Raw genomic sequence first — 72,089 nt, 5'->3', positions numbered from 1 at the left:
CAGGCAAAACCAATGGCCAGGTAAGATTATTTTACAAATATATATTATATATAAAAAAATGTGATTTGTTTTAAAATGAAATCCACCCCATGTGTAAATGCAGGTACCTGAATGTGGTAGTCTTGCTCTAAACAGGGACTCAAAAATCCACACTGCTTCTGAAATACTATTATTTGTGATTTTATTTGGATCGAAGGTTTTTTAAAAAAAGGTTCAAGACAACGTTGTGTTCGCGTTTTTTTAAAAAAAACACGCCTATTGTGGATCTCATGGCAAATTAAAATCTCCACAAACTACTCGACGAGAAAACTAGAGTGTTTTAATGTTCATTTTTTGGGGGAAGGGGGCGCATTAAACCGACCCTTTAAAATAATGTGTTAAAGACACTGGCGCTCGATCGTTCGGTTGACTTGCTATTGAGACACCTTTTGTGCAGACCCCATCCATCGATGGGGCGAATTTGCAATTCCACTAATTGCAAATTGGTCTTGTGTTAAATGTCCAGTGCAGCAAGTGCAATTTTTAATGTTGTAGTTTGCTAAATGGCTTTTAATTAAAAATCTTCCAGTCTTTGTATGCATGCATGCATTCATACATGTGTATGTGTAATATGCACATATACAGTGCATGTATTTGTGTCCAGTTGCTGGCAGCGTGACCACTCCTTGCATTGCTGGCGCTAAAAGGCTGCTCCATTCAAAGGCTTGAGAACAAAGACCAAGGCTCCCGGGGTTTGCAAGGCTGCACATTGCGCCGGCTTCTAAATGCATTTACTCAAACGCTGGGGGGGGGGGATCTCTCGAACCCTTCCATTGCACAATGCAAACCCCCCCCCCCCCTTCCCAACACACCCAGAAAAATGCCCCCAAATGGCCGCGCACTCCTCGCCCAGAGAATGCAGAGCAGAGCTGGGATTTAATCTGTTTTGTGTGTGTGTGTGTTACAACCGATCGATCTTTGCGCCGCTCTCGTTTGCGAAGCGCAACAGCGCCATCTGTGAGCCGCTGCCTCCCCCAATTTCCTGTCCCCAATTCTGCCCCGTGTAAGTGAGCGAGAGCGCAAATTCCAACCTCCCCCCGCACCGCCACACACCCAGCGCTGAGCACAAAGTACTGCCCGTTCTCAAATGCAAACAGCTGCCGGGGCTTTTGTGCAATGTTTTTAAGGCTGCAACATCTCTATAAGATTCTGATTCCATTTGCATGCCGAGCCTGGGGGGAATTTCCCCCATCGGTGGGCGAAAGTTTTAACTCATTTAGTCTCTGCTTTGACGAATTTGTTTCGAATTGTTGTATGGGTACTTTCCCCGGGATGACTTTCAGAGGGTTTTTTTTGTTGTTGGTTTCATGATGTGAATGAGCTCATCCCAGTGTTTTTTAAACTTTCGAAACCCTATGCTTCCGTGACTGGCAGTGGCTGGCCTGGCAGTTACTGGTTGTAGACTCGGGGGTAAGATGCCTTGTCGGTAAACTGGTAGCATTTGGCCGATTTTAAAAAAAATTGGGGAGGGTAAGTGAATTGTAACAACACTCGTTCTCTCTTTTAATCCTCGTGCTAATACGCTGCCAAATCTCATTTTCTTCCAGGAAAATGGCCATGTGAAGACCAACGGCGATGTTTCCCCGACTAAAGCCGATGGAGATGCTGCAGCAGTGCCAGCCAACGGAAGCAGCACGGCCGAGGTCTCGAAAGAAGCGGCTGAAAGTTCAGGGGATGCCATTGAGCCAGCACCACCTGCCGAGGGCGAGGCAGCTGCCAAAACCGAGGGCACCGAGACCCCCAAGAAAAAGAAGAAAAAGGCCCTGTCCTTCAAGTCCTTCAAGCTGGGCAAAATGTCCTTCAAGAAGACCAAGAAATCCGAGGCAGCCGAAAATTCCCCCACCGAAGAAAAGACTGAAGCCAAGGCAGCCGAAGAAGCCAAAACGACCGGCAACGAGGCTAAGGAGAGCGCTGCAGAGGAGCTGAAGGAAGAGAGGCAGGCAGAAGCCAGTGCTTCTGAGGGACAAGAGACCAAAGCTGACAACGATGAGTCTCAGACAAAGGAGGAGGGTGGATCCGCAAAGGAGGAACAGCAACAGACTTCGGGAGAAGAGAGCAAGCAAGAGGTGACCGAGGAGCCCACAAAACCAGCAGAAACCAGCGAAGAGCTGAGCTCAACAACTGCACCAGCTGAGCAAAAGGAAGAGTAATGCGGAAGGGACTGTTTACAAACTTTTACCTGTGCCACGTGTTCTCACACACACACACACACATACACACACACCCACACACACAAGACCAATTGCCCCATCGAGCAGTCAACCCTAACCATGGACTTGTACACGGCCCACTTCTTTTGTTGCTAGATCTTGTTCAGCCAACTTTATAGTCTTCAAATTGTCTCAGTATTATATAACAAAAAAAAAGTTGTGTTTTTTTTGCCTTTTTCCACCAGTTGAATTTTAAAATGTATTTTCCTGGGAGAAGCTTGGGTGCAATAAATATCCACGTCCCCAGTTTTTTGGGATTTAAAAATTTATTAAGTTTATTGAAGAAATGAGGATGTAACGTGGCAACATGCTGAATTCCTTCAATTGTCAACACGTGGCATTCGTTCCTTTTTTTTTTGCAATTTAGTCACAACACGATCTGAGAACTTTTGACGTTTTAACTGGACATGGGTTTGACTGACACACTGCAGAAAGTCCCGTTCCATCGGTTCATTAGCGTTTGCATCCCTGCTTCGTTTCCCGATTTGAGACATTTTTGTGCTTTTTAGGAAAACAGCAGTTTTGATTGAAGCTTCTAGATTTTTTTTGTAGTTTTACAAGTCGGTGACTACAACACTATGAAATTTAAGTATACTGTGTTCCCATTGATTATTTTTTGAGGGGGAGTGTAAAGAGTTTTAAATGTGATATGTTTTTTTTTGCTGTTTTTTTTTTGTCCTGTAAATAAAACTTTGGCCAAATTGATTTTGCAAATTTTTATTGCTAACTTTGAAGGTGGTATGACGTTGTAACATTAAAAGGGAAATAAATTTCACCTGTGGACTGTTCCAAGTGTGATTCAAAATTCCCTCGCTATATTGTGTTGGCTGTGAGTGGTGCATATAGAACTTCAACCTCAGTCCATTTATAGCAGTTTACACTACCTGCTCTTATAAAGGGTATAGAATTGTTTCAGGAAGGAAACAAATGATGAAACTTCACAAATAGGGCTTGTGAACATAAGACAATTTATACTGATTTATTTCTGTCAAAAGTTGGAAATCGATTTCAACGAACGTAGTAATTGTACAGTTTTAGACTTAAAAAATACCAATAAACTAAATGGAGAGAATAATACTGTTTGTGCCTTGGCCATTGACTTGGGTCTACTTCTACAAAGTTCACAACGTTTGAAGAAAACGTGTCTCTTAAGCTCACTGGCTTCTGCTGAGGCTTTACGCACAAAGCAATCATTCTAGAATTGTGAGCCCCATCCGAAACCATGACGACGATTCTTTGCGGTGTGTTTAATCTGCTTTTGCCCCTCTTTCCTCTTGAAAAGATTCACTTGTTCTGGAATTTGGATCTACCGCTCCAAGCTATGGGCCGTGAAGCCCAGACAGCGTAATATTATTCGTGCTGGTGTGTGTTTTTTTTTTAAATGGCTTTTCCTGTTATTTTTTTCTTTTGGGTCTTGAAGTTTCAACATTTGCTGTTGTTGGTCTCATTTGGTGGATACTAAATCAAACACCCAAGGTCCATGATTTCAGCAGCTTGGGAGCATTAATATATCTTTAAATTATCATAGGCAGTCCCTCAGAATCGAGGAAGACTTGCTTCCATTCTAAAAATGAGTCCTTGGGTGGCTGAACAGTCCAATACGAGAACCACAGTCCCTGTCACAGGTGGGACAGACAGTCGTTGAGAGTAAGGGAGGGTGGGACAGGTTTGCCGCACGCTCTTTCCCCTGCACGCTCTCGGCGCTGAGACTCGTGCTTAGTTCCCTCCCGGATGCACTTCCTCCACTTAGGGTGGTCTTTGGCCAGGGACTCCCAGGTGTCAGTGGGGATGTTGCACTGTATCAGTGAGGCTTTATCCTTTATCTTTAAATTAAGGTGTGCGATGGAAGCCACGATTACTCCAGTTTTACTGCCACTGGTTGAGCTCCATGTCATCACCCAAATAAATGACCATTGGTGGTTGGTGTGTGCTGGTAGGTTATTCGACTCGAGAAGATGGAAGATCAGCAGTGCCTGGTCCTGCTGTTACCTAACGCCCAGCAATGGCCAAGGGATAGTAATCCGAGGAACCTGGTCTATTTTTCCTCCTAGCACGACGGCTCACTAACTCACTGAGCCATTGGAAGAGCTTTAGACTAAATGGGTTTTCCATTACCCACTTCAGGAAGTATTTATCTGGCTGCTGGGGACCTTCAAGAGGTAGGTGTGTGCACGTAGTGTGAAATGTATAAGAATACAGTAAATGTATCTCCTTGTCCATTATATCTCCAAAGCAGCTGGAGCACTTATCAACAATTCTATTGCGTCCTTCATTACCACAGGATTGGGTAGTTAATACTGGCAAAAGTGCTCAACACATCAGAATATCGGTAAAACCAATGTCAAATAAAGTTGACACATTCCCCAACCCTCCTTATCCAATGAAGACATTTGATTTACGATGGAGCATTTCTGCAGTTGCCAACATTCAATTCAGTGCCTGTGGAAATGGCCAGTTTTAACTTTAATGGTGGGCATTGTAGGCTGTTGAAACGGGGGGGGAGGCAGTTTACTAATTCCCCAAACACAGGGGTTATTGGCAATTGATCCAAGGTCAGGGTAGGGATCAAACTTGGGATCTTGCTAGTTGGTCTGCGTGACTCCGTTCCAAAGTGGCAGCACATTGGCCACCTAAACCCATCGGAGCCACCCTGGTACACATCATTTCAAAACGATTAACACATTCTAATTAAAACTGACTGAAAGGGTCACCGACCTGAAACGTTAACTCTGCTTCTCTCCAAAGATGCTGCCTGTCCCGCTGAGATTTCCAGCATTTTCTGTTTTTATTTCAAATTCCAGCATCCGTAGTATTTTGCTTTCCTAATTAAAACTTGCCTTTTGAAATAATTTTTAAATTAAGTAATTCCCTGTCTGGATCAAAAACTTACTTTGGAGCAGCCAGCAGCAGCCAGGTTATTAATATTCCAGAGTGGGTGGATTTCACTATTTAAAATAATTCAAGAATAGATTAATTTGTATACCTTTCCGAATTGTAAAACGAATGCTTGCATTTATATAGTGCCTTACAGTTTCAAAATGTCTCGCTTTCTTTCCGCACATTACTTTTTCTTCCTTCAGTAATTTCTGCAGGCAGCAGCTAGTCGACTCCAGCCATATCCCACAAACTTGACTCAAAACCTTTTTGGTGCCATTTTGCCGAGGGAGGATCGTTATTCAGGATGCTGGAATAACCCTGACGGAGGGTCACCGACCTGAAACGTTAACTGTTTCTCTCTCCACAGATGCTGCCTGACCCGCTGAGTATTTCCAGCATTCTGTTTTTACTGCTGGAATAGCTCCCTATGCAACTTCAGGTAGTCTCATAGGCAGTCCCTCGAAGCGAGGATGACTTGCTTCCTCGCCAAAAAGGGATGAGTTCACAGGTGTTTCAATGAAAGACCTAATATTCCAGATCCCGAACTATATCCTGAAGGGTGGAAGATGCCTGTGCGTGGATTTTTTTTTAACGTGGGGTGGCCGTTGCACACCAGCCACCACACGGGCTTGACAGAGCTAGGTCTTGGTCCAGTGGCAATGACTAACCAAGACGACTGGAGACCAGCTCTGCTGCACAGACCTAATGCGTGCACATATCGCAGTGTGGGCTGGGCCCATGCTGCCCCTGGTAGTGCCATGCAAACTGTAACGCACCTGAACAGGCAGACTGATACCTCAGTTCAACATCTCGTCTGAAACATAGCACCTCCAGCAATGCAGCAACCACTGCATTAGCTTATGTGCTCAAATTCTGATGTGGTAGAGTATGACTAGTCTTAATATAATGCAAGGTGATGGATACAATACTACAAGCTGTTCCCACCAACATTTTTCCTGGCTGTCTTCCCACATTCTACCATATGTAAATTAGAGGTGATCCAAAACTTGGCAGCCCGTGCCCTAACTCGCACCAAGTCCCGCTCACCCATCACCCATGTGCTCGTTGACCTACGAGTGGCTCCCAGTTAAGCAACGCCTCGATTTCAAAATTCTCATTCTTGTTTTCAAACTCCTCCATATCTCTGTGATCTCCTCCAGCCCCACAACCCCTGAGATGTCTGCGCTCCTCTAATTCTGACCTCTTGATCATCCCCGATTATAATCGCTCAACCATCGGTGGCCGTGCCTTCTGTTGCCTAGGCCCCAAGCTCTGGAACTTCCTGCCTAAACCTCTCCCATCTCTCACCAAGCTTTTTGTCACCTGCCCTAATTTCTCCTTATGCGATTCGGTGTCAATTTTTTTTGTCTCATAATACTCCTGTGAAGCACCTTCACTATGTTGAAGGTGCTATCTAAATTCAAGTTGTTGTTGTTCCCTCCAGCATAAGCGGCCAGACAATAAATGTCAGACAGCTGTTCCTCTGTGGCGGCGATCACAGCCAGTTGTGATTCTGTCCCCATTCACGATCAGCGAACACACAGTTCCGCCAGGGCTCTCTGAGCAGCTGAGGCTAACTCGTGGCTGACTGGGGATTTAAACCTTTTGTCTGTATGACTCAGCTACTCAACTAGCAGAGGCATCATCGATTTACATTTAATCCTCCTCGCCTCAGGAGGATGATTCAAACCACTGCGGGAGAAATACGGCGTTAGGGGAACCCAAGCCAGAATACAACAGTTCCTGAGCAGTTACATCACAAAACATTCAATTGACAAAAAATAAAATTAACCTATTCCCCAGCCGATATTAAAACATTCAGTACTGCATTAGATTATAGTTATTGCTCGTCATCAATATAAATGTTTTTTTTTTAAATCAGGTCTTACATAAAAGGAAATAAATTTCATTTATATAGTGCCCGTCACGACCACAATATGTCCCAAGGCACTTTATAGTCACCGTTGTGTGGAAATATGACAGCCAATTTCACATCGCAGTCCCACAAACCATAATGAGATATATCTGCTTCAGCGAGTGATAAATGTTGGCCAGGACATCGGCAGAACTGCCCTGCTCTTCTTTGAATTGTGTCCAGCTGACAGCGCAGACAGAGCCTTGCCAGATTGGACCTCGTTCCTTCAATACTGCACTGGACTGTCAGCCTGGACTAGGTGCTCAAGTCCTGGAGTGGGAATTGAACCTACAACCTTTTGACTCGCAGGCGAGAGTGCGACCACATACCAGCCCAAGACCTATTCCGGAGCCTGTCCCGAGTGACTGAATGGCAGACAAATTCGATACAGGCAAAAATGGACACTTGCACTGGGATCTTGCAAACAATTACCTGTGCTAGTGCATTAGTGATAGGAAAAAGAAAACCATGCAAATGAACTCTTGCTGTTTTCACAGACCCTGGGCACCCTTGTACCTGGTCCAAATAGCTCCTCTTCCATGTGTGAGCCCAGACAGCAAGTGTCAGGAAGCTATTCAGCCATGGGGGGGTATCATCAACGAGTGTCATTCGCCCAGTCTCCACCTATGCACACTTACCGCAGATCCTGCTGGGTAGCCATTAGAGAGAGAGAGAGAGACCCTGCTTGATTTTTCCTCCCCAGTCTAGGACATTGAGACCAACTGCAGCACTCTCACGGCCACCGAGGCCAGCTAGCTCATATTTTGTTCCTTTTAACCTCAGATGATTCCAAAATACTACACTAGGTTTTGGGTAGACATCGGTGAAAAAGATACTTGATAGAGGGAAAATCTCAACCAAAGGCAGTCCTCTACAGCCCCTAGTGGTCAGTCCGAGAATGAACCAATCACTTGCCCTCACAATGCTGTGCCTCACATGCACTCGAAAGATTGGGGGAGGTTAAGAGGCAAAAACATTCAAACTTGCACACAAATATGTACCCGAAGTTTAAAATATTCTGCAAAGAACAGACTTTCAATAAATACGTGTTCGATAAACTCAGTAAAGTAGGACCCAGGAATAAGACTTGATTTATAGAGCGCCTTTCATGACCACCTCAAAGCACTTTACAGCCAATGAAGTACTTTTGAAGTGTAGTCACTGTTGTAATGTAGGAAACGCGGCAGCCAATATGCGCACAGCAAGTTCTCACAAACAGCAATGCGATAATGATCAGATAATCTGTTTTTGTTACGGTGATTGAGGGATAAATATTGGCCAGGACAGCGGGGATAACTCCCCTGCTCATCTTCGAAATAGTGCTGTGGGATCGTTTACGTCCACCTGAAGGGGCAGACGGGGCCTCCGTTTAACGTCTCATCTGAAGGTCCAGCGCTCCCTCAACCTTCTGACTCCGAGGCAAGTGTGCTACCCACTGAGCCACGGCTGACAGTAAGGGTGTGTAATATATTCTTAACACAATTTTGTGGTGTGCTGTGGTAGAGAAAACGTTCACAATCTCAACTGTTTGAGGAGAGGTGCCTCTGGGAAAGGAGGGGGTGAGGGGGGGGGGGGGGGAGAAATCGAAAGCAAATCAACCTATGCTACTATTGTAATTACAGAATGACTAGCAGAGATTTATGATCAGGATCGCTGGGGTCTGTGTGGTGTATCGGAAGGGAGGACCATGAAACCATGGGGAAAAAAATAAGTACCACAGAGTGGGAGGGTCAAATACACATTGAGTTTCCTTTCTTTGCCAAATAAATATATTTGTCAAGACAAAATGAAAGTTCTTTCAATTCGCTTTAAAACTCAGTGTGACAAGGCATGTTATGCATGGACTAACCTTTCTAAGTAACCAGAGTAAAATGAATGGTACACTGGAATTTTGTCAGGGTCAGGTATACATTTACCATTATCATCGTATTGATATATTAATTGGAACTTATCATGACAGATGCTAAAACAGAGGGTAGGGCCTTATTTTTTTTTATTGTAAGTGCTCATCTTCAGACATGGAACTTTTGAATTATAGTGGCATTCAAAAGGCGTTTTCATTGAAACAATATTATTTTACATCTACTCCAGGACTTGAGAGCACATAGAAGGACTTGCATTTATTTAGTGTCTTACACGACCACCGGATGTCTCAAAGCTCTTTACAGCCAATTAAGTACTTTTGGAGTGTAGTCACTGTTGTAATGTGGGAAACGCAGCAGCCAACTTGCGCACAGCAAGCTCCCACAGACAGCAGTGTGATAAGGACCAGATAATGTGTTTTGGTGATGTTGATTGAGGGATAAATATTGGCCAGGACACCGGGGATAACTCCCCTGCTCTTCTTCATAATAGTGCCATGGGATCTTTGATGTCCATCTGAGAGAGCAGACGGGTGTAACATCTTATCCGAAAGACGGCACCTCCGACAGTGCGGCGCTCCATCAGCACAGCACTGGAGAGTCAGCCTAGATTTTTGTGCTCAAGTTCCGGGACTTGAACCCACAACCTTCAGACTCAGAGGCGAGTGTGCTGCCCACTGAGCCATCAGTGTCAGCTGACACTTCAGTGCAGTACTGTGAGGGGGCTTCATTGTTAGAAGTACCATTTTTTGGATGATCAGTTAGTGAACATTAAAAAAAATGGCATTACAGTATTTGAAAGGAACACAAAGTTCTCCTGGTAACTGCACTTCAAAAGACAGGCTGGGGTTGTTTTCTTTGGAACTGAGGAGGCCGAGGGGGGGATTTAATTGAGGTGTATAAAATTATGGGTCCCAGACAGAGTAGATAAGAAGGACCTATTTCCCTTAGCAGTGGGGTCAATAACCAGGGGGCATGGATTTAAAGTAATTGGTAGAAGGATTAGAGGGGAGTTGAGGAGAACATTTTTCACCCAGAGGGTGGTGGGGGTCTGGAACTCACTGCCTGAAAGGATGGTAGAGGCAGAAACACTCACCACATTTAAAAAGTACTTGGATGTGCACTTGAAGTGACGTAACCTGCAGGGCTACGGACCGAGAGCTGGAAAGTGGGATTAGGCTGGATAGCTTTTTCAGCCGGCACAAACACGATGGGCCAAATGGCCTCCTTCCGTGCCGTACATTTCTAGGATTCTATGAAAAAGCAATTTATTGGATGTGAAGCACTTTGGGATGTCCTGAAGGTTTGATACGGCACTATATAAATCCAAGTTCTGAATGATTTTCTGCAGACCAAATACACAAAATAGAATGTCTGAAGTTAACTTTTTGAAAACGTAAAAAATGGCAACCTTCCATAAGTTACGGCTTGCCGAGTTCATACCTGAATGGTATCTGCGAATCAAACTTTATATTAACGTCTCAATTAAAACCATCAAAATGCCTATAACCCGTGTACTTTGACTATACTTACCCGTCAACACCAATGAGGAAACTTTGGAAGGAAATCTTAAACAGTGGCCTTCGAGCACCATCAAGTGGTCACAAGCAGAACTACAGTACTCCAATTTCACATTTCAAGCAAAGTTTTGTGAAATTTTTGACTGCTTCTACTATTTAAAGCCCAACTTGTCGACAAATACCCATAATCTAACAATTGGTCTACAGAACCACCTGTGCACTTCAAGCTAATTCATTACACATGAAGCCCCTTGATATAGATGAGATATAAGTCAGCATATAAATGCAAGACTGTCTTTTTATACCATTATTAAACACCAATTTAAAAAAAAATATGCCAAAGCCTTTCTAGGTATTACTCATCAAAATTTAGATTCCGTTCCATAATACCGAATAATTTCACCCTCAGAGGGTAAGGTTGAGGGTTCAAACTTCACTTTAAAAATAAGCATCATTCTCAGGATGTGGAATCGTTTATTGTCCATCCCCAGTTGCGCTCAGATGGTGGTGCTGTCATTTCATGAAGTGAGCAGCTTGCGAGACCCACTTCAGAATCAATCCTGTTGGTGTGGGATTGGAGTCACATATGGGCCAGAGCGGGTAAGGTGGAGATAAGATAGATTTTTGAACGATAAGGGAGTCGAGGGTTATGGGGAGCGGGTGGGGGAAGTGGAATTGTGGCCAAGATCAGATCAGCCATGATCTTATTGAATGGCGGAGCAGGCTCGAGGGGGCAAATGGCTATTAATGTTTTTTTTTATGTATATGTCCTTAAAAGGACATTTAGGAGCTGGGTTTGCATGAAAATTCGACAGCTTCATGATTATTTTTACTGACACCAGATTTTAAAAAACTCAAACCGTCATGATGGGATTGAAAATCACATTCTCTGGAATATTAATCCAGGCCTCTCAATTACTAATCCAGTAGCATAACCACGACACTACCATATAATCTAGGGCTGACACACGCGTGCAGTACTGCCCTGTTCAAGATGCTATATGAAGGTTTGACTGTGGAACAGGTTACCACAGGGAGTAGTTGAAGCGAATAATATAAATGCATTGAAGGGGAAACTAGATTAAGTACAGATGGGAGAAAGGAATAGAAAGCTATGTTGTTAAGGTGAAATGAAGGAAGGTGGGAGAAGGCTTATGTGGAACTCCGACAGAGACCAGTTGGGCCAAATGGCCAGTTTTAGTGCTGTAGATTTCGTGTAATATTTGGGCAAAATATTAAACCAGAACCCCACCTGCCCTCATGTGGACGGACACAAGAGGTCCCAAGCCACGAGACAAGAACAGGGAAATTATCCCTCAACCATCAGTAAAACAGATTACAAAAGCAAAATACTACAGAAGCTGGAACATTTTTTCAATTGTGTCGAAAGGTCATCGATCTGAAACGTTAACTGGTTCTCTCTCTCTACAAATGCTACCATCTGACCTGCTGCCTATTTCCAGCATTTTCTGTTTTTATCCAATTTTTGCTGTTTGTGGGTGTTTGCTCACAAATTGGCTGCTATGCTGCCTTACATTACAACTGCGACTGCACCTCAAAAGGTCCGTAAATAGGCTATGAAGTGCTTTAGGACGTGCTGCGATCACGGAAGGCACTATTGTAAATGCAAGTTCCTCTTCCAAGGCTGCTCATTATTTCCAGGAAGCTAAACATCACTTGCAGGGATTTATATCCTGTATGCGTTTCAGCCAGTTTGAAGCACTGCATTCTCCCACAGAAGGGGGATCCGCCTTCTTACAGCTTCCCGCTCACTGCCAGGAGAAGCAAGGGTGGGAGGGGGATTATTCCTCTGCAAAATCAACCCCTTCCCACTGGGATGTGTCCCTTAGACTCTTGCTGTGGGAGACAGGTGGAGTGCTCCACTACAGTGGGAAGATACATCCTCTTGCAAATGGCAGTGAAAGTTGCACGAGCTTGCCACTCCCAGGGGAGGGTTCAATGTTGAATGGCGAGCCCAACAGGCATAGGCTCAGGTCGGTAGGATTGTAAGGCTTATCATGCTTTCTGTTTGTTGAATTGGGGAACAGGGCTAGACCATAGACCTCTCTGACCACACTCCTTCCAGCCGTCACCCGCCATGCACACATTGTGTACTTTGAGTTGGGCCCTTCACATTCTGCTGCAGATGGCAGTCGAGGTTACGTATCCACTGTGGGCCCTTCCCATTATGTGGCAGCTCAAGAGGAAGTATGTTGGTGCTGGGAATGGAAGCCTTCCCACTCCATGCACCCAGTGTTAGCATCACGCACTAAGTCAGGATAGTAATCAGATGCAGAGTAAAGCTTCCCCTACGCTGCCCCAACATTTCAGCCCGAAACCCTGAGAAAACCCTTCAATGTATCAGAATGACATCTTTCCCATCCGGTGGAATCTGATGAGATTGCCAATGAGTACCAAATTAGAGGCCAGTACAGCACCAGCCCTCGCCTGGAGCCAGAAGGTTATGGGTTCAGGGCCCACTCCAGGGACTTGAGCACAACAATCTAGGCTGACACTCCCAGTGTAGTGCTGAGGGAATGCTGCACTGTTGGAGGTGCCGTCTTTCAGATGAGACGTTAATCCGAGACCCCATCTGCTCTCTCAGGTGGATGTAAAAGATCCCACGGCACTATTTCGAAGAAGAGCAGGGGAGTTAAAGCCCGGTGTCCTGGGGCCAATATTTATCCCTCAATCAATGTAACAAAAACAGATCATCAGGTCATTATCACATTGACCAGTGGGAGCTTGCTGTGCGCAAATTGACTGCTATGTTTCCCACATTACAACAGCGACTACACTCCAAATGTACTTCATTGGCTAAAGCGCTTGGGGATTTCCGGAGGTAGTGAAAGGTGCTATATAAGTGCAAGTCTGTCTTTCTGGGGCATTGCCCACGGGGGAACTGGATTGAAGCTGCCATTCTGTACAAGGGGCATTGCTCTCAGTTTTGCAGCTTGTAAGCAGAGTCGGCTGAACTCCTTGGGTCTTGGAGGGTGTTGGGGAACGAGCTGGAAGGGCTAGTTACACAAAGCAGGACGACAGCACACAGCAATAGTGTGTGTGTTCAGTTTCCTCCGATGTCCCATGCTCACTTGTCAGGGGCAGAGGATAACCCTGGTTGTGTCCCCGTGAAGCGGTGGGAGGGGTGGTACAGGAGGGGAAAAAGGCAGGGGATAACTGGTAGCTGAAGCAATTTGTGAACGCAGTATGCCAAATACATTACCTCTGCATCCAGAGAACTATTAGATTCAGGAGCTGTGGTACATAATGGTGAATAATGTCAGCTCATCGTTGTTGGGGTGGATTTTCGGATATAGCAAAGCATGAGGGGGGAAGCCAACTATCTGCCTTGCCACTAAATGAACTTTGCACCAAGAAGCCTATCTGCTGTCCGCTGATATGAACTCTGCAGCAACGAGTGACTCATGGCCAGGTGCAGGCCACTGTTTCATAGAAAGCTTTGCAACAGAATAATTAACCAGAAAAGAAGATAAAGAGGAAGGCCCCCCAAACTCGCACCATGCTATCAGGTTTCACTAGGACTAAAAAGTTGTGCAACAATATGATTGGTTGTATGTAAATGAATTGCGTTGCCATGTGGATTGATTGGTTGTATGTAAATGAATTTAAATGATTGTATTCCGCCCCCTGTAAACTGCTTATAACCCCGCGGCACTAGGCACTCGGGGAGAAGGTGCTTCGCAGGTCGCGGGATCTCAACTCTTCTCCCAGAGCTCTGTTAGCAATAAAGTTGTCTCTCTTACTTTACTAGAGTCTGTGAATTTATTTTCACTAACAAATTGGCGTCACGAACAGGATACCGCGGAGCTGGATAGTCGTATGACCCAGTAGAATGGTTTAGTAGTCAATTTCTGACCACCCAGAAATTATACTGGGGTAAGCGGCTGGCCGGCGAAGTGGTATCAAACAAATAAAATAGATTATGCGAGGAAAGAGACATAACTTGATAGTATGTGATAAGAGTTAAGAAATTCAGACTGTAGTGGCGTACAACGCAGACTGAAAGTAAAGTAATTAGTGATGCAGGGGGTTGATTATTTTAGTCCAATGTTCATAGAAGGTGATATAGAAATCGGTGTGGAAGGGAGCTGATCGCTCCAACCAAGAGCCGGACTCCGGTGGTCAGGAAACACGCTAATCTTCGCGAGCAAGACAAGTGGTCTCTGCGAGGTGAATCGTGGCCGTGAGTATTTTAAGTTCGGAAATTCCATAAACTAGAGGGGAATACAGGAACAGAGAGTAAACATCTTCAATGGCAGGTAAGGAAACAGATGTAAAATGTGGACCGCCCGGGTCCCTAATTAACTCTTACATGACCGATCGACAAGTCTTAATTAAAAAAATGCAGAAAGAGGGCTGGGATGTATCCCAGACATTAGAACGACGAAATTGGATGGCAAAACAAAAGAAAGATAAAACCAAAAAGGCCGGAGTATTACTAGTACATTAGTTAGCAGGACTAATTGAGCAAGTAAAGGATGTTAGAGAGAAGAGGGAAGAGAAAAGTAAACAATTAAGTCAGGCACAAGGAAAATGTAAGGAATGGGAAAAGAAATGCCTGGCGTTAGAACAACAGATTCAGAAACGTTCCCAATGGGGGGGGGGGAGAAACAGCCTCACTGCCCTCTTACGAAGATTACCAAGGTGAGGCAACAGCCCCGGGTCAGGAAGATCTAGAAACCTTCCCGGCGGTGCCAGTCACCAGGGGAGGAACTGCAGCGAATCCCACTGCAACCTATAAACCATTTACCCCCGGCGAGAGACAGCAGATACTGGCATCCCTGGGTAAATTACAACCCCGGTGTGCGAATACCAAATTCTGGTCAGTGCTGGATAGTTTGGGTGGGCCACCAACTACACCTCAGAGATATCCACCAACTAGTCCGAGCGGCTTGCCCGGCAGATCGGTGGAGAGTAGTGGCCGGAGGAGCCGAGGTAGCAGCCAATGCCGACTTTTCAGGGGGACGTTGGACACATGCGGTACCTTTTAACCACTGAAGTAGATGGTCAACAGGCGGCCTTTGGCCCTTTTAAAACCGAGATCCAACGAGTTTTAGGTAATGCCCCTAATTGGAGTAAAATTACTACAACCAAACAACAAAAGGGGGAAGGAGCCTCTGAGTATAGGGAACGATTATTCCACTTATATCAAGAATGCTCTGGACAGGGAAACCTGGGCCGCGGCGACCAAGCATTTATCCAGGTATTTAAGCACGGACTATCCGCTGAACACCAGACCATTATAAAAATGGGAGTAATTGTAACCCAGGATTATGATGAACCGGTCGAGTGGGCTAGTGGCGTCCAGGGAGGGGGCGATGAAAAATCCCAAAGATAAAACAAGAAAGGGTTTTTGCAGCAGGGATGGGGGGAGGACAGAAAAAGGGGACATGCCATAACTGCGGGAAGGTGGGTCACTTTGCCAAAGAATGTAAGGGGAAACGCATGGAGAAACAATGCACATATTGCGGCAAAAAGGAACATTTGGACGCGACCTGCTATAGTAAAAATGGCTATCCTAATAAGGCAAGGACCCTGTCAGAACAGGAATACCAGCAGTGGCAGGAGTACAAAGCCACCCTGTGATGCCCAGCGGCCCCTGTACAAAGTAAAAAGGAGGGAAGGACATGTGTCTGCACTAGTAGGGGGCTGACAGTGTGAGATGCTAGTGGACACTGGAGCCTCAATATCCATTACCAATCTACCCCTTCCCGTAACCGACAAAAAGGCTTTAATAAACGGAATAGATGGACGGCCAACACCGGCCTAGCTGAGCACCACCCAAGTGGTGGAAATTGATAATTTATGTATACCCATGAGATTTTACGTATGCAAGAATCGTGAGGGATCAATATTGGGGAATGACGTAATGAAGGAATTTCAGGTCCTGATTGATTGTGACAAGGGGAAATTAACATGGCCAAAGGCAGATGGCAGTAAGGGAGATTTGGGACAGATAGCTCACCATATGGAAAGTTTAGGTGTAGCAACAGCCACAAAAACCAACTGGCATACAGAGACTGGAGGATATGGCGACATTTGTGCCTCTGTGCCCAGGGTTTGGCACAGACAAAATTGGATACCGGAAAGGCGGACATGGACCCTATTAAAGTCCCTGGACCATCTCATAAACCACACCAGCAATACCATAGAAGACCCAAAGCCAGAACAGCAGTTGTAGAAATAGTAAAGGGACTAGTGGAAAAAGGTATCTTAAGAGAAACTGTTAGCACCACTAACTCCCCAACGTGGCCAGTAGGGAAGCCAGATGGGAGTTATAGACTAACCATTAACTACACCGCCCTTAATGTCACCCCCAAACTATACTCGATAGTGGCCAGTCCCTCCACAATCCTTAATGGATTATCCCCTGAACATAAAATCTTTACAGTCCTGGACATAGCCAATGGCTTCTGGGCACTTCCCCCTCGACCCAGAATCACAAGAGAAATTCGCCTTCACGGTGGAGGATAAACAATATACTTGGACCCGATTACCACAAGGGTTCCATAATAGTCCTGCCATATTCCGAGTCATGAGCAACATACTAACTAAAACAAATAGAAGTACCGGCAGGAAATAGTATTTTACAATATGTCGACGACATATTAATAGCTTCAGAAACCAAGGAGGGACATCAGACAACCCTATACCTGGTGTTACGAGCTTTGGAGACGGCAAGCCGTAAGATCAACCCCAAGAAAGCCCAGGTAGGGAAAACCCAAGTCCTGTACCTAGGGTTCTGCCTTTCAAAGGGGTTGAAAGAAATGCCCTCGGATAGTGAGACCACACCTGGAATACTGTACAGTTTTAGTCTCCTTATCGAAAGGAAGGATATACATGCCTTAGAGCCAGTGCAACAAAGGTTCACTGGACTGATTCCTGGTACGCAGGGGTTGTCCTATGAGGAGAGATGGGAGTAGAATGGGCCTATATGGAGTTTAGAAGAATGAGGTTTTCTCATTGAAACACACAAGATTCTGAAGGGGGATTGACAAGGTAGATGCCGAGAGGATATTTCCACTGGCTGGAGTGTCTAGAACTAGGGGGCATAGTCTCAGGATAAGGGGTCGGCCATTTAAAACTGAGATGAGGAATTTCTCATTTTGCTGTGCGCAAATTGGCTGCTGTGTATCCTACATTACACCATGACTACACTTCAAAAGTACCTCATTGGCTGTAAAGCGCTTGGGGACATCCTGAGGCCAGTAAAAAAAGGATTTGGAATTCTCTACCCCAGCAGGCTGTCGATGTTGGACCAGTGAGTATGGTCAAGGCCGAGAGAGGATAGAATTTTGGACACCATGGGAATTAAGGGATATGGGGATCAGGTGGGAAAGTATTGAAGATCAGCCATGATCTTACTGAATGGCAGAGCAGGCCCCAAGGGACCGTATGGCTGACTCCTGCTCCTAATTCTTATGAAGCCCATTTGATCAATATGAACTGGAACATGGAAACTATTATGCATTTCTCCCCCCTCCCCACTTCCATCATTGATGGCAGAATCTCATCATGGAAAAGTGACAGGAGGCAGCCATTCAGCCCATCGTGTCCGTCATCCCATCTTGCAACTCTGGAACAGTCTTCCTACACACCTCTGCCCTGCCCCAATGCTCTCCATCTTCAGAAACCTTAAACGTTCTCTCGACCATGCATCGATTCACTCCCCTAACTCCGGTGACCGTTCACTCACCCCACATGCCTGTGAAATGCCCGGGGCATTTGGTACCTTAAGGCTGTTATGGAAGTATATCCTATGGAAATTGTAGATCTGTGGTTATAGAACAGCAGAAGGCATAATTTGACTGAATATTTTAATTAGGTTTTGGTCAAAAAATGTCATGAAATAAACTTAATTCACACATTGCAAGATTTAAAAAAAACACACGCATCTGACCCATGTTTCAGTCGGGCAATATAAGAGTTTTACTATAAAGTTTTTTTTAAAAATGGAAAACATTTCCTTAAGGATTCTCTAAGTATATAAGTCAACTGATTTTACCCAGTTTATAATATATAAAAAAAATTAATAGAATATCCATCTCACACATCTGATTACTACTTTTAACATGGGAGGGTTACATGATTCTCAGTATTTTCACAGAAATACAAATGGTACATTATGGAGTAGTAAAAATGGAAGCCAGGTTGTCATTTTCAACAACTTTACAGGGTTGACTTAAGAGTGCTATGTGCTTAGCAAAAAAGACTGCCCAGGCAAAGAGGAGTCAAAAAATGCCATTTGTTTACACTGGAAAATACAGGAAAGGTTTAACAACTCCTTAATCAACTTCACTTAACAATTGAACTTTTTTTGGATGACAGATTAAACAACTTCCAAGGTCAAAACTGGTGTTTACAAATAAATTACATGGTCCATTGTAAAAAAATAAGCATTTCTAGGGTCATCTAACAATGCTACGCTACAGTAACCATGCTGCGAGGAAAATGGAGCCAATACGCTTCCGTCTTGAGTTATGCATTGCTTGGCTTTGTCTCTTCCACCTTAATTCTAGAGAGTAAAGCATATCACATTTGGTGAGTTGCACAAAAATTCCATGTTAAAGTTGTGTCATTAATATTGTATTGGTCCGTGCTAACCATGTAATACTGCAGAGACCAATCAGATTATTGGGGGGGGGGGAAAAAAAATATTCCAACCCATGTACAGCCTTGGTGGCTCTCCGTTAATCATCTACCCCAGGGAGTTTTATCCAGGTCCACCCAGGTGCTGAGGCTCCAGGTTGCTTGCTCCCTTCCAACAAAGCCCATTCCACATACTCCACTTCTGGTAAGGTTTCCTCCCTCCTCCCAATGACTCGAGTCCTCAAACCTCCAGCTCCACCGCTTGCCCATTCTGACGACAAGCACCATCACCAGTTCCCAGCACCGTCCAACAGCCTGTTCAACTAGGAATGTAGCCGGAGAGTAAACCAGGACCAAAGTGCTATTAACAGGGCACAATTCATCATGTCCAGACTACAATCATTCTAATGCTCGGCTCCTTTAGTGCACTATCATTTTTTAAGTAACAGAAAATGCTGGAAATACTCAGGAGGTCAGGCAGCACCTGTGGAGAATTACTGTTTCAGGTCGATGACCTTTCATCAGAGCTGGAAGAGGTTAGAGGTATAGCCGGTTTTAAGCAAGGTGAAGAGGCAGGTAAAGTGCAGTTCTGATGAAAGGTCATCAACCCGAAACGTTAATTCTATCTCTCTCCACAGACGCTGTCTGACCCACTGAGTATTTCCAGCATTTTGTTTTTATTTCAGATTTCCAGCGTCCACAGTATTTTGCTTTTGTAGTAATGTAATTTTTAAGTTTACAATTTCTAGATTGTAGGGTTTTTAATATCACAATTTATGGAACATTGGAATCAATATCCTATTTGGTACCTCCAAAAGACTTGGTCCGTTGTTGATTATGTCACACCAATCCAATTGGTCCAAGCTACCAACAATTATTGCTTACACACTGAGCTGTTCACCACTCAACAAATCAATTATTCTGCACCCAAGCTCCTGACTCTCAAGCCCCAGATTACTACTACCTCACAAAGTAACCTCATCCCGTAGAGATAGGTGTATATATATAATTTTTATAATATATATAATTTTTTTGAGAAAGAAGAGGTTTGAAACTCAAGATGCATAAGCAGGCTAGAGGAACTGAAGAATACAAGAAGGGGCGAGAGAGGGCACACACTGGCAGGGCAGAGAGTGCACAAGAGACATAAAGGAGACAGCATGCACAAGAGAGAGCATGCACGAGTGAGGGGGCAGCAGGTAGAGAGCGTGTGTGAGCAAGTAAAGCAGAGGGTGCACATGCATATTAGAACACAAGCCAGTATAGTATGTATGTGGAAAAGAAAGGGCATGAGAGGGAGAACACATGCACAGAGGTCAGAGTGCACCTATAATTGAGAGCGGGTGCATGCAAGAGGCAGAGCACATGCAAGCAAGAGCGATGCAGCAGGCACATGGGCATGACGGGACATGACAAACTACACGACAGAGTTTAATCATTGCACAACAGACAGAGCAGGAGGGACATCATACACAGGAAAAAAAGTACGAGTGTTAGAAAGATTAAGAGAGGCGGAGGCACAGAAAAGATGACTTACACATACAAGGAGAAAGTCAAACAGAAATAATGTACAAGGCATAGAGGGGGAGGCAGAAGATGACAAATAGAACAAAATAAAGAGCCAGAATGGAAAACAAGGAGACAATCGTGAGAGCTTTTTATTATTGCCCTTTAAAAAAGCCTGTAATATTTTATACATGAATAAAAAACCGTACCCTTTAGTTTCTAATTTCTCTGGAACACCATCTTTGGCCTTTTCTTCCTCTTTCCCATCTAGAAAATGAAAGGCATTTGTTGTCATTAATTACTCTGAAGTTGAGATGCCAAACATTTTTGATCAGACAAAAGGGTTACTTAGAATATACAGCACAGAAATAGGCCATTCGGCCCAACTAATCTGTGCTGGTGTTTCTAAGAGTCCCCTCCCATTCCATCCACCCCATCTCGGCCTTTCAGCACATCTTTCTATTCCCTTTTCGCTCATGTATGCGCCTAGTTTCCTTTTGAAAGCATCCGAGCTATTTGCCTCAACCACTTCCGATGGCAGCGAGTTCCACATTTTAACCACTGAGTAAAGAAATATCTCCTTTATTTCTCCATTTGATTTATTAGTAACTATCTTGTATTTATGGCCCCTAGTTTTGGTCTCAAGAGGCGAGTGTGCTACCAACTGAGCCACCGCTGATACTGTTCCAGCCCCATTCTCTGCACATCATCAATTCTGTGTATGAGAGAGATATCTCTAGCCATTCAGTGTTAAATATGCCTAATGTAGTACCTTTAACTTGGGAAATCTTGCATGCACAACCTTCACATCAGTCTCTCCTGTTCATCATAGGCAGTCCCTCAAAATCAAGGAAGACTTGCTTCCACTCAAAGTTAAGAGTTCTCAGGTGACTGTACAGTCCAATACAGGATTTACAGTCTCTGTCTCATCTGGAAGGAGTGCATGCCTGGAGATCTCAGATGCCGTAATAGTGACCATCTTTAAAAAAAGGGGACAAGTCCGACTGCGGCAACTAAAGGAATCTCCAAGCTGTTGGCCACTGGGAAAGTCATCGCTAGAATCCTCAACTGTCTTCTCCCTGTGGCTGAGGAGCTCCTCCCGGAGTCATGATCTTCACGGCGCGACAACTGCGAGAAATGCAGGGAACACCAACCCTTGTACATGGCCTTTGACACTTAATCGCGAGGGACTATGGAGCGTCCTCCTCCATTTCGGCTGCCCCCAAAAGTTTGTCTACTGTTACTGTGCTGATCAGACACCCATGTTGAGTCAGGCTTTGCCTCCCCGAATACAGAGGGGCAACAGAGTATTGCTGGTGTTGTAAACAAGAGTGTGTTTCCTCCCACCAAGTGGAACCGGTCAATTCCTTATTTTTAACACTTTGTGCTGTAGCAGTCAAAATTAACCTGACTCTGCAGTGTTGGTGCCAGGACCGAAAGTCACTGGGCTGCGAAACCTTTAAACTCTCAGCACAATGACTGAATGGTCACCAACCTGTTTTTTTCTCTTCTCCCTCCTTTTCTTCTTCTACTTTGGCACGCTTTAGCTTCTTGTAATTGGCTGCGTTCCGCCGACCTCCTTCCCCTTCATCTTCAGAGTCGGAGAACTCCTCGTCGCACGCTATTCTCTTGTCTGAAGCGCGGACTGGCAAGAAAGCAGAGCGGAGGGAGACATTTAAAGAATTGTTTGGATCGGTAAGTGATATTTAGCTGGGTGTGGTTCGTCATTTATAGCAAGTCATTTAGACTCCCCACAGAGTCCACTGCAATCCACATACCCCCATCCCAACCCCAAATTCAGATGCCAAGGTGAACTTTTGAGTAACAAGTGCTGGCTGGCGAGTGCCTTTAGTTACCATTTAGCACTTTCCCTTAAATTAGAAGTTCCATCAGAAGCAGAGAGAGCAGGAAACAACTCCCTACATCTTCCTCCCACCCATTTTTCTCTGCCAATATTCAAAATGCTTCAAAATATTTACCAGTGCTTATATCCATTAAACACTTCTCTTCGCAGGCACTGGTTATGGAGGCCTGGAGGGCAAACCAAGCGCTGTGAGCATTCTACGTCTCGTGTTCATCAAGACGCGCCAGGTTAGCTGTGAGGCGCTGACTGTATAGGGCTCTCTGCGTTGGGTCTTTGAGTGCCCCGGCATTGATTTTTTTGCAGCACTCCATTAAACACTTCCTCCAAGTATTGAGAATACTCTTGGAATAATGCTTCCCTTTTGCCAAGCGGACGTTTCTGTACGACTAGTACGCAGACATCAGTTTTAGCCCCTCCCCCAATTTCTCCCCTTTATTCTGAAGATGGTGGTTCTTGCTACCACGGGATGCCAGAGCCACCATCATCATTGCTTTGTCCAAGTTTCTCTACATTTTAAGAACATGGCGAGTTTCAGCAGGCTTTGGTTGCCCTGCAACAGGGGGTGATTGCAAGCACACAGCAAACAAACAATGTACTGCCCTCACTGGCTATCGCTACGCTTCCAGTAGGGAATACATTAGAGCAATGAGGAGCAGAAACCCTCTCCTCCCTCTTGCCCAATTATATTAGAGGCAACTGCAGTGCCCCCAGCGCCACAGGAATGCATTAACTTAGTACAGATCAGAGATAAAATATCAGACCCATCTGGATTGTATGGTTCTGTTTTACACTGGGTGGTCTGATTAGCCACTGAACCATTGCAAGACTGCTTTGACTTTAAAATAAAAATACAACAGGATAGCTCTCAAGTACAGAAATCAAAATAGACTCCAAATTGAATTATATTTCTAAAAAATCTGGCAAGTGCCTTGATCATTGCTTGATCTCAGTGTATTTCATTTTTTGTGGGTATTAAGAAAAAGACTTGCACTTATATAGCACTTTTCACGGCCACCGGATGTCTCAGCGCTTTACAGCCAATGAAGTACTTTTGGAGCGTAGACATAGTAGTAATGTGCGAAACGTGGCAGCCAAATTGAGCACAGCAAGCTCCCACAAACACCAATGTGATAATGACCAGATACAGGTTGAGCCTCCCTTACCCGGCACCCTCGGGATCCGGCCTGTGCCGAATAAGGGATTTTGCCGGATGAGAGGCCGAGTCTCGGCGCTGCACCCGCGGGTGTCAGTGGGCTGAGTGGCAGCATGGCCCCAAAGTCAGGGTGGTCGGCCGGCCACGTTCTGCGCATGTGCCCCCAGAATCATGCCGGACCAGGGGTGGTGCTGGACCAGGGAGGGCCAACCTGTAATCGGTTTTTTGTTATGTTGATTGAGGGATAAATATGGTCCAGGACACCTGGGATAACTCACGTGCTCTTCAAAATAGTGCCATGGGATCTTCTGCTTCCACCTGAGCGCGCAGACGGGGCTTCGGTTTAACATCTCACCCAAAAGACGGCAGTGCAGCTCTCCCTCAGCACTGCACTGGAGAGTCAGCCTAGATCTTTGTGCTCAAGTTCCTGAAGTGGGATTTGAATTCACAACCTTTTGACTCAGGAGGCGAGGGAGCTTACCCACTGAGCCACAACTATAACGAGTCCAAAAAATACCATCTCAGGAGAGAGCAAGCGCAAACTCTGCTTCCCATTGCACTGGGTTACTTTCAAAAGCATGCAAGGAAGCTCCCCCAGTGTTGAGTGGGTTTGTATGCATCTTCCTCAGACCCACTCTCCTGGAATTGCACCCTCTGGGATAACCTGCATTCGAACACTAGGTGCATGGGACAGTATCTACAAGTTTACAATCAAGCAAGCAAGAGGGGAATACAATAAATCGCCATGTTTCTTGGCCATTGGCACGCCGCCGGTTATGCAAGCAGTTTATTGTGCGTCATCCGTGGCTCAGTGAGTAGCACCCTCGCTTCAGTCAGAAGGTTGTGGGTTCAAGTCCCAATCCAGGAACATGTGCAGTGCTGAGCTGAGTGAGTGCTGCACTGTCGGAGGTGCCATCTTTCGGATGAGATGTTAAACTGAGGCCCCATCTGCTTTCTCAGGTGGACGTAAAAGATCCAATGGCACTATTTTGAAGAGGAGCAGTGGAGTTATCTCCGGTGTCCTGGCTTAATATTTATCCCTCAATCATCATAAAAACAAAACACAGATTATATGGTCATGATCACATTGCTGTTTGTGGGAGCTTGCTGTGCGCAAATTGGCTGCTGCGTTTTCCACGTTACAACAGCGACTACACTTCAAAAAGTACTTAATTGGCTGCAAAGCACTTTGAGACGCCCGGTGGTCGTGCAAAGCGCTATATAAATGCAAGTCTTTCTTTATTGATATGCAATGCTCCAGTTAAGCTGTGTGGCCGAGCGGTGGTCTGGAGGTTTCACGCAGGCCGCTCACCGGCTTTTAAAATGGAAAAAACTGCATGCGCATGAAATCTTCAATAAGCCGCGCAGCCAGTTAAAGGGGCCGGGCATCCCCCCCCCCAAAAAAATCTGAGGGAACATTGTGCTCAATTTCTGGAAGCTATGCTAGTTTTCCACATTTGTTCAGCTGGTTTATTCAATGAGGTGAGCAATAGCAACTAGAAAGGTTCAATCCCTAGTCTATGTTGAATTAACTGATCAAGATAGCAGGATAAAGTAATGAAAAATTAAACTAGAAACATAGAAAATAGGTGCAGGAGTAGGCCATTCAGCCCTTCGAGCCTGTACCACCATTCAATGAGATCATGGCTGATCATTCCTTCAGTACCCCTTTCCTGCTTTCTCTGAGTGAAGAAGTTTCTCCTCATCTCAATCCTAAATGGCTTACCCCTTATCCTTAGACTGTGTCCCCTGGTACTACCACTCCTAGTTGCTATCCAGAGACTCCAGATAAGGAATAAACCTGTGTGGCCATCAAATGAGGAAAGGATTGGGCCCGGCTGCAATACCCTCTTCAGTAATGCATGCAGAGCTTGCCCCAGGCAGCACGAGTTGGAGCCGAGCTTAGCCTGCAATACAACTCAGGCATTGCCAGCTGACTATTTTGAAACTAGAAAACAAAAGGTTCTACAATTCCTAAATTTACAATGCCAGGTGTCCAACACAAACACGAAGAGAACTCACTTGAAATGCGTTTGTCTGCATCCTCCTCCTCTTCATCCCCACTATCTTCCGGAACTGCATCCTCCGGGATTGCCTGCATCTGAACACCCGGTGCATGGGGCAGCATGCGCAGGTTTTCAAACAGACGCTGCCTGTAAATTTACAGCCAATAATTACTTTTCTGCGGGACACAGTGAAAACAGTAATTTGGCTTAAAAAGGGATGCAAATTTATTTTATATCGCAAACATGTACAGCACCAGAAGACAGAACATGCTAGAATCACATCACCTGAAGAAACATTTAAAACTGCGGTTGGCAGCGTTGAACAGAAAGAGACTGGCCTGTGTATTGCCAGCATTTACTGTTTTTCTTTTTATCTCCACCAATTATTATTTAAAAATATATATATTATAATTGATTGAACAGTTTCCCTTGGCAGAGGGAACAACCAGGGGGCATAGTAATTGGGGGAGCTATGAGGGGAAGTTTCTTTACCCAGAGGGTGGTGGGGGTCTGGAACTCACTGCCTGAAAGGGGGGCAGAGGCAGAAACCTTCACCACATTTAAAAAGTACTTGGATGTGCACTTGAAGTGCCGTAACCTACAGGGCTACAGACCAAGAGCTGGAAAGTGGGATTAGGCTGGTTAGCTCTTGGTCAGCCGGCGCGGACATGATGGGCGAAACAGCCTTCTTCCGTGCTGTAAATTTCTATGATTCATTCATGAGATGTGGGCATCGCCGGCAAGGCCAGTGTTTATTGCCCATCCCCAACTGCCCTAAAAAGTTGGTGGTGAGCCGCCTTTTTGAACTGCTGCAGTAGAATCTCCAAACCCCACAGCAAAACAGCGCATCTGTTTTTAATAGGAACTTGAACGACCATCATCTCTACGTCACACCACAACTGAGCCGTTGGCATTTTTATAAACCATTTAACCATGCGACATTTAATGGCATTGCACCGCTGACTAAGCTGGAAGAGTGGATTTCTCTCCCATTGTGTTCAGACTGCATGGGTATAAATTTACTGGCCACAGCTCTCTGTACAGATGCTATAAACCATGATTTTCAAAAAGAAAATGCACAAGAGCATCCATTTTTCAGCTGGTTGAGTATGACCAGAAATGACGTCTCCAGGAGCTTGAGAGCACAAGTCAGTCACTCAAATATTGCCAGCTGCCAGTTATGAATCTTCAACAACTCACCTGAACTCAAAGCTACAAAGCAAGAGTTATATCTGGGTAACAAAGATCAATTTAATAAAATATAATTTCTATCTTTTTAAAAAAAAATGTTTGGCTAGATTTAACATTTTATGAAACTTAACTAAGCAGGAACTAAGCCACCTGTCCATATGTCACAGTATAAACAAACCCAATTTTAAATGTTCCCCAATACCTCCCCCCCGCCGGCTGTGTACTGACATCTTTCTCCAATTTATTTCCCATCTCTCACCATACCCTCTCAGAGCTCACCTTGTTTAAGAGACCCATCTCTTACTCCCTTGATGTTAGTGTCTCTCTGGCACTGCCCCCACCATTCCTCGCCGCTCCCACCCCCCCATCCACCCCAATCCCAGCCTCAAAGCTGCAGTCAAAAGACGTCCTCATCAAAAAACTCTCAACCCCTCGGTCCTGGCATACTGCCACCCCATCTTCAACTGGGTTTTCTTTTCAAATATTCTCGAGCGTTTGCTGCCCAAATCCCTGCCAATATTATCAATGTTTGAATCTCTCCAATAGGTTTCTGTCACTGCCGCAGCCCTGTAACCGACCCAATTAAAGACAAATGACGGCCTCGGCGACTGTTGCATTTCCCCTCCTTGTACTTGGATACTGTCTCTCCTTCACCTGTGTTCCACCTGCTTATCCAACATCCAGTCTTGGGTGAGCTGAAATTTGCTCCACTTAAAATCAATGGGAAGACCAAAACCATCGTCTTTGACACCAACCTTGCTACTAATTCCAGTCCCCTCTCCAGACACTGTCTTGAAGAAGACCAATTACAACGTCGATGTCTTACTCAACCCCGAGCTGAGCTTTTATCTCCATATTCTGCTCATCACAAACCCTGCCCAATTCCACCTGCATCATCCACCCACCTCTGCCGTTGCCTCAGCCCAACTGCTGCAGATGCCCTCATCCATGCTTTTGTCGTCAGCAACAGACTCAACCATTCCAATGCTCGCTCTCCTGGCCAACCTCTCCACCTCCCATAAACTTCAGATCATCCAAAACTCTGCTGCCTATATCCTATCCCACACCAAGTTCCACCCTGTGCTCACTACCCTAACATTGGAGGTTTTGAGGGACTGGTGTCAATTTAAAATCCGTGTTTAAATCGCAACATGGCCTGGCGTCTCCCAATCTTGAACCTATAATCCAACCCCCCCCGCCCGCCACAAAAAGCTCTGCATTCCTCCGGCTCTGGCCTCTTCTGCATCCCCATTCCTTTGCCCTTCATTGATGGCCGTGCCTCCAGAGGCATTATGCTCCGGAATTCCCTCCTTAAGATCCATTACTTTGACCAAACCTTTGGTCACCACTCCTCCTTTGACTCAAGATCAGTTTGTGTCTGATTATGCTTATGTTTGACTATTTTAAAAGCACTATATTACTGTTCAGTGCAGAGCCTGGACAGATGCAAGAGATAGTGCTTTAGCGCAAGGACCCAATTCCCCAACATTGGCATCTAATTTATATCAATACATAGCTGCAGTAAAGTTACAGAATCCAGGTGAAGTACGCAGGAACAAATGGTCTTATTTCAATAGGGATGAAGCCATAACCGTTGTGTACCAGCTTGTATAAATGCTCGTGAGAATTGGAGAAGTTTACGGCACAGTCAGCCCATCGCGTCCACGCCTGCCGAAAGAGTGCTATCCAGCCTAACCCCACTTTCCAGCTCTCGGTCCGTATCCAAGTACTTTTAAAAAATGTGGTGAGGGTTTTTGCCTCTACCACCCTTTCAGGCAGTGAGTTCCAGACCTTCACCACCCTCTGGGTGAAAAAAGTTCTCCTCAAATCCCCTCTAATCCTGCTACCAATTACTTTAAATCTATGCCCCCTGGTTATTGACACCTCTGCTAAGGGAAGTGGGTCCTTCTTGCCCACTCCATCTAGGCCCCTCAATTAAGCCTCCCCTCAGCCTCCTATGTGCCAAAGAAAACAACCCCTATCTAATTTTTCCTCATCGCTAAAATTCTCCAGTCCTGGCAACATCCTCGTAAATCTCCTCTGCACCCTTTCTAGTGCAATCACATCTTTCCTGTAATGTGACGACCAGAACTCTAAGCGGTACTCTAGCTGTGGCCTAACTAAGTGTTTTAGTGAGTGTTTATAAAGCACTGCAAAACGGTTTACACGCTTCATGTTATTTGCATTCTATCAGAGATCCTACAATATTACCACCTATGTGGAAGAGAGACACTATTTAAGAACGGTTATTCATTATGTAACACACGTCCCATTTTTATAAAGCACAGGAGAGATGTGCATGTGAGCCATAATGCCGACTGAGAAAATAATCAAACAGAGGCATCACAAGACATCATTAATAATATCAATAAAGGAAGTGATATACTTTATCTTCTCCAGGTATTCATTGGTGTTCTGGTTTGTCATGTTGGAAGGACTGATGTGCAGCTTAAAGTCTGGTCCAAAGTACTCAAAGTAATCATTGTACGGCAGTTCTGAAACACAAACAACAATTGATTTACATTTATTTGTCCTCCTTGTGAAATAAAGCAATTTCCAGCACAGAATTTATAAATTTATCTTTTGTACTATATTTATTAAACAGGAATGCTGTGCTGCAAAATTCAATACATTCAGTTCATGAAAAAAAAAATTATGCCACATTTTATATCTATTCGACCATTCAATAGTTTTTAAGCAAATGTACTAAACTGGTCACTTCATAGCTTCATTTATAAATATTTAAATCAATACTCGTGTTGGGACTGGTCAGTTTGAAAGTGTACTTCCAAGCCAGTCTCCAACCTTCTCCCCTCTTCACAATAGCCATCAAGTCCAAACTTCCTTTGCAATATATACACACCTTGTTAATTCCAGGTAATCGTGCAAATGTTTTTTTGATAAACTGAATGAGTCACTTTAATTCAAGTAAAAGGTAAGTCGAGAAAATATGTCCAGTGTAAAGTACTTCCCTCTGACAAAGGTAGATCGAGAAGTATTAATCTACCCGAAGAGCAGCTTTATTTTTTTAAGCCTCCAGTTCCACGGAGACTGCCGCTAGACATAAAAATTCAGTAACAAGTACAGGCTGTTTGTAGTTCAAGTCAATTCCTGCTGTATTGGTGGTCTAAAATGAAAGCTTAATAATTCAACTTCTCCTACAAAAGTAATACACTGCTGGCAGGCGGTGGGGGAGATGAGAAAGAAGAATTTTACTCTGAAAGTACTCCTCCCACCCGTAACACTTTCTCTTTAATGGTGATGCACAAGCGGGACTCATCCTCACCCCTCTATAAAGAGCCGCACATGTGGAAGAAAATGTATACACACCTTTCATTTCCTGAGACCCCAGCCCACATTCCCAACACTAGACCCCTTAAACTCCCTCACTGCATGCAGTGGCCCTCAGCCACAAATCCCAGACCAAGCCTCGGAACTGTAGCCTCAGCCAGCGAGCAGCAGCATTGGGCAAGTGGACTGATAACTGGTGACGCCAAGGCAGATATTTGGGGTCTGCAAATTTCAATGTACGTGCTGCCATTGCCAACAGTCTCAGTTGCCTTCATACTGCCACTTTGAGTATAAGAGCAGGGAAGTCTTACTGCAGTTGTACAGGGCCTTGGTGAGGCCACACCGTGAGTATTGTGTACAGTTTTGGTCTCCTAATCTGAGCAAGGACATTCTTGCTATTGAGGGAGTCCAGCGAAGGTTCACCAGACTGATTCCTGGTATGGCAGGGCTTCCAGTCTTTCTTCATATGTATCGACTAGGCTTGTATTCACTGGAATTTAGAACAACGAGAAGGGATCACATAGAAGCAAATTTCTGACGGGACTGGACAGGTTAGATGCAGGAAGAATGTTCCCGATGTTGGGGAAGTCCAGAACCAGGGGTCACAGTCTAAGGATAAGGGGTAAGCCATTTAGGACCGAGATGAGGAGAAACTTCTTCACTCAGAATTGTTAACCTGTGGAATTCTCTACCACAGAAAGTTGTTGAGGCCAGCTCGTTAGACATATTCAAAAGGGAGTTAGATGTATGTGGCCCTTACGGCTAAAGGGATCAAGGAGAACGGAGAGAAAGCAGGAATGGGGTACTGAAGTTGCATGATCAGCCTTGATCATATTGAATAGTGGTGCAGGCTCGAAGGGCCGATGCCTGCACCCATGTTTCTCGCTCTCCATAAACATCCATACGGCTCAACTGAAATGAAAGGAGTGTTTCAGGAATCTGACTGAATGCTCTGAATAGAGGCAAGGTGTACCCAACCTCAAATAATTGATCTTATTGCTATAAATTAAAAGTCTTGCATATATTACACGTTCTTCCTGCTATACTCCCCACTGCATTGCCCTATGTTGATAATACTTCTCATTAGCATATCCTCTAACTTACTGCGTACTCACTGGTGATTGGCCAGTATATTAATATATTTGAGATGCACCTTGTTCTCCTCGGTGCAGTGTAAGAGCAATCCAGAACATTGCCTGTACAGGATTGGGATAAATATCCTGGGCAACAGAACTAGAATCTGAAACACCAAACTGCAGCATAACTTACAAAAGCTCAGGCTTCAATGGTGCCCAGTATTTCTAATTATAGTTTGCAGTTTCCCCTACCCAACCTTGTTTTTACATACTCAGTTGACCCTCTTGGACCAGGAGCAACTATCAGTAGAGGCCTGGGCATTCATCGCACGCTTCCTCCCACCCAGCTGTGGCTCAGTGGGTAGCACACTTGCCTCCAAGTCAAAAAGTTGTGGGTTCAAGTCCCACTCCAAGGATCTGAGCACATAAATCTAGGCTGACTCTCCAGTGCTGTGCTGAGGGAGTGCTGTCTTTTGGATGAGACGCTAAACAGAGTCTGCTCTCTCAAGTGGACGTAAAAGATCCCATGGCACTATTTAGAAGAGCAGGCAAGTTAACCCTGGTGTCCTGAGCCAATATTTATCCCTCAATCAACATAACAAAAACAGTTTATCTGGTCATTATCACATTGTTGTTTGTGGGAGCTTGCTGTGTGCAAATTGGCTGCCGCGTTTCGTACATTACAACAGTGACTACACTTCAAAAAGTACGCCATTGTCTGTAAAATGTTTTGAGATGTTCGGTAGTCATGAAAGGCACTATATAAATCCAAGTCTTTTTTTCCCAAAAGGAAGACCTGTAAACAGCAAATTAGCTTACCGTTTGGAATCTCAGAGTCCAAAGCTACAGATGTCTCAAACGTCCAGCATCGAGCCACATTGCGAATTGTATATCCGCCACCTCCCAGCATCAGTAAAGGCAAATTAAAAGTCTTCACAAATTCAACACACTTGGCATGGCCTGTTTTAAAAAAGGACAAGAACCAGAGTTTTCTATAAAACTGCACGCTTCATAGTTCCAAGACTCATCATGTGATGAGAAAATCCTGCCAGTTATGCTACGAAACTTCCTTTCAAGATTCAATTCAATAATCGCTGGTATGATGGACTTCAAATGCACAGAAGCTATACGTCTTGGGAGAATGAGCTAAATCTTGGGAGAGGAAAGAATGCTCGGGAAGAGCTTTGTGTGTAAACTACGCCATTTCTCTACAGAAAACACACAAACTATACTGAATACTTATACAAGCAAATATAGTTCATCCTGATGGAGACTGCCATTTCAGGTCTCCCTTCCGGTCTCCAGCTGGTTTGGTGATATAGATTATGGCGGCTGCCTGCACGCAAACTGCAGCAGCATTGATTTCAGTGAAAATCAGTGTTCCAGACCCACTTAAAAGACTGCTCTGGAGCCACCTAATCCCAGGAAAGCAGTTACTGGGCACGTATACAGCAGAACCAGGCCAGTCCCAGCGAAACCCATTTACATCAGGCGAGTACAGGATTTAAGATCAGTTGCAATTAGCCCCGACAACTGATATTCACTGTAAAGACTAGGTGTGCAAGGCATGTTACGTCATTCAAATGTACTCCAACATGACTTGCTGCTTTCAGAGGAGAAATCAGAAGGCAAAATTGCAGGATTATACAAGAAACGTTACTCTTTCTGCAAGCTATTACACAAGTGGACTGTTGTGATATCTTATGCAAATACATTATCTGGGGTGCCACGCAGTTCAGGAAGGATGGTCATTTGAGTGAGATATTAGAGGACCACTGACATGCTGGGGTACTGCTCCAGGATGAGTGAGAGTACCTGAAGGAGGGAGAAGAAAATATCTGGGGGAGGAGGGGTGCAAAATAATTAATTTACAGAGTTTTTATATTCCTAACAAGTTCCCTTTCCTAACAAATGGAAAAATATATGAATTAAAACATCACCTTAGTGAGCTCATGCATTCATGCAGATGCATGTATGTATGCTATAAATTGATTACTGTACCTTTAATAGTAAGGTTAAAACAACCCAGTCTATCCCCAGACAAAGAATCAGCACCACACTGCAGTGCAATGGCGCTGGGCTGGTACATCTCCATTACCTTGCATATAATCTAGTGAGGAAGAGAAAGGGTTTTACAATGTTGTACTCAAAGTCCCACACAACTTGCCAGCAAACAATCAGTACGTATAACTTAGCTTATAACAACATGCAATAAAATGTTCCACATTAGAAACATAGAAAATATGTGCAGGAGTAGGACATTCAGCCTTTGAGCCTGTACCATCATTCGATATGATCATGGCTGATCATGCAATTTCAGTACCCTGCTTTCTAAAAGGAACACCCCAAAGCCAAAAGAAATGTAAAACTTCATTCCTGTACTTTATACAGCTAGAGCAAGCGGTGGCCACACATACCCTCCTGCCGTACTACAAATTAGCTTTGGGAGAATTGCACTTGGAACCTACTAGCGAGCAAAGAAAACACTTACAGGTTTGAATATGGCTTCGTAAGATTCGTCGTCGATTCCATCTCTCAATGGGAAATTTACAGCATAGTACTTGCCTTTGCCTGCACCTATATCCTGTGCACCAAAAAAGCTCAAATCAGATTCACAAAAATACAACGTATAATTAAAGATGCATTTCTCCATGATGTGCTTTCTATTAGTGTATGCGAAAAAATGTATTTAAAAAAGTGCATAGTAACAAAGATGCAATGTTGCCTAACCAAAGTTTTGTAAAAATGTATTACTTCTTCACTCTGGAACTCTAGACCCCTATTTATAAAATCCAAAATGCTTTATGGCTTTTATGAACCTACATTCACTTTCAGGGAATTATGTTTAAAAAAAAAAATTAGTTCCTGGGATGTGGGCGCCGCCGGCAAGGCCGGCATTTATTGCCCATCCCTAACTGCCCCTCGAGAAGGTGGTGGTGAGCCGCCGCCTTGAACCACTCTGCAGTCCGTGTGGTGAAGGTGCTCCCACAGAGCTGTTAGGGAGAGAGTTCCAGGATGTTGACCCAGCGACGACGGGGAAACAGCAATACATTTCCAAGTCAGGATGGGGTGCGACTTGGGAGGTGATGGTATTCCCATGCACCTGCTGCCCTTGTCCTTGCAGGCGGTAGAAGTCACGGGGTTAGGAGGTGCCATCGAGGAACCATTGGGTTCATTCACATCCTTCCACATCTTTCTATTGAAATATTACATGCTCATTAAATTGCATCTTCCAATACTGTTTGCACCTTCCTGAAAGCTTGTCCGTCCTCCTTGCCGTTGGTCAAACCCATCACTTTGTCAGTTAAGTTTGACATTGTGCTCCCTGCTGCCAAGGCCACTTCATATGCATATGAATAAATAATATATTTATAATTAAAAAAAGTCCCCACCACCTGTACCGCCCACACTTATGGCGGGCAACCGTGTATTCCGGACATTAACAATAACCATTTTCCATCACCATAGAAATCAATTACAACGGTGCCACTTGAAACATGTTAACCATACCGTTAAACAATTTAATAAGCTCCTTGTACCTCGTCAAAGTAAGTTTACCTTTATTACTTGATTCTTTGTACCCAATGTTTAATGACGCTGGTCATTAAAGTTATGGGTGGAAAAGAATAAATTAACTCTGAAGACAGATTTCTTTGTCATTTAAAATCCTCTAAAATATCCTAACATTTAGTGCCAATATCACTTGGGGAGGAGAGAGAATGTATTTACTCATTGAATCCTGTACTGTGATTTGCATGCAGTGCACAATAACTGCCCAACAGGCATTTCGACATGAATGGATGGATCAGATAATGCCACACGTTCCTTGGAAGTCACAGATATCAATTGTTTATTAATGTCCCCGTTTGCACTGCCAACTAGGTATAAATACTAATATTAACTCAAAATCTGAAAAGTTATCGCAAACACCAAAATCAGTATTTAACGGCATGAACAAGCTTATGTTTTTATTTAAATTTGTGTTCGACTGATCTATGTACTTTGTGCATACACCCACTAAACCCAGGTGTCTGTATCTCCTTTATTTAAGTTCAGAATTCCCAATATGACTTCTGAAAAATCAGTATGCACTACACATAAAACATTCCTTTTATCCACCTCAAAAGGAAACAAACTTTGTCCACCACTTAGTGGGAAATCGAGTCAATACTAAACGCACCCGCTATAAGTGGTGGGGAGACTGTATAGAGAACTAAAGCGACCCACCACAGACCTCTCTGCAGTATACCATGCCAACCCTTCTCCAATAAGAGCAACACTCATTTACCAAAACTCTCTTCTGTCAGCCGAGTTTATATACAAGCTGCTATATGTCTTAGCGAGTACCTTCACCACACAGACTGCAATGTTTCAAGGTGGCCCATCACCCCCTTGTCAAGAGCAACCAGGGACGGGCATTAAATGCCGGCCTTGTCAGCAACGCCCACATCCCAAGAATTAATAAGAAATACAACTGAATTATTCCAAGAAGCCTCAACACTATCAAATGACCTCTGAAAATCGGTATGCACTCCTTACGACATTCCCTTTATCTATCCACTTCAAAAGGAAACAAACATTGTCGAAACAACTTGCCTTTAACAAATCTGCAATTCCCATCCTTGATTAACTCCTACATCTTAAACGCTCATTAACTTTATCTCAAATTATGGATTCCCAAGAGCTTGTCCACAACTTACATCAGACTAACTGATCTATAGTTACTTGGTTTATCCATTACATTGGCAGCTCTCCAGTCCCACAGCACAATTTGCAATTAAGAATTACAGCCTCTGCTATCGCCTTGACTTCTCAATAGCCTAGGGAGCCGGCTATCAGGGCACGGCGACGTATCCACCTCGAATTTGCTATTGATTTGCAAAACCAGTTACCTTCCTACATCTCAAACAATCGTTCCATATCCTCAAGCACACTTGCAATCTGACTTCCACCACAATTTATAAAGACTATCTTTGCTGTACCTACATCCACCAATTTAGACTCCCGTATTTCCATGTTGTCCTACCCTTAAAAGCCTCTCTATTTTGCATTTATTCTCAGGACAGGTGCAATGCTGGCTTGGCTGCATTTACTGTTGTCTCTAGTAGCCCTGAGATGGTGGTGGCACTGCAGTACTTGTGGTGATGGTGCCCCCACAATAGTGTTTGATAGGAAAGTACAAGATTTTGACCCAGCAGCAATGAAGGAATGGCAGTAAATGTCCAACTGGGGATGATTTCCACTAACATTGCTGCTCTTGTCCTTCTCAATGGTAGAGGTCACAGATTTGGGAAGTGCTGCCATAAGTATGGGGAGGAGTTGCTGCAGCCAAAGTCTTTCCTTTGAGACTATCTCCTCTTCGCGCCCTTATAATCCCAACTACATTTTGAATATTCATGATTCTAAGTATTGTTAGCCTGAACTTTTTCCAAATGCTTCCTTTTTCTCCTCAGTGACAATTCTCCAACAAGAGGAAATGGTAGTTTGTTATTGACCCATCAAAGCCCTTCATAGTTTGAAAAACCACAACATGTCCTTCTCTGTTGCAATGCAAATAGATTCAAAATCTCGGATCGCTCCTCAGAATTGTATTTTCCCGCCCAGCATAAAAAAGAATGCTGTGAAATATACTTCCTCTTACCCGGAGATCTCCTGTACCGGGGAAATATTCACCATATTTATGGAATGAAACCGTCATCACTCTATCTGTTGTATAAAAAGCCTCTTCAACACCATCACCATGGTGAATATCAATATCGATGTACAGCACTCTCTGATGGTACCTTAAAGGCAGAAAAAAGTTAAAATTGATTTGATTTGAAACTATGGCTCAATAAGGATATTAAAAACTAGCTCAGTGTCGAGATGGCTCAGTTGGTAGAGCCACTATACAACTAAGAACATAAGAAACAGGAGTCTGCCATTTGGCCTCTCGAGCCTGCTCTGCCATTCAATAAGATCATGGCCGATCTGTGCCATATAGATTGCAAAGAGAAAGAAAAGAAAAAGAAAGACTTGCATTTATATAGCACCTTTCACAACCGCCATACATCCCAATGCCCTTTACAGCCAATGAAGTACTTTTTGGAGTGTCGTCACTGTTGTAATGTGGGAAACGCAACAGTCAATTGCGCACAGTAAGCTCCCACAAACAGCAATGTGATAATGACCAGATAATCTGTGTTAGTGATGTTGATTGAGGGATAAATATTGGCCAGGACACCAGGGATAACGCCCCTGCTCTTCAAAATAGTACCATGGGATCTTTTACATTCGCCCGAGAGAGCAGAAGGGGCCTCTGTTTAACACCTCATCTGAAAGACAGCACCTCCAACACAGCAGCACTCCACTGGAGTGTTAGCCTAGATTTTTGTGCTCCAGTCTCTGGAGCAGGACTTGAACCCACAACCTTCTGACCCAGTCAGGGTCCATTACCCAGGGTCAATTCAGAGTATGTGCTGAATTAACGGATCTTGGGAATTGGGACAGCATTCAGCCAGTTACCACACTTGATCACAATCCAGGTACTCCTGCTGGAAAGTTCATACATCTGGATTTTGGTTGAAAGCAGGAGGGATCAAGCTTGGCAGCAATTTCTCAGCACTTGAATACTCTGCCAAAGATAGTCTCTAGCCATGAAGTAGAAAGCTTGTGGAATGACCCAGTCACAGCCTCATGCGAGGAGTGGAAAAAAATTAAGTTTTGAATTCCCTCCCCCCGCCACAAAAAGCTAAGTCCCCCTCCTGGACATGGGTTTTAATTTTCAACATTCATTCAGTTTGTCGCTTGTCTATCAGGTCTGCCCCCACCCATTGGCTTGCTGGGTTATCTGGAGCTAAATGGTCAAAGTCCCAGCTAGCCAAACAATAATCTGAACACCCTGAAACAATGCTTAGTTAGCAGCTTTCAGCTAGGGCAGCGGAGGGAATGGACAAATCTTGACTGCTAATATACATGGGGCTAGAAGCCAGATTTCCCCTCCTTGATTATCCAGTCACCAATGGCAAGAAGTGCAAATGCGCGGATGTTAAGCAAGCACAGGTTTCAAGAACAGTTGTGATGTCCATTAGGTTAAATAAACTACCAATAATCACTGCCTTAGGTGACATCTAGGGGGGGGGGGGGGGGGGGGAAGAAAGAAGAGGAGAGAGGAGAAAGCAGGGATAAGGAGAGGGGAGAAGGGGGCGGGGGGGGGGGGGGGGGGAAAGAGGAGAGAGAGAGGACATTTTTCATCTCAGTCCTAAGTGGCCAACCCCTTATTCTGAGACTATGCCCGCTGGTTCTAGATTCTCCAGCCAGGGAAAACATCCTCCCATCATCTACCTCTTCAAGCCTCTTTAGAATTTTATACATTTCAATGTGATCACCGCTCATTCTGCCAAACTCTAGGGAACATAGGCCTCGTCTACGCAATCTCCCCTCATAGGACAATCCCCCATCCTAGGAATTAGTCTAGGGAACCTTCGCTGCACTCCCTCTATGGCAAGTATATCCTTCCTTAGATAAGGAGACCAAAATATAATAGGAGTAAGCCATTTGGCCCCTTGAGCCTGCTCCGCCATTCAATAAGGTCATGGCTGATCTGAACCTGGGCTCAGCTCCACTTCCCTGCCCGCTCCCCATAACCCTTTACTCCCTTATCGCTCAAAAATCTGTATCTCCGATAAAACTGTGTACAATACTCCAGGTGTGGTCTCACCAAGGCCCTATATAATTGCTGCAAGACTGCTTTATCTTGTACTCAAATCTTGTTTGTAATAAAGGCTAACATACCATTTGCTTTCCCAATTGCCTGCTGTACCCGTACAGGGTTAATAAGCTATATGCTTACTTCAGTAATTCGAGAATAGCCAAGACAATGTCATTCACGTAACAAAAGCCAGATGCTTCCGATTTCTTTGCGTGGTGAAGTCCACCGGCCCAGTTGACGGCAATGTCTGTTTGCTGCTTGTTCAGTTTGACAGCTCCAGCTGTGGAAAGTAGCAACTTGCATTCATTCTACATTTCATACACCTGGGAAACACACCTCAAAAAAGGTAGCGACAGGAGTTTTACTTTGTTTTGACGCAATGTATTAAACCAGCTTGAAGATTAAAAACAAATGGTTACTACATGTAAAAAAATATATTTGTTCATGGGATGTGGGTGTTGCTGGCCAGCCAGCCAGCATTTATTGCCCATCCCTAATTGCCCTTCAGAAGGTGGTGGTGAGCCGCCTTCTTGAACTGCTGCAGTCCCCGTGATGAAGGTACTCCCTCAGTGTTGACTTTACTACAACTGAGCGGTTTGCTGGGCCATTTCAGAGGGCAGTTAAGAGTCAACCACAATGCGGTGGGGCTGGAGTCACATATAGGCCAGACTGGATAAGGACGGCAGATTTCCTTCCCTAAAAAGGACATTAGTGAACCGGATGGGTTTTTACAACAATCCGGCAGTTCCATGATCACCATTACTGATAATAGCTTTTTAATTCCAGATTTATTTAAGTAATTGAATTTAAATTCCATAGCTGCCGTGGTGGGGTTTGAACTCTTGACCCAGGATCATTAGTGCAGGCCTCCAGTAACACAACCACAATGCTACCATACCCCTACATTCTTCCCTGCCAAATATTAAAAAGGTACAGGTTAATTGCAATATAGGGTTTCAAAGATAATATTGGCACGTCACCAAGGGGCTTCAACTGTGAAAACTCTCTAAGCCGGGGCATTTGTATTTATAATATTCACGTACACCAGCAAGTCAGAACCAAGAGAGAGATGGTGAGAAGGATGATTCCAGGTTCAATCTCTGGGCTGTGTTGAATCAGCCTAAATCAGCTGGGTTATCAGTATGGATACTACAATTAGCCGTGGTGTGGGGTGAAGAGAACAGGGAGAGGATGCTGAACCATTAAGCCCAGGTTCCTGCTCCGATCGCTATGGAGTGACCGCTGTCGTAAGTGCTGTCATGTTGGAATGTGGTGAGGGTTGAGATCAGCTTAGATTTCCCACTATAGGCGAATAGCCTGCTAACAATCGGAGGAATCTCCCACATAAATAATGCCCCTTGGCACCTATGGAACAAGGAGGCAATCTCTTCAGGACAGGTATGGGGGAAAATGGCAGAGGAAAACAAAAACGTTCAGTTTCCCCACTGCTATCCAATGAAATCAATTTGCTATTCAATATTTTACTAAATTAAAATACTGTATAAAAAATTGGATGAGCAATAGTTGAAAATTAATGCCTTAAGGAACTTCTGGAAAACAGGCAATGACAAATGCAAACAACACACTGGGGCTCATTTATACAGGAATGGAATTTTAAAGCAGAGAAGTTACGTTAAACTTGTATAGAAGCTGGGTTGGACCACACTTGGGAGTATTGTGCACAGTGCTGGTCTCCATATTACAAAAAGGATATAGGAGCAAAATAAGATTTACAAGGCTGATACCAGAACTGAGAGGTTATAACCAGCAAGAAAGACCGAACAGGCTGGGGCGCTTTTCTCTAGAAAACATGTCCCAATAGAAGACATACAAATTTTGAAGGGTAGACAGAGGCAATTTCCACTTGTGGGGAAGTCCAAAACTAGGGGCCATAAATACAAGATAATCACTAATAAATCCAATAGGAAATTCAGGAGAAACCTCTTTACCCAGTGAGTGGTTAGAATGTGGAACTTGTGACCACAGGGAGTAGCTGAGGCAAACAGCATCGGTGTATTTAAGGGGAAACTAGATCAGTACATGAGGGAGAAACAAATAGATGGATCTGTCGATAGGGCGAGATGAAGTAGGCTGGAGGAGGTTTGTGTGGACCAATTTGGTTGAATGGTCTGTTTCTGTGCTGTAAATCCTATGTTGCATCACTTACCAACTGAACCTCCAGTTGAGAGCTGGCAGAATTCAAACAGCCCATCAAACACAGGGCAGTCTTCTCCCACGTTAACTAACAGAAAACACAAGTTTTAGAATAAAAGAGTGATCGCAAAAAATTACATTATTGCCAAGTGACAAATAAAATATTTTATGTGGACAAAATATCCTCCCAAAGACATGCCCACTGAATTGCAACCAGTTTCCTGTTATTCTTATTAGTATGTCCTATGCCTCTTTCCTCCCGTCAGAACTCGTCAGCAATCTGTATCGCTTCCAGCTCTCGAGTCTCCATCCGTACAGATTTTACTACAGATAACTCAAGCAGACCAAATGCCAGCCACTCTCCAATGGGCAAAGACATAGCTTGGCGCAGCACCAAGTCAGATGGACAAGAACAAGCAGCATATTTGATGCTTGGACTGTGCGGAGTTAGGCGATCTCAGCCAGTGCAGCATTTGAGATAATGCAATTGGTTTGAGGGGGGAAAAAAAAAGACTTGCACTTATATAGTGCCTTTCACAACCACCGGACATCTCAAAGCGCTTTACAGCCAATGAAATACTTTTGGAGTGTAGTCACAGTTGTAATGTGGGAAACGCGGCAGCCAATTTGTGCACAGCAAGCTCCCACAAACAGCCATTTGATAACGGCCACAATCTTTTTATGTTGATTGAGGGATAAATATTGGGCAGGTCACCGGGAATAACTCCCCTGCTCGTCTTCGAAATAGTGCCACGTCCACTTGAGAGCGCAGACAGGGCCTCGATTTAACGTCTCATCTGAAAGACGGCACCTTCGACAGTGGAGCGCTCCCTCAGCACTGCACTGGAATGTCAGCCTAGATTTATGTGCTCAAGTTCGTGGAATGGGGCTTGAATCCACAACCTTCGGACTCCGAGGCGAGTGTGCTACCCACTGAGCCACAGCTGACACCAACGTTGAGGACCGACGTTCCCTGTAATGTGTGTGTGGAGGTCACATGGTCCCATGAGCAAGCTGCGCAGCCCATTCAAAACACCGCCACGTGTGGTTTCTCGATTTAAAAGCCGGTTGCACGGGACCCCCGGACTGCTGCGCGGCCATGCAGCTTAAAAGGGAACGTTGCAGAGCACCCCTGGTTAGAGCGGAGAGGAAGAAATAGAATAAAAGTGGTTTGGGGGCGGGGGGGGGGGGGGGGAATTCCCTGATCCCCATCACTAGCCAGTCAATTTCACTACTTGTGGGGGGTTCACACTCGTTTTCAAGGCTCAAAAATTAAACCGAGGAATGGAACCATGTCCCAAGAGCTAGTGCCTTCAGGAGGGGGAAAATCTTTTGGCAACATGAATGATCATTCTGCAAAATGCCAAACTAAAGGAGGTAAAATGCTTTCTAACTTAGTGCTGGAAGCATTAGCGTTTTCACTACTCTTCCTTTCCAAGTCCTTTGAGATGATTTGTCCACTGCATACAACTAAAATACAAAAAAGGTTGAAGTTTGTTGAAAAGATACGTCTTTTATTTTTTTTAAAACTGTTGTACTGCATGTGCAACAACCCTGCATTCACATTCCCCCCCCAGAAAAGCATTGAACGGTTAGGATGATTAAGTCGTGACCTCCACATGCAAATAAGGATTTGACGGGACAAAATGCAGAAGCACATCTTGATAGCCTGCAAATTTGTCAAGAAAGTGAAGTCTGACCAAGATAAAAAAAAAGGATCAGTGGCTATTTCATATTAGGCACAATGTGGGACATAGAAAAGGCACTACACAGGTACAAGGGTGTACAAGATCTCTTGAAATTGCTGAATTGTCCTCCTTTGCATTGGTCTCCTCTTTGGTAAGTAGCCCGTGCAAAACCCAGTAGACCAAAAGCTACACGTACTGCATTCTTACACATGAAATGGGCAGCAAAACACCATGGTTGAGTAAATTAACATGCTCATTTACAGCACTTCTGCACTCCATCTCAATGCAAAATCCTAAAGCTAAACGAGACGAATAAAGGGTAACATACATCTTTGCATCTGCTTGCTGTATTCAGACATGTTGTCTGGACGAATGGATCGCAGGAACTTGATGTAGTCATCACTGTGGTACTTTGTCATTTCTTCAGCTGAAGCTTTGTGTGGACGCTTTGGAGGAACAGAAAGGGAAACCTTTGTTTCAATTACATTTCATACTTCATGGACTGATAGCTATAGAAAAGATAGAATGCAAGACTTTAGCTGTATGTTTAAAATTGAGAAATTCAGTGTGTAGAATATTCTGCACGTACACCAGTATCCACATTAATATTCCCTTTAAGCAGCGTGGCTGTACTGCGATCTTCAGCTCCCGCGCAGGCCGCTCAACGGTATTATAATGGAAAAACTGCGTATGTGCGGTAATTTGAATGGGCCGTGCACCCAAAAAAAAATTAGCGGGTACATTGACCCACATACTTCCAATTTCACTGCTACCAACCAGAAGCACCAACTTTGTGCTGGGGTTAATTCCGTGAACACCAGCACCCTCCACTACCTTACCAAAGTGGCCATTCTTCAGAGGGGACCAACAAATGATGCAGATTTTGTCCTCACCAAGGCCCACACATTTCTAAAAATTCATTTTCGGGATGTGGCTGTTGTAGGCAAAGCCGTCATTTATACCCCATCCCTAATTGCTCAAGAGCGTGTTGATGGGCTGCCTTCTTGAACCGCTGCAGCCCGTGCGGTGAGGGTACTCCCACAGTGCTGTTGGGCGGAGAGTTTGACCCACCCAGCGGCAATGGAGGAATGGTGACATAGATCTGTCAGGATGGTGTGCGACTTGGAGATGATTATGTTCCCATGCACCTGCTGCCCTTGTCCTTCTAGGGAGCAGAGGTTGTGGGTTTGGGAGGTGCTGCCGAAGAAGCCTTGGTGAGTTGCTTTGCATCTTGTAGATAGTACACACTGCAGCCACGATATGCCAATGGTGAGGGGAGTGGATGTTTAAGTCAGTGGGGGTAGGGGGTCAATCAAGTGCACTGCTATGTTACAGAGGTACTTTGGGGAGGTGAGCCACCTGTCGCAGAATACCCAGCCTCTGACCTGCTCTGGTAGCTATGACGTGCGTGGTTGGTCAAGTTCAGTTTCTGGTCAAAGGTGACCCCCCCAGGACGTTGATAGGGTCTCAGCAATGATAATGCCATTGAATGTCATGGGGAGGTGGTTCTGCTCTCATACAAGATTGCCAGACACTTGTGTGGCGCAAATATTACTCGACAACCTAAGCCTAGATGTTGTCCAGATCTTACTGCATGCAGGCATGGACTGCTTCATTATCAGAAAATGCAAATGAAACTGAACACACAGCAATCATCAGCAAGCAGCTCCACTTTTGACTGGAGATTTATAGCTGAACTGTTATACCATGAATCACACAATGTATTATTTAATATAGTTGATCTCCTGCACCACTGCTCATGGGTAAAAACTAGACGCAAAGGTCTCGCTTCCTGTAACTGTCACCATTTCTGTCACATTAGCCAATTATTTTGTCTCTCTTTGACTATGTGCGTCGCTCTCTCTCCCGTTCCAGATATACCTCACTTTTGTTTTATCTCGGACTGTCAAATTTTTCTCTAACTCATCACTCTTGCTCCCTTTGTCGCTCCTTGTCTGTCCCCTCTGTTCTAGATGCCCATCAGTATTTAGAAACATAGAAATTTACAGCGCAGGAGGCCATTTCGGCCCATCGCGTCCACACCGGCCAACAGAGCAGCACGGCCCTCGGTCAGCAGCCCTGAAGGTTACATATAAACCTATGAACAATGACAGAAAGGTAAAGAGCACCCAGCCCAACCAGTCCGCCCCACACAACTGCAACACCCCTTACACTGAAACATTCTACACTCCACCCCAACCGGAGCCATGTGATCTCCAGGGGAGGGGCAAGAACCAGAAAAGACCCAGGCCAACTGAGGAAAAAAATCTGGGAAAATTCCTCTCCGACCGATCCAGGCGATCACCCTGGCCATATTAGATTCCCTGCAGTACTTACCATCGTATCTGCGCCGTCCAACAAAAGGTCATCCAGTCTAATCCCAATTACCAGCTCTAGGTCCATAAGCCTGCAGGTTACTTTGTGCCCATTCAACCACCTTTTAAATGTGGCGAAGGTTTCTGCATCCACCACCCTTCCAGGCAGCGAGTGCCAGACCCCCACAACCCTGCGTGAAGAAGCCCCCCCTCAAACTTCCACCGACCATCTTAAAACTATGCCCCCTCGTAATAGACCCCTCTACCAATGGAAATAGGCCCTTGCTATCCACTATATCCAAGCCCCTCAACATTTTGTACACTTCAATGAGGTCCCCTCTGTTCCAATGAGAACAAACCCAGCCTATCCAATCTGTCCTCATTACTAAGATTCTCCATTCAGGCAGTATCCTAGTAAATCTCCTCTGCACCCTCTCTAGTGCAATCATGTCATTCCTATAACAGCGGCCAGAACTGCATGCAGTACTCCAGCTGTGACCTAACCAGAGTATTATACAATTTAAGCATAACCTCCCTGCTCTTTTATTCTATGCCTCGGCCAATAAAGGCAAGCATTCTGTATGCCTTCTTAACCACCTGCCTTGTTACTTTCAGGGATAAGCACTCCAATGTCCCTTTGTTCATCTACACTATTAAGTGGCCTACCGCTTAATGTGTATACCCTTTCCTTATTAGCCCTCCCCAAGTGAATCATATCACACTTCTCTCAATTAAATTCCATTTGCCACTGCTCTGCCCACCTGACCAGTTCATTGATATTCTCCAGCAGTCCATGACTTTCCTCTTCATTATCAACCACACAGCCAATTTTAGTGTCACCTGTAAACTCCTTAATCATACCTCGTTGTATTCAAATCTAAATCATTGATATATACCACAAAAAGCAAGGGACCCTGCGGAACCCACTGGAAACATCCATCAATCATTACCCTTTGCTTCCTACCTCAGCCAATTTTGGATCCAACTTGCCACTTTGCCTTGGATCCCATGGGCTTTAACCTTCGTGACCAATCTACCATGTGGGACCTTATTCAAAAGCTTTGCTAAAGTCCATATACACTACATCGTATGCACTATCCTCATCGACTCTCTTGGTTACCTCCTCAAACACGTTCGGCCGTTAAATCCATGCTGACTGCCTTTCCAAATGTAGATTTATCCTGTCTTTCAGAATTTTTTCCAATAATTTTCCCACCACTGAGGTTAGGCTGACAGGCCTGTAATTACATGACCTATCCCCTTTCTCCCTTCTTAAACAAGGGTACTACATTAGCAGTCCTCCAGCACCATGCCCAAATCTAAAGAGGACTGGAAAATGATGGTCAAGGCCGCTGCTACTTCCTCTTTTACTTTGCTCAATAGCCTGGGATGCATTTCATCCAGTCCTGGGAACTTACCTACTTTCAAAGCTGCTAAACCCCTTAATACTTCCTCTCTCACGATGTTTATTTCATCCAGAATATCACACTCCTCCTCGATAGCGGTATCTGCATTGCCCCTTTCCTTTGTGAAAACAGTTGCAAAGTATTTAAGAACCATACCAACATCTTCCGCCTCCACACAAACATTGCCCTCATAGTTTCCAATAGGCTCTACCCTTTTAGTTACCCTCGTGCTCTTAATTTATAGAACATCTTTGGGTTTTCCTTAATTTTACTAGCCAAGAATTTTTCATGCTCTCTCTCAGCATTCCCAATATCCTTTTTAATTTTGCCTCTTAACTTTGTCTCTTGCCTCAAGAGTCAGCTTGGCTCAGTGGTAGCCCGAGTCAGAAGGTCTTGGATCCAAACCAAACTCCAGGGATTTGAGCACATAATCTAGACTGACACTGCATTACAGCATCGAGGGATTACAGCTATACCATCCTTTGGAGGAGACGTTAAATTGAGGTCCAGCCTGCCTATTCGGCCAGATGGCAAGCGATCGCAGGCCATTAATCGAGAAGCAAGGGATATCATTTAGTCCTCAACGACCACCAAAACAGATTAACTGGTCATTCACCTCATTGGTATTTTGGGTCCCTGTTGCGCAAATTGTTGCCAACAAAACGAGTGACTACTCTTCTCGACAATGCAATAATGACACTAAAGGCTCTGTGTAAATGCACGTCCTCTCATTTTTTCTGTATATCTAATACTCTGCAGGCTTCTTGCATACTTTGTCGTTTTCCTCCCCTTTTGCTCTCACCCGCCAACGTTTCAAACCTGATGGTCACATTATCGAGCTTTTTTCTAGGAGTTGGGAGTAGGGCTGTGTAGTCTTTTTAGTTGCTGCTTCCGTTCCAGATAATTATGCACATATAAATATTTGTAGGACTACTGTTGTGGGCTGCCAATTATTATTGCCTTCAGCTCTGGCTCAGTTGGTAGCACCCTCTCCTCAGAATCAGAAGGTTGTCCCACTCCAGAAAATTGAGCATTAAAAAAAAAAAATCTAGGCCGACACTCCCAGTGCAGTACTAATGGAGTGCTACACTGTCGGAGGTGCCATCTTTCGGATGAGACATTAAACCGAGGCCCCGTCTACCCTCTCGGGTGGATGTAAAAGATCCCATGGCACTATTTCAGAGAAACAGGAGAGTTCTCCTCAGTGTCCTGGACAATATTTATCCCTCAATCAACATCAAAAACAGATTATCTGGTCATCATCACATTGGCGTTTGTGGGAGCTTGCTGTGCGCAAATTGGCTGCTGCGTTTCCTACATTATAATAGTGACTGCACTTCAAAAGTACTTAATTGGCTGGGGCGTCCGGTGTTCGTGAAAGGCACTATACAAATGCAAATCTCTTTCTTTTCTGGGCTTGGGGACAGTTTGAATGGACTAGGCACTAAGACTGAGCAACACTAGGTCAGGGAACTGGCCAGAAGAGCAGCAAGATTCATGCTGAAGTAAAGTCAGGAGATCATGTCTGGTACAGTTTTCATTCTGTGACTTGTAACCTTAGAACAAACTTAATTTAAGGTAATTGGCAAAAGAACCAGAGACGAGAAGTTTAAAAAAAAATAAATGCACCGATTTATGACGACTGGAATGCACTGCCTGAAGCAGATTCAATAGCAACTTACAAAAGGTAATCGGATCAAACTCAAAGTGGACAAATGTGTATGGCTATGGATAAAGGACAGGGGTGTGGACTAATTGGATAGCTCTTTCAAAAGAGCTGGCACAGACACGATGGGCCGTATGGGACCTGCACTGTATCATTCTATGATTCATAACTCAACTGAGTAGTAAAAACAAATCAGTGCATTCACACGTCTATTTCCAAATGTTCCATCATAACTGCTACACAGAATGCCCCAAAGGACTGAAGTAGGACCCAATTAGTAGACCAAACACTGCCTGCTAGTTCACTTTGCAGCCTAATTATATTACTGAAATCTTCACTGCAAAAGTCAGAAATTCTCAAGCATTTAAATTGTTGCAGGAACAGAAAGCAAGATTTGCCAAGAATGAGATTTTGCCAGGCCTCCTCCTTCAGCAGTCCCCTGGAGTCGAGGATGACTTGCTTCCACACGCGAGTTCTCAGGCAACAAACAAATGCGGGACCTACAGTCTCTGTCACAGGTGGGACTGATGGTGGTTGAAGGGATGGGTGGGTGGGGGCTTGGTTTGTCGTGCGCTCCTTCCACTGTTTGTGCTTGGCTTCTGCGTGCTCCCGGTGAAGAGACTCGAGGTGTTCAGCACCTTCCCGGATGCTTCTCCTCCACTTTGAGCGGTCTTGGGCCAGGGATTCCCAGGTGCCGGTGAGGATATTGCACTTTTTCCAAGGCGGCTTTGAGGGTGCTCCTGTAACATTTCCTCTGCCCACCTTTGGCTTGTTTGCCGAGAAGGAGTTCAGAGTAGAGCGCTTGCTTTGGGAGTCTCATGTCTGGCCTGCGAACGACGTGGCCTGCCCAGCGGAGCTGATCGAGTGTGGTCAGTGCTTCAATGCTGGGGATGTTGGCCTGGTCGAGGATGCTAATGTTGCCAGGTATAAAAGTGGTAGCCTCCCAATTGCCAGACTGCAAACGGAAGTATACTATGCTTGCATCCTGGGAAAGGTCAGCAGGAAAAGCCAGGTAAGCACTGGATGCTTAGCACAACTCTAGCCTCGCAGAAACAAACAGGCCTCTTCACAGGAAAGCATTTCAAAGATAAAACAGGTAGGTTTATGGCCAAGTTTAAATTTTCCTTTGCATACGTGTGATTTTAAAAAAAGTCAAGTGGCTCAAAAGGCACCACATCTGCCAAAATTTGAGCCATTTCATTAGTTGGATTTACTGCTCTTGCTGGTTCTAGAATACTTTGGAAAACTGAAAAATGTGATTGTGGTTTTGCTAGTTACTATTGAAAGAAACAAAAAGATCGGACGTCTCAAAGTGCTTTACAGCCAATGAAGTACTTTTGGAGTGTAGTCACTGTTGTAATGTTGTCACCTACCTGGTCCACATTTAGTCAATTGGACAACGTTTAGATTGACTGACCAATAAATTTGACAGACAGTAATGATTTGAGCCGATCATGATTTTTTTTTTTTAAAACCCCACCTACAGATGCATGCTAGATACAAGACTTAATTATGTAGGTTTTTCAGGAACTTGCCACTTACAAAGGTCAGATTTTTTACTTGCCTTGCGTAGGCATAGTTCCATTTTACCCCTATGCAGCTGTACTCTCACTGTAACCTAGAACCTATTGAAGACTGCATTAGGATCCTTAAGCTCATGAGGACCACATTTACTACAACAACTTTTATTTATATTTAGTCTTCAACACAGCAAAACGTTCCAAGGCTATTCACAACAGTGTTAAGACAAAACAAAAATTTGACTCAGAGCCATAAGAAATTACAGATGAGGTAGATTTTAAGGAGTGTCTTAGAGGAAAGAGAGGTAGAAAGGCAGAGAGGTTTACAGAGGGAGTTCCAGAGTTTGGGGCCCAGGCAGCTGAAGGCACGGCCACCGATGGTTAAGCGATTATAATCAGGGATGCTCTAGAGGGCAGAATTAGAGGAGCGCAGATATCTCGTGAGATTGAGAGAAATTATAGAAATAGGGAGGGGCGAGGCCATGGAGTGATTTGTAAAAAAGGATGAGAATTTTGAAATTGAGGCATTGCTTAACCGGGAGCCAATGTAGGTCAGCGAACACAGGGGGTGACGGGTGAGCGGGACTTGGTGCGAGTTAGGACACGGGCTGCCGAGTTTTGGATCACCAAGTTTACGTAGTGAAGAATGTGGGTCTTCTAGGAGCTAGGAGTGCGTTGGAATAGTCCAGTCTAGAGGCAACAAAGGCATGGATGAGGGTTTCAGAAGCAGATGAGCTGAGGCAGGGGCGGAGACCGGCGATGTTAGAGGTGGAAACAACGGTTTTAGTTATGCCGTGGATATTTGGCCAGAAGCTCATTTCAGGGTCAAATGATGCCTAAGTTGCGAACAGTCTAATTTACCCTAAATTAGTCGTGCAGGTTTTTATCTTTGCATTGGATGTGACAAGTATAAAAGGATGAATCGCACAAACAAAATAATCTAGTCACTACTTAATGGTACTTACATAGATTTCCATTTTTCTGTACAAGCCATAGTTTAGCAGCAGGTTGTGAGTCATTCGAATTCTGTGTGGTTTCATTGGATGACCCTGCCCATAGTAGTAATTCCCAACATCACCTGCAATTAAAATGGAAAAATATGACAATGTTAAGAACATAAGAAATAGGAGCAGGAGGCCGCCATTCGGCCCCTCGAGCCTGCTCTGCCATTCAATAAGATCATGACTCCACTTTCCCGTCCGCCATCTCTCGATTCCTCGAGAGTACAAAAATCTATCGATCGCAGCCTTAAATATACTCAACGATTCAGCATCCACAGCCCTGTGGGGTAGAGAATACCAAAGATTCACAACCCTCCAAGTGCAGACATTCTTCCTCATCGAAATGGCCGACCTCTTATCCTGAGACTAGTTCTCGATTCTCCAGCCAGGGAAAACATCCTCACAGCATCTACCCTGTCAATCCTCCTCAGAATCTTCTATGTTTCAATGATATCACCTCTCAGTGATATCACTGAAACATACTTCTGAACTCCAGAGAGTACAGGCCCAATCTAATCAATCTCCCCTCGTAGGATAACCCCCTCACCCCAGGAATCAATGTAGTGAACCTTCATTCCACCACCTCCAAGGCAAGTGTATCCTTCCAAGTATATAGGCAAGACAAGTATATAAACAAGGTCTATGCACTGTTTGTATACTACAGATGGCATCTGAAGACTGCAGAGAAACAATTCAAGACAGACAGGCTGGTGGAATGGATTGTCATGCAGATGTAATTTAACCCAGAAAAGTGCGAAGTGATGCATTTTGGTAGGAAGAACAAGGAGAGGCAATATAAACTAAAGGGCACCATTCTAAAGGGGGTAGATGAACAGAGAGACCTGGGGGTATATGTGCACAAATCGTTGAAGGTGGCAGGGCCGATTGAGAAAATGGTTAAAAAAGCATACACAATCCTGGGCTTCATAAACAGAGGCATAGAGTACAAAAACAAGTAAGTTATGAACCACCTTTATAAAACACGGGTTCGGCCTCAACTGGAGTATTGTGTCCTCTGGACACCACACTTTAGGAAGGATGTGAAGATCTTAGAGAAGGTGCAGAAGGTCCAGGAATGAAGGACTTCAGCTATGTGGATAGACTGGAGAAGCTGGGGTTGTTCTCCTTGGAGCAGAGATGGTTGAGGGGAAATTTGATAGGTATTCAAAATCATGAGGGATCTAGACAGAGTAGTTACATAACATAAGTACAACATAAGTACATAAGAATTAGTAACAGTAGTAGGCCATCTAGCCCCTCGAGCCTGCTCCGCTACTCAACAAGATCATGACTGATCTGGCCGTGGACTCAGCTCCACTTACCCGCCCGCTCCCCATAACCCTCAATTCCCTTATTGGTTAAAAATCTGAGAGATTTGAATACATTTAATGAGCTAGCCTCACCTGCTTCCCTGGGCAGAGAATACCACAGATTCACAACCCTCTGGGAGAAGAAATTCCTTCTCAACTCGGTTTTAAATTGGCTCCCCCGTATTTTGAGGCTATGCCCCCTAGTTCTAGTCTCCCCGACCAGTGGAAACAACCTCTCTGCCTCCATCTTGTCTATCCCGTTCATTATTTTAAATGTTTCTATATCACTCCTCATCCTTCTGAACTCCAACGAGTAAAGACCCAGTCTACTCAATCTATCATCCTAAGGTAACTCCCTCATCTCCGGAATCAGCCTAGTGAATCGTCTCTGTACCCCCTCCAAAGCTAAGTATATCCTTCCTTAAGTAAGGTGACCAAAAATGCACGCAGTACTCCAGGTGCGGCCTCACCAATACCCTGTACAGTTGCAGCAGGACCTACCTGCTTTTGTACTCCATCCCTCTCGCAATGAAGGCCAACATTCCATTCGCCTTCCTGATTACCTGCTGCACCTGCAAACTAACTTTTTGGGATTCATGCACAAGGACCCCTAGGTCCCTCTGCACCGCAGCATGTTGTAATTTCTCCCCATTCAAATAATACTCCCTTTTACTGTTTTTTCCCCCCCCACCCCCAAGGTGGATGACCTCACATTTTCCGACATTGTATTCCATCTGCCAAACCTTAGCCCATTCGCTTAACCTATCTAAATCTCTGCAGCATGTGTCCTCTACATAACCCGCTTTCCCACTAATCTGCGTCATCTGCAAATTTTGTTACACTACACTGTCCCCTCTTCTAGGTCATCTATGTATATTGTAAACAGTTGTGGTTCCCGCACCGATCCCTGTGGCACACCACTAACCACCGATTTCCAACCCGAAAAGGACCCATTTATCCCGACTCTCTGCTTTCTGTTAGCCAGCCAATTCTTGATCCATGCTCATACATTTCCTCTGACTCCGCGTACCTTTATCTTCTGCAGTAACCTTTTGTGTGGCACCTTATCGAATGCCTTTTGGAAATCTAAACACAACACATCTATCGGTACACTTCTATCCACCATGCTCGTTACATCCTCAAAGAATTCCAGTAAATTAGTTAAACACGATTTCCCCTTCATGAATCCATGTTGCGTCTGCTTGATTGCACTATTCCTATCTAGATGTCCCGCTATTTCTTCCTTAATGATAGTTTTAAGCATTTTCCCCACTACAGATGTTAAACTAACCGGCCTATAGTTACCTGCCTTTTGTCTGCACCCCCCCCTTTTTAAAAAAAAAAACAGAGGCGTTACATTAGCTGCTTTCCAATCCGCTGGTACCTCCCCAGAGTCCAGAGAATTTTGGTAGATTATAACGAATGCATCGGCTATAACTTCTGCCATCTCTTAATACCCTGGGATGCATTTCATCAGGACCAGGGGACTTGTCTACCTTGAGATCCATTAGCCTGTCCAGCACTACTCCCCTAGTGATAGTCTCAAGGTCCGCCCATCCCACATTCCCGTGACCAGCAATTTATGGCATGGTTTTTGTGTCTTCCACTGTGAAGACCGAAGCAAAATAATTGTTTAAGGTCTCATCCATTTCCACATTTCCCATTATTAAATCCCCCTTCTCATCTTCTAAGGGACCAACATTTACTTTAGTCGCTCTTTTCCGTTTTATATATCGGTAAAAGCTTTTACTATCTGTTTTTATGTTTTGCGCAAGTTTACTTTCGGAATCTCTCTTTCCTTTCTTTATTGTTTCCTTAGTCATGCTTTGCTGTCGTTTAAAATTTTCCCAATCTTCTATTTTCCCACTAACCTTGGCTACCTTATACGCATTGGTTTTTAATTTGATACTCTCCTTTATTTCCTTGGTTATCCCTTCTCTTACCGCCCTTCTTTTTCACTGGAATATATTTTTGTTAAGCACTTTGAAAGAGCTCCTTAAAAGTCCTCCACTGTTCCTCAATTGTGCCACCGTTTAGTCTGTGTTCCCAGTCTACTTTAGCTAACTCTGCCCTCATCCCACTGTAGTCCCCTTTGTTTAAGCATAGTACGCTCGTTTGAGACACTACTTCCTCACCCTCAATCTGTATTACAAATTCAACCATACTGTGATCACTCATTCCGAGAGGATCTTTTACTAGGCGATTGTTTATTATTCCTGTCTCATTACACAGGACCAGATCTAAGATAGCTTGCTCCCTTGTAGGTTCTGTAACATACTGTTCCAAGAAACAATCCCGTATGCATTCTATGAATTCCTCCTCCAGGCTACCCAGTGCGATTTGATCAATCGATATGTAGGTTAAAATCCCCCATGATTACGTAGTTAGAGAGAAACTTTTCCCATTTTGGGGGGGGGGGGTCGAGAACCAGCGGACACAGATTTAAGGTGATTGGCAGAAGAACCAAAGGCGACATGAGGAAACACTTACTACGCAGCGAGTAGTTAGGATCTGGAATACACCGCCTGAAAGGGTGGTGGAGGCAGACTCAATTGTGGCTTTCAAAAGGGAATTGGATAAGTATCTGAAGGAAAAAAAATTGCAGGGCTACAGGGAAAGAGCAGGGGAGTGGGACTCACTGAGGTTCTCTTGCAGAGAGCCTGCACAGGCTCGACAGGCTGAATGGCCTCCTTCTGAGCTGCAACCATTCTATGATTAATATACCATAAACAGGTTGACCTGATTACTCAAAAGTTACAAGCGTGTTATGGTCAGCACTAAAGGAAAAATATAAATCTTATCCTATGTCTGTTATATAGTTCAGTAATACCGCAAAGATAATGCAAATTGTATTGTGATGTGGATTAGTTTTGGTGATGTCACCGTAAGCCACCGAGTCTAATCCCATTCTCCTACATGCTCTTCACACCCATTAATATTTCCCTTTCAAGCAACTCTGCAATTCTCTTACAAAGCTATGTACTTTGTTTCAACCAGTTTGCAGCACATTCAAACTATTTGTTGTCATTTTGCGTGTTCCATCTGCAAGATACACTGCAGCAACTCGCCCAGGCTTCTTCCACAGCACCTCCTAATCCCGCGACCTCTAGCACCTTGAAGGACAAAGACAGCACGCGCATGGGATCACCACCACCTCCAAAAATCACACACCGCCCTGACTTGGAAATATAATTCCTTCATTGTCGCTGGGTCAAAATCCTGGAACTCTCTCCCTAACGCTACTGTGGGAGCACCTTCACCACACGGACTGCAGCGGTTGAAGGCAGCGGCTCACCACCATCTTCTCAAGGGCAATCAAGGATGGGCAATAAACACCAGCCTTGCCAGCAACGCCCACACCCCGTGAATGAATAAATTTCTTTTTGCCAGCCAACATTTCAATTCTTTTTATGATTCCTAAAATTGTGCCTTCTTGTTACTGCCTTAACAAGCAGTGGAAGCAATTCATCATCATTTGCCTTATCACAGCCTTGGAGATGCTGCAGGGAGATTTCATATAATTCATCATAGGCAGCCTCTCGAAACTTTTTTCCACTCCAAAAGCGAGTTCTCAGGTGACTGAACAGTCCAATAGGGGAATTACAGTCTCTGTCACAAGTAAGTTTGCCGCACACTCCTGCTGCCTGCGTTTGTTTTCTGCATGCTCTCTGCGACGAGACTCAAGGTGCTCTTCCTACACTTAGGGCGTTCTTGGGCCAGGGATTCCCAGGTGCCAGTGGCGATGCGGCACTTTATCGAGGCGGCTTTGAGGGTATCCTTGAAACATTTCCTCTGCCCACCTTGGGCTCGCTTGCCATGTAGGAGTTCCGAATAGAGCGATTGCTTTGAGAGTCTTGTGTCTGGCATGCGGACGATGTGGCAGGTCGAGTGTGGTCAGTGCTTCGATGCTGGGGATGTTGGTGCATCTAACCTCCCAGTGGATTTTCTGGAGTGGAACTAAACTATAGAGCCAACAGGAACCTGCTCAACCCTCATCGCCTCCAGGCTAGATCCAAGGTCATCCCATCCTCTGCTGTCGAACTGCAGTACGCGGACGACGCTTGCATCCGCACAGAGACTGAACTCCGAGCCATCGTCAACATCTTCACCGAGGCGTATGGAAGCATGGGCCTTACACTAAACTGCCGTAAGACAAAGGTCCTCCACCAACCTGACCCCGGCACACAGCACCCCCGGTCATCAAAATCCACGGCAAGGCCTTGGACAACGTGAACCATTTTCCATACCTCGGGAACCTATCAGCAAGGGCAGACATAGACGACGAGGTCCAACAGTGCCTCCAGTGCGCCAGCGCAGCCTTCGGTCGCCTGAGGACGAGAGAGTTCAAAGACCAGGATCGCAAATCTGGCACCAAGCTTATGGTCGACAGGGCTGCAGTGATACCCGCCCTCCTATATGGCTGAGACGTGGACCATATACAGTAGACACCTCAAAGCGCTGGAGAAATACCACCAACGCTGCCTTCGCAAGATCCTGAAAATCCACTGGGACTTATACCAGGGATGAAGGGCTTCAGTTATGTGAAGACACTAGAGAAGCTGGGATGGTTCTCCTATGAACAGAGAAGGTTGAGAGGAGATTTGATAGAGGTGTTCAAAATCATGAGGGGTCTAGACAGAGTGGATTGTAAATGGGAGATTTAATAGTGCTCACAATTATAGAGGGATTTTTGGTTCCAGTGGCAGGAAGGGCAGTAACCAGAGGGGACAGATTTAAGATCATTGACAAAAGAACTATAGAGGTAAAGTGATTATACTGGCCCGTAATTTGCAGTCAGCGGCAAAGCAAAGATGCTCATCGCTGGCCCCGAAGAAAGATGCCCACAGCGATCTCGCAATCTCTCACGAGAAGTTTGCCTTTTTCGACGTTCAAGTGATTTGAGCGCTGTGTCGTGGGTATTCCTATGGTGATGCTGCAGTGACGTCAACAAGCTGTCTAAGCAGCCAATCAGATTGAACAATTCTCTCAAAGGAAACCAGGAAATGAGAAGCTGCTTTTATCCAGACACGTTTTAGACCCTAGAAATGGTGGATGCATTGGTGGTCATTTTCCAACATTCTATAGACTCTGGATCAGTTCCTATAGATTGGAGGGTAGCTAATGTAACCCCACTTTTTTTTTAAAAAAGGGAGAAAAAACAGAGAATTATAGATGGTTAGCCTGATATCCGTAGTGGGGAAAATGTTGGAATCAATTAAGATGTAATAGCAGCGCATTTGGAAAGCAGTGACAGGATCAGTCCAAGTCAGCATGGATTTATGAAAGGGAAATCATGCTTGACAAATCTTCTAGAATTTTTTGAGGATGTAACTAGTAGAGTGGACAAGGGACAACCAGTGGATGTGGTGTATTTGGACTTTCAAAAGGCTTTTGACAAGGTCCCACACAAGAGATTAGTGTGCAAAATTAAAGCGCATGGTATTGGGGTAATGTATTGACGTGGATAGAGAATTGGTTGGCAGACATGAAGCAAAGAGTAGGAATAAACGGGTCCTTTTCAGAATGGCAGGCAGTGACTAGTGGGGTACCGCAAGGTTCAATGCTGGGACCCCAGCTATTTATAATATACATTCATGATTTAGATGAAAGAATTGAATGTAATATCTCAGAGTTTACAGATGACACTAAGCTGGGTGGCGGTGAGAGCTGTGAGTAGGATGCTAAGAGGCTGCAGGGTGACTTGGACAAATGCATGGCAGATGCAGTATGATGTAGATAAATGTGAGGTTATCCACTTTGGTGGGAAAAACACAAAGGCAGATTATCTGAATGGTGACAAATTAGGAAAAGAGGTGGTGCAACGAGACCTGGGTGTCATGGTTCATCAGTCATTGAAAGTTGGCATGCAAGTACAGTAGGCAGTGAAGGCAGCAAATGGCATGTTGGCCTTCAGAGCAAGAGGATTTGAGTATAGGAGCAGGGAGGTCTTATTACAGTTGTACAGGGTCTTGGTGAGGCCACACCTGGAATAGCAAGTCCAGTTTTGGTCTCCTAATCTGAGGAAGGACATTCTTGCTATTGAGCGAGTGCAGCGAAGGTTCACCAGACTGATTCCCGGAATGGCAGGACTGACATATGAAGAAAGACCGGATCGACTAGGCTTATATTCACTGGAATTTAGAAGAATGAGAGGGAATCTCAGAAAAATATCAAATTCTGACAGGATTGGACAGGTTAGATGCAAGAAGAATGTTCCCGATGCTGGGAAAGTTCAGAACCAGGGGTCACAGTCTAAGGATAAGGGGTAAGCCATTTAGGACCGAGATGAGGAGAAACTTCTTCACTCAGAGAATTGTGAACCTGTGGAATTCTCTACCACAGAAAGTTGTTGAGGCCAGTTCGTTAGATATATTCAAAATGGAGTTAGATGTGGCCCTTACAGCTAACGGGATCAAAGGGTATGGAGAGAAAGCAGGAATGGGGTACTAAAGTTGAATGATCAGCCATGATCTTATTAAATGGTGGTGCAGGCTCGAAGGGCCAAATAGCCTACTCCTGCACTTATTTGCTATGTTTCTATGTTAGAGACTGAAAACGACTAGGACTTTCACATGGGGATAAGATAGAAGTTGAAATATAAAAATTTGTATTTAATAGTGGAGAAAAATTTGATACAAGTACTCCAAAAATATAAAAATTAGTTTTTCAGGGCCAGAATATTTGTTTACCAGTGAATAAGGTGTTAAAACCCCAATCATACCTATTCCAACAACACTTAACATTTAATGAGGTATTTAACAGCAATATTACCCCAGAGAAGCCCAAGCTTTACAGATTTCTGGCTATGGTGGGCCGGGGGGAGGGGGGGTGGGGGCTTGGGATCAAGAGCACAACGGAGCAATGCATGACTGACCGCAACTTCAGGATTTCTGCATTAGGATGCGCACGCGCTAAATACTGAAATTGCGGTCAGTTTCAGAGGGCAATGACGGTGAACACTGATTGTGCACCATTATAACCCACCGCAAAACCATTTTGTATTTTCTATTCTGTGCCTCAACATACAAAACCAAGGATTCCTTTTGCATTTTTTTTTAAAACCACCTTCGCCACTTGTGCGGTCACCTTTTATGCCCAGTGTATCTGCACACTATAGTCACTATGGTCCATTTATCACCTTACCATTTAAAGCATATTTCCTTTCCATGTTCTACATCCAACTGCAAAGGTCGCCTATCTCCCCATCTATGTAATTCCGCAGTGTTTCACAATCCCCATCACAAAGTGCCGTGTCCCCTATTTGGTGTCATCAATTTCTGATCATGTTCTGTATATAGTAAATAAAAAGGCAACCACAACACAGACCCCTATAAAACGCCACGTTCCACACGGTTTCAGGACAAAAAACCCCCATCTACCAGTCACTTCCAGCCCACCAACCGTCTCTCTATCCATGCAGCCACATTCCATGCGACAATACCTTTGCCAAGTCTCGGATGCAGTTGCTTACCAAATGCTTTTTTTGTAAATTCCCGTAGACCACATCCATTGAACAACATGACCGGATCAATGCACTACCAACTTGTTATTTGCTCCAATTTTCTCCCCTGCCCCGCTGATTCCTTGCTGCATCTTACCCAGGCCATCTTATTTTCAATACAAAACCCCTGCAGCCATTCTATGAATTCTGCTCTGGGATCCAAGAATTCACACGAGCATTTAAATTGCCTTTTATAATTAGCAATGACAATTAGCCAGGTTGCTAGTATGCGGAGAAAATAAAACCATAGAAAAATTGACATTTGGAAAGAAAATACAAGATCCTCTCCCCTTTTCTTTGCCCAAAACAAACAAAAAAGTTCAGTATTTCATCTGCAAGTCTATAATCACAGGTGCCATGGACAGTGTGCTGTCATTTGAGACAGGGAACAAACCTCAAAATCAAAAAGCACACAGGAAGAAAAGGCCAATCAAACCATCAAGCCTACTGCTTGCACAGACCAAATACAATCTACCCAGTGAGCCTACCATCATTATTTCTCCCAAATTTCTCCAACCCCTGAACATTATTTAAGAACTCCAGGATATCTAGCCATTCCCAGATCGCCTTATACACAGTAGCACAACAACCTGTGCATCTCAGAATATTTACTGAACGACCCCTCCGGATGTTTCTCTCCATATATTATACCAATGTTAGCAGGCTATTCAACTAAAGGTAGCACAGCCAAAAACAGTCCAATGTCCTAATACACACACTTTTCAGTCAGATTCACTGGCTACTAATCAAGTTTGGGAACCCTGCTGCTTTATCCTCGCCCTATTCCTAAAGGTAGAGATTAATTTTAGGACCCCAACTGACACTTCCGCAGCAAGCAGTGCCTTTACCCACTCGGCCATCCTCTAAACCCTGACTACATGATCAACTAGGGGCATGTACTGCTGGGTCATATTTGCCAACAAACATCCAAACTAACTGCTCTCAAAATGTTATGTCATCTATTACTGAGAGATGCACTAAGAACATAGAATTAGGAACAGGAGTAGGCCATCTAGCCCCTCGAGCCTGCTCCACCATTCAACAAGATCATGGCTGATCTGGCCGTGGACTCAGCTCCACTTACCCGCCCTCTCCCCGTAACCCTTAATTCCCTTATTGGTTAAAAATCTATCTATCTGTGACTTGAATACATTCAAGAGCTAGCCTCAACTGCTTCCTTGGGCAGAGAATTCCACAGATTCACAACCCTCTGGGAGAAGAAATTCCTTCTCAACTCTTTTAAATTGGCTCCCCCGTATTTTGAGGTTGTGCCCCCTAGTTCTAGTCTCCCCGACCATTGGAAACAACCTCTCTGCCTCTATCTTGTCTATCCCTTTCATTATTTTAAATGTTTCTATAAGATCACCCCTCATCCTTCTGAACTCCAACGAGTAAAGACCCAGTCTACTCAATCGATCATCATAAGGTAACCCCCTCATCTCCGGAATCAGCCTCGTGAATCGTCTCTGTACCCCCTCCAAAGCTAGTATATCCTTCCTTAAGTAAGGTGACCAAAACTGCACGCAGTACTCCAGGTGCGGCCTCACCAATACCCTATTACAGTTGCAGAAGGACCTCCCTGCTTTTGTACTCCATCCCTCTCGCAATGAAGGCCAACATTCCATTCGCCTTCCTGATTACCTGCTGCACCTGCAAACTAACTTTTTGGGATTCATGCACAAGGACAAAAAAGAGTTTCATTCCAAAAAAAAAAAAGAGTTTCATGCACAAGGATCCAAAAAGAGTTTCATGCACAAGGACCCCCAGGTCCCTCTGCACCGTAGCATGTTGTAATTTCTCCCCATTCAAATAATATTCCCTTTTACTGTTTTCCCCCCCCCCCCCCCCCCAAGGTGGATGACCTCACACTTTCCGACATTGTATTCCATCTGCCAAACCTTAGTCTATTCGCTTAACCTATCTAAATCTCTTTGCAGCCTTTCTGCGTCCTCTACACAACCCACTTTCCCACTAATCTTTGTGTCATCTGCAAATTTTGTTACACTACACTCTGTCCCCTCTTCCAGGTCATCTATGTATATTGTAAACAGTTGTGGTCCCAGCACCGATCCCTGTAGCACACCACTAACCACCGATTGCCAACCCGAAAAGGACCCATTTATCCCGACTCTCTGCTTTCTGTTCGCCAGCCAATTCTCTACCCATGCTAATTTATTTCCTCTGACTCCGCGTACCCTTATCTTTTGCAGTAACCTTTTGTGTGGCACCTTATCGAATGCCTTTTGGAAATCTAAATACACCACATCCATCGGTACACCTCTATCCACCATGCTCGTCACATCCTCAAAGAATTCCAGTAAATTAGTTAAACATGATTTCCCCTTCATGAATCCATGCTGCGTCTGCTTGATTGCATTATTCCTATCTGGATGTCCCGCTATTTCTTCCTTAATGATAATTTCAAGCATTTTCCCCACTACAGATGTTAAACTAACCGGCCTATAGTTACCTGCTTTTTGTCTGCCCCCTTTTTTTAAACAGAGGCGTTACATTAGCTGTTTTCCAATCCACTGGTACCTCCCCAGAGTCCAGAGACTTTTGGTAGATTATAACGACTGTATCTGCTATAACTTCCGCCATCTCTTTTAATACCCTGGGATGCATTTCATCAGGACCAGGGGACTTGTCTACCTTGAGTCCCATTAGCCTGTCCAGCACTACCCCCCTAGTGATAGTGATTGTCTCAAGGTCCTCCCTTCCCACATTCCTGTGACCAGCAATTTTTGGCATGGTTTCTGTATCTTTCACTGTGAAGACCGAAGGCAATGAATATTCTATAGTAAAGCAATGGCAAAATCCCCAGGAAAATCAGTATTGAATCCAAGACTGAAGCTAAATCTCTAAAAACAAAGCTGAAACTTGACTACTTGACTAAAGCAGAGGCGCATTCAGCAGCATTCACCCAGCTCCAAACAAGCAGATGGAGAATCCGCCATTTTCAAGATTACGGCTTAAATTTAAGACTGCAGATAACCTTTTGAATTTGCGCATCTTTAAACCATGTTGTCTCACAAAGATTCCTCCTGGCTAATGATAATGACACACACACACGTGCAACAGCCATAAAGTACTGTACTATTAAACTCCCTGATGCCGGCTGAGGAAAAGAATGCTTGAAGACCAGGCTCTCAAATCCGCCACCAAGCTCATGGTCTACAGGGCTGTAGTAATACCCGCCCTACTGTATGGCTCAGAGACATGAACCATGTACAGTAGACACCTCAAGTCACTGGAGAAATACCACCAGCGATGTTGCTGCAAGATCCTGCAAATCCCCTGGGAGGACAGACGCACCAACATTAGCGTCCTCGACCAGGCCAACATCCCCAGCATTGAAGCACTGACTACACTTGATCAGCTCCGCTGGGCAGGCCACATTGTCCACATGCCAGACACAAGATTCCCAAAGCAAGCGCTCTACTCGGAACTCCTTCACGGCAAGGTGAGCCAAAGGTGGGCAGAGGAAACGTTACAAGGACACCCTCAAAGCCTCTCTGATAAAGTGCAACATCCGCACTGATACCTGGGAGTCCCTGGCCAAAAACCGCTTTAAGTGGAGGAAGTGCATCCGGGAGGGCGCTGAGCACCTCAAGTCTCATCGCCGAGAGCAGGTAGCGAAAAGAACGTGCGGCAAACCAGTCTACCCTTCCCCCCCACCCCTCCCTTTCTCTAAAGGGCTATCTGTCCCACCTGTGACAGGGACTGCGGTTCTCGTATTGGACTGTTCAGCCACCTATGAACTCATTTTTTAAAGAGTGGAAGCAAGTCTTCCTGGATTCCGAGGGACTGCCTATGATGATGATCCTATCCATTAGTGTAATGGCTTGCAGTGTTACCTGGAATCAAGCAAAAGAAATTCCAGTCTTCAGTGATTAGTATAGCCCTCCAAAATCCATAATTGGGAAGACCGAAGCCATTATTTTCAGTCCCTGCCACAAACTCCCGTTCCCTAGCCGCTGACTCCATCCCCTTCTCCAACTTTTGTCTGAGGCTGAACCACACTGCTCGCAAACTTGGGTGTCATATTTGACCCTGAAATGAGCTTTCGACCACATATCCGCAGCATATCTAAGACCGCCTATTTCCATCTCCATAACATCGCCCCTCTCTGCCCTTGCCTCAGCTCATCCACACCGTTGTTACCTCTAGACTTGACTATTCCAATGCACTCCTGGCTGGCCACCCACATTCTGCCCTACGTAAACTAGAGGTGATCCAAAACTCGGCTGCCTGTGTCCTAACTCGCACCAAGTCCCGCTCACCCATCACCCGTGCTCGCTGACCTACATTGGCTCCTGGTTAAGCAACACCTAATCCCGCCATGGCCTCGCCCATCCCTATCTCTATCTCTAATCTTCTCCAGTCCCACCACACCCCCCCTTCTTGAGCATCCCTGATTATAATCACTCAACCATTGGTGGCTGCGCCTTCTGTTGCCTAGGCCCCAAGCTCTAGAACTCCTGCCTATAAACCTCTTCGTCTCTCTTTCAAGACGCTCCTTAAAACCTACCTCTTTGACCAAGCTTTTGATCACCTACGCTAATTTCTACTTACGCGGCTCGGTGTCAAATTTTTTTATCTCACAATACTCCTGTGATGTGCCTTGGGACGTTTCACTATGTTAAAAGGCGCTATATAAATACAAGTTGTTGTTGTAGTGAGCAACAATGGCTGAACACCAACAATGTCCTTGAAATCAGAAGACCTGCCCAGCTCAGATCATCAAATTTTCCCAGAGGATTGCTTGGTTCCAATTTGGCTGGACAGGGACACCATTTTGGAGCCATATGGACTCTTTTTTGAGATCCCATTTACCTCCCCTACCTTTCCAGAGGATAGTAACTTGTTGGCCATTAGAAAACTAACTACAGGTTTAAACCCTCACTAGGCAGACAACAGATATGAGGAACTCCTCACCAGTAGGGTGACCAATACCGCTCACCATGAAACATTGACTGCCTTTCTAGTTGCTACAATCCTCCTGACAAGGACACGAACCACATCCTATTAAACAGCAGCAGATGGAGAGCTTCAGTTGTATTAGTTCTTGTGGAGAGAGTCAGCTACAAGAGCTAATACAAGAGCTTGTGGTCTCACGATCAGGTTCCAGGCAACATCTTTCAGCAGCTGTTGAGCACTCCATTATATAAAGAACATCTGCCTTCAACATGGTGGAAATGATCAATATGCAAGAGCTTCCCATATGCCAGCCAGCTACGTTGATGTTCTACATGTCCAGGTTCAGCATTGTGTGCCAGGTTTAAATGCCTTCTGCTTAATCCAGGGGCCTTGGCAGATATGCCCATGAGCTCCAAGGTATTGGGTGAAGGTGGGGTATATGATGGATTCTGCCCTCCCTGCAACCATTTCCCTTTTTGGAGCTCAAGAGATGGGTCAAAGGAGTGCATTCTGTTACATGCCAATGAGTTTGGAATCATGAAGGATAGCCATTTAGACACACACCTTGAACTTAATTTGCATTTGGACTTTGCTATCATTGGGAGGAGGACAAAAAAAGGCTCTTTCACCAAAAAGGTCCAAGTTAAGGCCGGCCCAATAGACCTCTCAGGCTCTGAGAAGGATCAACTCGGACAGATGCTCCTTGCGCCTCCCATTCAATACCCTGCAGCCAAATATAGTTCCCCCACTGCCGCCCTGGTCAAGATCAGAAAAACTCAACAGACCACAAAGCAGACTCAGACCTTTGTAGCTTGTATTAATAAATTGAGAGCGACGATAGATTATGAAAATAAACTACCACAAAATATAAAGAGATAGTAAGAGTTTCTACAGGTACATAAAAAGGAAACGATTGGCTAAAGTAAATGTTGGTCCCTTAGGAAATGAGACTGAGTAAATGTTGGTCCCTTAGGAAGTGAGACTGGGGAATAATGGGGAACAGGGAAATGGCAAAGACTTTGAACAAATATTTTGTATCGGTCTTCATAGTAGAAGACACTAAAAACATCTCAATAATGGAGAATCAAGAGGCTATAGGGAGGGAGGAACTTAATACAATCACTACCACGAAAGAAGCAGTACTCGGCAAAATAATGGGACTAAAGGCAGACAAGTCCCCATGACCAGATTTCTTACATCCTAGGGTCTTAAAAGAAGTGGCTGCAGAGATAGTGGATGCATTGGTTGTAATCTACCAAAATTCATTGGATTCTGGGGAGGTCCCAGCGGATTGGAAAACCGTAAATGTAACGCCCCTATTTAAAAAAGGCAAACAGAAAGCAGGAAACTAAAGACCAGTTAGCCTAACATCCGTCATTGGGAAAATGCTGGGGTCCATTATTAAGGAAGCAGTAGGATATTTGGAAAAGCATAATTCAATCAAACAGAGTCAGCATGGTTTTATGAAAGGAAAATCATGTTTGGCAAATTTGCTAGAGTTCTTTGAGGATGTAACGAGCAGGGTGGATAAGGGAAAACCAGTGGATGTGGTGTATTTGGAATTCCAGAAGGCATTCGATAAGATGCCACATAAAAGGTTAATGCACAACATAAAAGTTCACGGGTTTGGGGGTAATATATCAGCATAGATAGAGACTAACAGAAAGTCGGGATTAATGGGTAATTTTACGGTTGGCAAACAGTAACTAATGGGGTGCCGCAGGGATCAGTGCTGGGGCCTCAACTATTTACAATTTTTATTAATGACTTGGATGAAGGGACAGAGTGTAATGCAGTCATGTTTGCTGATGATACAAAGATGGGTGGGAAAGCAAATTGTGAGGAGGACACAAAAAATCTGCAAAGGGATATAGACAGGCTAAGTGAGTGGGCAAAAATTTGACAGATGGAGTATAATGTGGGAAAATATGAGGTTATCCACTTCAACAGAATGGAAGAAAAGCAAATTATAATTTAAATGGAGAAAAATTGCAAGTGCTGCAGTACAGAGGGACCTGGGGATCCTTGTGAATGAAACACAAAAATTTAGTATGCAGGTACAGCAAGTAATCAGGAAGGCAAATGGAATGTTGGCCTTTATTGCAAAGGGGATGGAGTATAAAAGCAAAGAAATCCTGCTATAACTGTACAGGGTATTGGTGAGGCCACACCTGGAGTACTGCGTACAGTTTTGGTCTGCGTATTTAAAAGGAGGATATACTTGAATTGGAGGCTGTTCCGAGAAGTTTCACTAAGTTGATTCCAGAGATGATTTATGAAGATAGGTTGAGCCTATACTCACTGGAGTTAAGAAGAGGTGATCTTATTGAAACATAAGATAATGAGGGGGCTCGACAAGGTGGATGCAGAGAGGATATCTCCACTCGTGGGGGAAACGAAGACTAGGGGGCATAGTCTCAGAATAAGGGGCCGCCCATTTAATACTGAGATGAGGAGAAATTTCTTCTCTGAGGGTTGTAAATCTGTGGAATTCTCTGCTCTAGAGAACTGTGGTGGCTGGGTCATTGAATATATTTAAGGCGGAAATAGACAGATTTTTGAGCAATAAGGGAATAAAGGGTCATGGGGAGCGGGCAGGGAAGTGGAGCTGAGTCCATGATCAGATCATCCATGATCTTTATTAAATAGCGGAGCAGGCTCGAGGGGCCAAATGGCCGACTCCTTCCTGCGCCCATTTCTTATGTCCTTATGTATGGCTCAGTTTACACAGCACATTTTCTCAAACGATAATCCTTGAAGGAAAAGGGAATTCTTTATTGTAAAATGTTATTTGGAAAATATTCAAATCTCAATTTTTAAAAATCCACAATTTCCATCAAAAAAAATCAAACTGCAACAAGAGTACATAGCAATGATGAAATGCACACCTTGTGAAAGCTTCTACTGTAGCATAATGGCTTGTCCAAAAAGAGACTTAGGGGCCATGAATAGGTACAGAAAATAATCTAAAAAGGCTAATGGAATGCTGACTATATTTTGAGGACTAGAATACAAGGCGGTAGAGGTTATGCTACTATACAAAGCCCTGGTCAGATCACACCTGGAGTACTGTGAGCAGTTCTGGGCACCACACGTAGGAAGGATATATTGTCCTTGAGGGAATGAGACTACACAAATAGGGTTGTATTCCCTGGAATTTAGAAGGTTGAGAGGTGATTTGCTCAAAGTTTTCAGGTTATTAAGGGGAACAGATAAGGTAGTTTGGCTGGTTGGGGAAGACAGCCTAAAAATTAGAGCCAGATCTTTCAGCAGTGAAATTAGGAAACACTTCTACACAGAGTGGTAAAATTTGAAACTCTCTTCCACAAATGGTAATTGATGCTAGACCAATTGTTATTTAAATCTGAGATTGATAAATTTTTGTTAACCAAAGGTATTAAGGGATATGGGGAAATGTTGAGTATATGGAGTTAGGTTGCCATGATCGCAATGAATGGTGGAACAGGCTCGAGGGGCTGAATGGCCTCCTCCTGTCCTTATGAACAGATAGTATAAGGAAATACACTTCATTCTCAGCCAATGAAGTAACTTTTGAAGTGCAGTCACTGTAATGTGGGAAACGTGGCAGCCAATTTGCACACAGCAATCTCCCACAAATAGCAATATGATAATGACCAGATAATCTGCTTTTAGTGATGTTGGTTGAGAGAGAAATATTGGCCCAGGGCACCAGGGATAACTCAACAACAACAACTTGTATTTATTAGGCACCTTTAACGTAGTGAAACATCCTAAGGCATTCCTTAGGAGTACAATGAGACAACAAATGTGACACCTAGCCACATAAGAAATTAGGGCAGGTAACCAAAAGCTTGAGCGAAGACGTAGGTTTTAAGGAGCGGCTTAAAGGAGGAAAGAGAGGCAGAGAGGCTTAGGCAGGGAATTCCAACACTTAGGCCCTAGGCAACAGAAGGCATGGCCACAACGGTTGAGCAATTATAATCGGGGATGCTCAAGATAGCAGAATTAGAGGAGTGCAGATATTTCCGAGGGGGGGCTGGAGGAGATTACGGATAGGAAGGGGCGAGGCCATGGAGAGATTTGAAAATAAATGAGAATTTTGAAATCGAGGTGCTGCTTAATGTAAGTCAGCGAGCACAGGGGGGGGATGGGGGAATGGGACTTGGTGCGAGTTCGGACACAGGCAACCAAGTTTTGGATCACCTCTGGTTTACGTAGGGTAGAATGTGGGAGGCCAGCCAGGAGTGGGTTGGAATAGTCAAGTCTAGAGATAACAAAGGCACGGATGAGGGCTTCAGCAGCAGATGAATTTTCCAACATTCCATAGACTCTGGATCAGTTCCTAAGGAGTGGAAGGTAGCCAATGTAACCCCATTTTTTAAAAAAGGAGGGAGAGAGAAAACAGGGAATTATAGACCAGTCAGCCTGACATCGGTAGTGGGTAAAATGATGGAATCAATTATTAAGGATGTCATAGCAGCGCATTTGGAAAGAGGTGACATGAGAGGTCCAAGTCAGCATGGATTTGTGAAAGGGAAATCATGCTTGACAAATCTTCTGGAATTTTTTGAGGATGTTTCCAGTAGAGTGGACAAGGGAGAACCAGTTGATGTGGTGTATTTGAACTTTCGACAAGGTCCCACACAAGAGATTAATGTGCAAAGTTAAAGCACATGGGATTGGGGGTAGTGTGCTGACGTGGATTGAGAACTGGTTGGCAGACAGGAAGCAAAGAGTAGGAGTAAATGGGTACTTTACAGAATGGCAGGCAGTGACTAGTGGGGTACCGCAAGGTTCTGTGCTGGGGACCCAGCTGTTTACATTGTACATTAATGATTTAGACGAGGGGATTAAATGTAGTATCTCCAAATTTGCGGATGACACTAAGTTGGGTGGCAGTGTGAGCTGCGAGGAGGATGCTATGAGGCTGCAGAGTGACTTGGATAGGTTAGGTGAGTGGGCAAATGCATGGCAGATGAAGTATAATGTGGATAAATGTGAGGTTATCCACTTTGGTGGTAAAAACAGAGACAGACTATTATCTGAATGGTGACAGATTAGGAAAAGGGAAGGTGCAATGAGACCTGGGTGTCATGGTACATCAGTCATTGAAGGTTGGCATGCAGGTACAGCAGGCAGTTAAGAAAGCAAATGGCATGTTGGCCTTCATAGTAATGGGATTGGAGTACAGGGACAGGTAGGTGTTACTACAGTTGTACAGGGCCTTGGTGAGACCACACCTGGAGTATTGTGTACAGTTTTGGTCACCTAACTTGAGGAAGGACATTCTTGCTATTGAGGGAGTGCACCGAAGGTTCACCAGACTGATTCCCGGGATGGCAGGATTGGCATATTAAGAAAGACTGGATCAACTGGGCTTGTATTCACTGGAGTTCAGAAAAATGAGAAGGGATCTCATAGAAACATTTAAAATTCTGACAGGTTTAGACAGGTTAGATGCAGGAAGAATGTTCCCAATGTTGGGGAAGTCCAGAACCAGGGGTCACAGTCCAAGGATAAGGGATAAGCCATTTAGGACCGAGATGAGGAGAAACTTCTTCACCCAGAGAGTGGTGAACCTGTGGAATTCTCTACCACAGGAAGTTGTTGAGGCCAATTCACTAAATATATCCAAAAAGGAGTTAGATGTAGTCCTTACTACTAGGGGGATCAAGGGGTATGGCGAGAAAGCAGGAATGTGGTACTGAAGTTGCATGTTCAGCCATGAACTCATCGAGCCTGCACCACCATTCATAGGGCTGAATGGCCTACTCCTGCACCTATTTTCTATGTTTCTATGTGCAAAGGCAAGGGCGCAGGTGGAAGTAGGCGGTCTTAGTTATACTGCAGATAGGTGGTCGGAACTTTATTTTTAGGGTCAAATATGATACCAAGGTTGTAAACAGTGTGGTTCAGCCTCAGACACGTCAGTGGCTATTGATCGGAGTTCCTGGCAGTGACTGAAGACAACGGCTTCGGTCTTCCCAATCTTTAATTGGAGAAAATTTCTGCTCATCCAGAACAGGATGTCGGACAAGGAGTCTGACAATTTATAGACCGTGGAGGGGTCGAGAGAAGTGGTAGCGAGGTAGAGCTGGGTGTCGCCAGCGTACATGTGGAAACTGACGCTGTGTTTTAGAATGATGTCGCCAAGGGGCAACATGTAGATGAGAAATAGGAGGGGATCAAGGACAGATCCTTGGGGGAAAGAGAAGCCATTGTAGGTGCATCTCTGGCTACGATTAGATAGACAAGAATGGAACCAGTCAAGTGCAGTCCCACCAACTGGACAACAATGGAGAGGCATTGGAGAAGGATAGAGCGGTCAACTCCCCTGCTCTTCTTCGAAATGGTGCCATGGGATCTGTTACGTCCACCCGAGAGCATCTCGTTGGTTTAACATCTCATCCAAAAGACTAGTAATGTCAACCTAGATTTTTGCACTCGAGGCTTTGGAGTGGGACTTGAACCAATAGATTTCTGACTCAGAAGAAGCAAGGGTGCTGCCAACTGAGTCACTGGCTGACAAGCCAAAGGCATTGTATTATCCCCAGGGGTATGAAGGGGAGAGGGATGTCCAGTGGTATGAGGGGCAGCTCTCTTTCACAAAAGGACTAAATAACAAAATTTCAACATTTTAAAAAGGGAACAAATGATTGAGACAAAAAAAAAACACATTCACCACTAAGAACAAATGATTAAGACGAAGAAACCAAATTAAACATTTATAAAAAAAAATGATGCAAGACCAAATAACATCAACTAAACATTAAAAAAAATGGACCAAAAAGACCAAACACCAATATCACAAAAATGATGGAGACCAAAAAGACCACCAAAAATGATGATGGGAGACAAATTTAAAAAAAAAGATTTGTAAAAAAAAAAAGAAAAATGATTTTGAGAGCAAATAACACAAACTAAACATTTGTTAAAGATAAGGAGTGCTGGGGCGAGTTGCAGTGCGAGGGTGGGCGAATGCTGAGCGCAGCACAGGCGGATCCCAGGCCTAGAGTGCACCCCCGGGGGTGAGGGGGACACACAGACAATGTCCCCGGGGGGGGGGGGGCTGGAGCCCTGCAACCGCGGCCCAGGAATCCCTGCTCCCCCTCCCCCGGGCCCGGGGAACACACTCCCCCCCCCCCGGCCTTACCGTCATAATAATAGCAAACTTTCTTCTTGGTGCCGGCTTGTGTGAACGCCATTTTGAGCGCCGGTCCCGCTGGAGAGAGAGAGACAGCGAGCGAGCTCGAGCCTGGGCTTTCTGCACCAATGACCTGTGGCCGGTGAAAAGGAGGGGGGGGGGGGGGGGGGGCGAGGGAAAGGGAGCGGGAGGGGCACGTCACATTGATTGACGGCGACCCCGGCCAACCGGGCGGCCGCGGGGGTCCAACATCTATGACGTCGACTCGCCCGCTCGCCAATCGCAAACAAGGGGAGGCGGGACGCGCGAGGACGCACCTGCGCGGTGGGGAGGGCAGCACGTGAGCTTGAGCCAGCTATTTCCACCCCCCCCCCAACTCCTCCCTCCTCCTCCCTCCACCAGGTGCCTGGGGCTTCATTCACCATGGCTTTTGCACAGGGTGTGGGATGGATAGATGTCTATCAATCAATCATGCATGAGGTTTTTTTTTTGTTGAAAAAGGGGTTCAGCTTAGCAAAGGAGTCCCCCAAGCCACTCAGTGGAAAGGGGTTCAGCTTTGCAAAGGAACCCCAAGCCACTCAGTGAAAGGGGTTCAGCTTTGCAAAGGAACCCCAAGCCACTCAGTGAAAGGGGTTCAGCTTTGCAAAGGAGTCCCCCAAGCCACTCAGTGGA

The 72,089-nt window shown here is 44.7% G+C and overlaps 2 protein-coding genes across 2 annotated transcripts in view; one reads left to right on the top strand and one right to left on the bottom strand.

Moving 5' to 3' along the window:
• The window catches only part of marcksl1b (MARCKS-like 1b), a 3,430-nt gene extending 393 nt beyond the window's left edge, over window positions 1–3,037 (top strand). Inside the window, exons 1-2 of the mRNA XM_070898870.1 lie at window positions 1–20; window positions 1,587–3,037. The exon at window positions 1–20 is cut by the window's left edge and continues 393 nt beyond it. Coding sequence (XP_070754971.1) covers window positions 1–20; window positions 1,587–2,189 — 623 coding nt within the window. The 3' untranslated portion in view covers window positions 2,190–3,037. The remainder of the gene's footprint in view (window positions 21–1,586) is intronic.
• A 15,210-nt stretch (window positions 3,038–18,247) lies between these two features.
• hdac1 (histone deacetylase 1) lies at window positions 18,248–71,553 on the bottom strand. Its single transcript, XM_070898869.1, has 14 exons — window positions 71,427–71,553; window positions 50,525–50,637; window positions 42,981–43,098; window positions 40,978–41,052; window positions 38,952–39,090; window positions 36,762–36,903; window positions 33,612–33,704; window positions 33,122–33,230; window positions 31,940–32,080; window positions 29,140–29,248; window positions 25,579–25,709; window positions 22,035–22,184; window positions 20,749–20,806; window positions 18,248–18,959 (listed from the first exon to the last, which is right to left on the bottom strand). Exons 1-14 carry the CDS (start codon window positions 71,476–71,478, stop codon window positions 18,923–18,925), a joined length of 1,467 nt encoding a protein of 488 aa, XP_070754970.1. The 5' UTR covers window positions 71,479–71,553; the 3' UTR covers window positions 18,248–18,922.
• Between the last annotated feature and the right edge of the window lie 536 nt (window positions 71,554–72,089).

Source organism: Pristiophorus japonicus, chromosome 14 (genome assembly GCF_044704955.1).
Source record: "Pristiophorus japonicus isolate sPriJap1 chromosome 14, sPriJap1.hap1, whole genome shotgun sequence".
Taxonomy (NCBI): domain Eukaryota; kingdom Metazoa; phylum Chordata; class Chondrichthyes; family Pristiophoridae; genus Pristiophorus; species Pristiophorus japonicus.
The sequence above is the reverse complement of the archived record's forward strand: the minus strand, read 5'-3'. Positions and strand labels throughout refer to the sequence as shown.

Coding starts and splice junctions, on each gene's coding strand:
- hdac1 (XM_070898869.1), bottom strand. CDS start 71,478: ATGGCGTTCACACAAGCCGGCACCAAGAAGAAAGTTTGCTATTATTAT. Junction 36,904..38,951: donor GCTATTCTCGAATTACTGAA/GTAAGCATATAG, acceptor TCTGCCTTTAAG/GTACCATCAGAGAGTGCTGT. Junction 33,705..36,761: donor CCGGTACAGGAGATCTCCGG/GTAAGAGGAAGT, acceptor TTTGGTGCACAG/GATATAGGTGCAGGCAAAGG.